Source organism: Populus trichocarpa, chromosome 6 (genome assembly GCF_000002775.5).
Source record: "Populus trichocarpa isolate Nisqually-1 chromosome 6, P.trichocarpa_v4.1, whole genome shotgun sequence".
NCBI classification, from domain to species: Eukaryota; Viridiplantae; Streptophyta; class Magnoliopsida; order Malpighiales; family Salicaceae; genus Populus; species Populus trichocarpa.
The window spans coordinates 4,731,919-4,804,007 of NC_037290.2; the positions used below are offsets into that span (position 1 = coordinate 4,731,919).

The window sequence follows — 72,089 nt, forward strand, 5'->3', positions numbered from 1 at the left end:
CAGCAGGGGAGATCGTGAACATATTTAAGCATTGCGCCTCCAATGCTTTTATGTGCAGATTACGTGATCAATTCTATTGATTTAGCTTAAAACTTTTATAGAAAAATATATTAAAAACTTAATGTTTACTAAAAAAATAAAACTATCTTAATTGAAAATATAATGATAAATTAAAATATAAAGGCTACATGATCAATTCTAAGGATTTAGCTATGCTTCGGCCAGATCATTTTTTTAAATATAAGAACAAAAATATAAAGACATCCTGGATGTGTTTAATTTCTATAAGTTAAAAAAAAAACCATGAACGCAAGATCTGTTGTATATTGAACGAAACCTTTTAGCTATTGAATTGGTGATTTATTTTTTAAATATCAAAAGGATGACATATTAAATCGACCCGAGTTAATACTTGCTAACTTGTAATTAAAACTCATAATCCTGATTATAAGATCGTAATAATCTTTAGAAATTAAATCAAACCAAATTATATAGCCCAATTCTCAATCAATACAATGTCAAAGGGAAAAAATAAAAAAAAATTAATTATTTTTAAAAAATCCAAAAAAGGGTGGCTTAAGTAAACTCAGGTAAACAAATAAGACTTGCGACCCGGGTCATAAGAACGAATAACCACATAGCAAGCAAAATGAAAATTATTTTGAAGTCCAACCTTAACCAATCCAATGATGGACGAAATAAAAAAAAATTCAACCTAAAAAATGATAAAAACAAATGATTTGAGCCAACCAGGGTTAACTTACAAAACCTTATTTTGTTTGGTGAAACTATTTTTTATTTAATTATATGATAACAAAAATAGATACTTGTATAATTAAAGACCAACCAAATATTAAAATATTTGTTTGAGACCGTGATAACCATATTCAAAGAAAACCAAAACAAATTAAGAATCACGGTTCAAAATTAACAAAATATCAAACGATGAAATTAAATTTTTTTAAAAAAATCAATGTTAAAAGATGAAATCAAGGGGAAAATAAGAGAAAAAATCAAAGAGAGAAAAAAAATAAACCACCAAAGTCAACTTAAGTTAATATTCCAAACTCACAATATAGTCATGAGATCGGGATAACTATATAAAAAGAAAAACGAAGTCTAATTCTCAATTAACTCAATTACCAATCAACACAATTTCAAATGAAGAAAATGAGAAAAAATATTTAATTTTATAAAGAAGGACCAAAAAATGGTGGCTTGAGTTAACATAAATAAACTTGTCAGACTCGCAACTCAAGTCATAAAAATAGGATGATCACATAGAAAATAAATTTAAAAACATTTCTAAGCCCAATTTCCAACCAACTGATGTTGACAAATAAAATTAAAAAAAAAGAACCAACCTTAAAGACCTAAGTTGACTCGTGCTAACCTGCAAAACTAGCGATTCAGGTTATGAGATCGGGATAACCACACATAAAGCAAATAAAAAAATAAAAAAAAACCAATTCCCAACCAACCAATTGTTGAAAGTGAAACAAAAAAAAATTAATTTTAAAAAAAAGTGCACTAAAAAAATTATCTAAGTCAATTCGGACAAACCTTCTAAACCTATGATCTAGGTTGTGAGACCAAGATAACCCATAAAATAAAAATAGCAATTATGAAGGATTAAATTGAACAAACAATCAAAATTTTAAAATCACACAAAAAAAGAAAATAATAATTAAAGAAATGAGGACCAAAACTGATATAGAAGAAAATTAACAAAGCAATACATGAAAACCAAGTGAAAGAGAGAGGAGGAGAAAAAATGTTGTTGAGAACACACCAAACCCCATCAACGCCATGCGCCACCCCAAATGGTAAACCTTGTCGAGATGATTCAAGAAAGATCGCACAAAAGCAAATTGGTGGCCAGAGGAGGTCAGACGCGCCTTGAAAGCGCTACGACTCTCCTCACTTGCTGATATACACAATTCACACCCTATCTATTCTTTCTTTACTCATTCTATTTCATCCCTGCTCTTGTTTTATTTTTAATTTTTATACCTCAAGCCTGATCAATACAATTGAATTTTATTTTATGAAATCAAGTATTAACTGCATGCTAGAATTTTTCCTTGACATCTTGATATCCCATATATAGGCAATTGAAACAAACCGCTAAGTCTAATTCCAAATAAATTCAATATAAACGGATTAAATTGAAAATAAAAAAATTGTCTAATAAAAAAACAATTGGGATGAACATTTTTTTTTGCCCGTTCAATTTTGTCCCTGGTGCTAGCAAAAAAAAGGATCTTAACATTTGTCCAATCTTCAGATTGTTTTAAATTTAGTCCCTTCAAACTTTAGTTGTTTTAATTCAATAAAAAATTATTTAATCTTAACAAACCGAGCATCAACCAACCAACAAAATCTTTCCTCAACACCATAGAATTCCCTTTCCTAACTAACCAAAACTAATCCTATATAAACACAACATCAAAGAAATAAATTGAAAAAAAAAAAGAGTGACCAAAATAAAAAAAATCAATTTTTTTTAAAGAAAGAGAAAATATTATAAAATACTATTACAATCCTCATTGTCATAGTGTTTTTTGCCATAAGCTTTAGGGTATTTTTTTATATATATAATTATAATAATTGTAATGCAATATCAAGTCACCTCGAATAACGAACCATAGGCAGAGGGTCAGTAACTATTTAAACTCAATTTTTTAAGTGATAAAGAGGAACAAAACACCCTAAGACAGTTAATCAATCTTGGTGAATTAATAGACACGTGCATCTTCCATTGACTTGTGCTCATGAGTTATCAAGCAGCAAATGTTATAATAATTTTATAAAACTGATTAATTAAGAAGAAAATTAAAGGAGCTGGCTGGCTGGCTGGCTGGCTGGCTGGCATGAGAGGAAGCAGCTAGAAATTGGGAAGGGGAAAGACAAACTTGTGGATTAAATCAAATAGACAAACCTCCTTTCCAATCGTGTCGGGCATGTGTTGTGAGTAGAGAGAAAAGAACCAGTGATATACTGACAAAAGAGAACATGCATTTCCATGCAACTGTCGCCATATATAAACATATGCTACACGTTACATCCCTTTAGCTTACTCGTAACCATTCATATTTTTATCACAATTTTTTAAAATATATTTAGTTGAATGTATGTGATGATGTGTTTTTAAAATTATTTGAAAAGAAAATTTATTCCGGAAGATACAATCAGTTTAGTGGAAGAATATATTTTATTTTGGATCAAAAACTAATTTTTACATCACTTTATTTTATGTAATTTGCAATAATAAACAAAAGAAAATAAATTTTAAAAATATAAATTATTTATTTGGGTTGCTATATGGTATTAAATATTTTTGAATAATTCAGTAATTATTCAAAAATATATTTTTAAAAAATAATCTATTAAACAAAAGTAGAAAATAATTAATATTTTAAATTAAATTAAAATATTTAAAAATATTTCTTGAATATCTGAAATTACAACACTAAAAATTATTAGTTTCTTATTATGTTTTATAAAAATTGAGAGCAATATAATTTACATGTAAAGGCTAAATCAAACTTTTTAACATTTAAAATACATTTTATACATGAATGATTATAATATGAGATTTTCAACATACCTTAAGATTGTTTAAAAATCTCCAAATGTCTCTTTACTATTAGAATTTCGTCAAATTGATCAAGCCTCTTAAAACAATTTGGTCACATTGAATTGTTTACTTTCAATTTTTGGTTACTTTAAACCTCCCATCCATTTTTATAAGTGAAAGTCAAGTGAATTATGCATAATTTAATTTAGAATATTTGATTTATTGATTTTTTTTAATTTAACTTTTTAGTAGAAAACGATTTAAAAAATCTATTTAAAAAGTTATTAATAAATACCTGTAATTCCAAAAAAAAATATCCATGAAAAAATAAAAAAAATCCATCAAAATTGAAAAGTAATTTTCAACTTTCATGTTTGGATTTTATAGTTTATTGTTAAAAAAAATTATTTTTATTTTTGAAGTCATACACAAGGCACTTACCAAGCCCTTGATTTTGTCAACTAATGTCTCAGAATTAATCTAACAGAAAAAATAGATGGGAGGTCTAAAGTAACAAAAAAAAAAGTGAAGGGTTCGATGTGACTTATTATTTAACCAAATTTTAATAAAAGAGGGATAATTGGTGTTTTTTAAAATGTTAATTAATTAACGGACGAAACCTACACAATCTAACAGAAAGACCCATTTTCAAATAGGCCGAAGTTCTTAAATGATTTGAAGTTCAAAAATAGTTCGGCCCATTTAGCCTCAAAAATATTATGAGAGTAATTAATGGCATGATGGGCATTCATCTAATTGATCTACTATTAATGAAATCCTCGTGTAATTGACTAGTAATTATTGATTCCGTTAGATTAATGGAATGATGGTTATTCATCTAATAGGATTACTTAATTATTATGGTTATCCCTGCCGACATGAATTTTAATTAAAAACACGTGTCAAAAAGTGGTGACTACATCTAAAAAAAAATCAAAATTTAATTATAGATTTACAATAATAATCTCATGAAAAATCAAAATCTATAATTTTAAAATAGTAAATTAAATCATAAGTATCAAAAACAAAAATCAAAGTTAACATACCTTCTACCATTTATAATAATATGAGAGAATCCTCAAATCTTAATTAATTTACTAAGATGATAGCTTACTAGATAGAAGATGTTGTCCAATAAATCTACAAGCTTAGGTAATTACTTAAGGTGTTAAGATATTATTTATATCAATTATATGATATGTTCTTCGCCCCGCAAGTTAGATAAAAAAAAATTAAGTAAATAAAAAAATGTTTAGACAACACAATAACATTTTTTAAAAAAAAAAAAATTAATCTCAAATGAAAAAAACCAATATCAAATTATGAAAACAAAAAAGAAAACAAGTTAAAAAAATAATGCTACCCCGTGTTAAATCATTAAACTCGTGAGTTGAGTCATTTTATCAAAAGTAATAAATTTTAAAAAAACTTAAAACGTAATATCATAATAATTAAATATTAAAAGATGAATTTAAAAAAAAATATAAAAAAACTAGCACTTGTAAGCCCAAAAAATTACATTAACCATCTAGTAGGTGATGCAGTGGTAAGAGCTTGGGACTAAGGGGTTTGCTTCTCCTGTAATCTCGTATTCGAGCTCTGTGGTTGCTGATATGATGACTACTGTAGGCTTACATGGTCGTTAACTTCAGGGCCCGTGAAATTAGTCAAGGTATACGCAAGCTGGCCCGGAGACACCCATATTAATAAAAATAAAAAATAAAAAATAAAAATTACATTAACCCGCCTCGGTCAAATGGATTATAATTTTCTGTGCATTTCGCTCCCAAACACACATCTCATGTTCTGCCATTGGATGTAGCATGGCAGCAGTAGATATTTAAAAAATTAAATAAAAGGAGGACTATCCATCTATTCATCCAACCATGGTGGGCAGGTGATTTAATTATTACTCTACCATCTAAATTAGCACATGTAAAACTTTTTTTTCTTACCTGCATTCGTACAATTTCTTGATTTTAATCGCAGTGAAATAATTAAAACTATAGCATCTATTTGTAGCTTGCCCTTCATCATGTAAACATGAAGGAGGCCAATGCCACCATTTCTCTACCAGGCAGCACAAAGAAACCATGCACCCTATAAATGTTGATCGAAAATAAAGATGGAAAACATTATTATTATAGTGTTAAATCAAATCAAATCAAATAATAGAAGGTTTTGCTGATGAAAAGATGGGGGTTAGGTTAGCAAAGTGATTGCCAGCTATATATTACATCCTTATTAGTATTTTTAATTAGAGTTGATAATGAATAGCATCTGATAAAGTTTTTACAATATTTATACTCAAATAAAAAATTATTTAATGAGCAAGAAATTTAGATATTCATACCATATTAATCAAGTTTTTAATATTTATATAAGTATTAATTATGATATTATTATCTATTATTCAATATAAAATAAAATAATAATATATTTATTTGAGGTGTATATATATTAAAACGATATGCATATGTGTGTGTATATCAGATATTTATACATATTATATCATATTCAGAAATATAAATATTATATATTTATATGATATAAATGTATATATCTTAGGTTAGATTTGGATAAATTTTTATAATATTTATACCTTACTTATTATTAACAGAATAAAATAACTCTAAAAAACCCACTCATCTGCATCAATTCAAATCAATACAAATGAAGTTCGGACGCCGACATTAATCTCACGCTAATTTAGCCAGGTATTAAAATACAGGCAGAAATGTCCAACAATACAGGCAAGGCCAGCCAACAAAGCGACCTCCGTCCCGGGAAAAATGGTGTCTTATCAGCACCCACACATGTTCCCATGGTGGGGTCACCCCCTCACATGCTTCCATGTAAACACGAACTTCATTTAAGGTTTAATTTAGGCTTAATTCAACTTTAATTTAGGGTTTCCATCAAGTCGAACTAATCCCACCTGCAATTCTGGAGTATTGAGTCTCACGCAGTTGAAATATTGAAGCCAGTTGAAAACGAATATTTTGGACCGATGCATTTATATGTTATGTTATGTCTCTTGTTTAATTGGAAAACGTTTTTAGCAACGTAAGCTTGTTTTCGACAAATTTCTCTTTAGTCCCTATAGTTTAAAGTAGTTATTTTAGGTCCCTAGTTTTATTTATTTAGATATTGATTCTTGTTTGAAATCTTGCATGGTCCTTGTATTTTCCAAAAACTAAAATTCACTCATAATAATAATAATAATAATAATAATAGTGCAATCAGATTCCTATGTGATTAATTATATATATAGTTTTTCTTTTATGTAATGTCTATTACTATTTGCGATGCGTTTTAATTTTTAATTGCAATCAATCGCTTGTAAGGTATAATTGACTCATTACCGTTACAATCATTCCGTTTTATTATAATCCTTAAAATTACACAATCATTACAATATAGGACTTAATATATTATTTATAAGACGTTGTTATTGTATAAAAAATCAACATTATCATGTATATTAATTAATGAATTCAGTCAATATCAAGCACTAATGCTACAAGAATAGTCCTAACTCCTAAGCAGATTTCATTCCATCGCTATCATGAATATATTTAGATTATAAGTCGCACATTCACATGGATGTCAATGTTAATGGTAGTTTTTTTTTTTTTTTGTTTTGAATGATATCAATACATTAATAATAATAAAAAAGATAGGGACTTACAGGTGCCTTCACATTCAGAAAATCTCAAAATTAACATTGATGAAATATTTTGTTGGTATAAATAAAATAATATTATTGGTATAAAAATTATTGAATGATTTATCAATGGAAACGTGTCATTAGAAAGTCTCTCGTCGATGATGTCATATTTGTCAATAATTTCACGGCGATTTTTACTGATGGAATTCCGATGAATACTTTTATCGGTAATATTTTCATCTCACTAATGGTTTCGCCAATAGAACAAAAATAACATATTATGTCAGTGATAATGTTGGGGTGGATCAAAACAATTAATAACTCTCTGTAATTCTTTTATGAAATGGTTGATCATTTACCGATGAAATTTTCATCGGTCTTTAATTTTTTTTTAAATGCTATAAAATAATTTTACAATGGCATCAAACTACATCAAACAACTAATTTAAATTGAAGAAAAAATTTTATATAATGTAAAAATAAATTACAAATGTTTATAAAAATCAATTAAATTGAAGAAAAAGTTTTTTTTATAATAAAATCAATAAAAAATGTATATATAAATGAATTAAAAGCTCTAGCTGTAGGTTCGTAGGGGGGAGGATAATGACTGGAAAAAGTATGCTTCATACTTCTCCGTGATGTCCTCTAGCTTTTTTTTTTTTATGTGTTTCATATTTTGTCTCCATTTCGGCCCTCAGAGCACCAAATTGTTGTTCAACTAACTTCTCAATGGTTGGTGATGGTTAACTCGAGCTGGATTATAGGGTGCCTACAGTAAAGACACTACAACCCGATCTTATATCTTAGGTCGTAGTCATAAAGATATTGTAATCTTGATTCTTATCGGGTTCACCGGTTGCTTCAACCTCTAACCACAAATCTGAATTATGTTCTGAATGAGTTGAAGGGTCCTCTCCATGCTTTGTACACATGGCGATGTTATATTGTTCCTACACCATATAAAAATAAGTAAGAGATATGGATGAAAAAACATTAGTCCAAATAATATACAAAAATGTTTCAAAATCTACTTACAATAAATACCTCAGCTCGACTATCAATAAACTATTGCACCCTTTTCCATCGATCCTCCCTCTGTATATACGTGTTTCCATATACAACTTTATTAGAATAGGCTCGCGCTCAAGATATGTAGCCTGCAAAATAAATACGTCGTCGGTTATTAGTTAAACATAAATTATAGGTACCATTTTCAGAAAAATACATGAAATTAAAACAACCTCTCTTACCAGGCGCTTTGCATGGTTTGTAAAAGAAAGCGACCCGTTGGTATGCTTGCTAATGGAGCCGTGAGTCTCTTTATTTCTTTTCTAGAACTCACTCCGTGAACGCCTTTGAAAACCTTCCGACGTATGAAACTCTAAATATCTTTCCTAATTTCTCTTAATGTTGTAGGGAGGTCTATAATTTTTCTAAACCTTAAAGTCATCTTACTCGGCTTTTCTCTTAGCATAAGTGTGTGCTTCATACCATAAATCATGCAACCTGGTTAAGAAATTCATTAAACTCAACGCTATAATGAAGCCCTTCTCCAACCAAGAACATACAGACCCTCCAAATAAGCTAAAAACTTGCATTATGACCCAAACAACTTGAAATGAGCTAAATAAAATCAAAACTACCCAGCAAAACAAGCATCTAAGAATTTAAAAAGATATATGAAACATATTGCATCTTAATAGCTTGATGTCTCAAATGGAACACTCCATGACCTCGAAGGTTAAGTTGTTAAGATTTGGAATTTCCAGACACAAAAAAATATAGAATAATTAGGATGTATTTAGGAATTATCCTTGACTTATTAATAATTGATACTCCTTGTTATAATTATGTAACAAGAATTTCTTGGCAGAATACTAATTAAATGAGGATTAAGGGACTTAACATTTTCTTATGGTAACGATGTTTGGCTTTTAATTTAATGTTTGATTTTTCTTACGTTGTTCTTTTTTTTATATCCTTTATTTATCCTCGTTAATAAAATCTACATATTCCAATTCATTAAAAAATAGTGAATTATGATGTATAAATATTTTAACGTTAATTATTAAGAGTTCAATTTCAAAACACTTGTAATTAATAGTAAGCCTTACTAAATATATGGTGTAGAAAATTCCTTAATGTAAATTATGTAGAGTTGAAAACACTTCTAATTATAATCTTTTTTAGTCTGAGTTATATATATATATATATATATATCATCATCATCATCATCATCAAGCCACAACTTTCTTGCACCGAAACAAATTTCACCATACTATATATAGGTGTTTTAGGTACTTCAAGTTTTACTGATTTTTTTTATGTAGACAAATTCTTAACCTAAATTATCAAGAGTTTAATCTTGAAAACACTTGTAATTAATAGCAAGCTTTTACTAAATTTGTGGTGCTTACACATTCTTAACTTAAATTATCAAAAGTTTAATTCTGAAAAAGACTTTTAATTAACAGTAATCGTTACTGAAATATTTACGATGCACGAAGATGCTAAAAAAGGCTTGAGATTTTAATCACAGGGCATCATTCCTCCACTACTCTCAAATCCTAAAACTGTGAAGTAGTTTTTCTTATTTCCTTTGCTGGCCATTAAAATAAGGAAAGAAACTCAGAAAATGGTAAGCTCAAGTAACCATTTAAGGCGCGTAGGGGTTAGACTTTTCTTCCAACGCATTGTGGGACCCATGTATGTGCCCTCACAAGGGTAGCCGTCACCGTCAGATCCGGCTGTTTGCATCAGAACCGCACATATATTAATGGGATTTCTTGATATTTTAATCAAAACATTTTGTTGGTAGTGAGGAGATTAGTGGGATCAAGAAAAATAGTCAGCTTTCTGTAAAAATAGTTGTGTTAGAGAATTGTTAAGAAATTAAAAAAAAAAAAACAATTAAAGGTGGAGTTTGGTGGGGTTCAGTTTTCTTAGGCCCAATATTCTTCTTGGGATTGGTGGTAAAAAGGACCTCAAATCCGCTATAAGTACCAGCCTTTCTCACCCTAAACCCACACACACAACACCTCTCTTTCATGGTCTCTCTCTCCATCTCTCTCTTTTATCCCTATATATTTTGAATCTTTTCTCTCTTAGCCCTGCTGCCCTTCCCTTCTCTTTACAAACCTTGCTAGGGTTTGTTTATGGAGGGCTTTGAAGCTCCTAAAATACTTTAATCTAAGTTTTGTGGTGGTCTATATGTGACCCTCTTGGTATTCTTCCACAGCTTTCTTGAACTGCACCTATTTGAATATTGTTGTTGATGTTGCCGTGCATGTACATATGACATTGTATTTTTGTTGCGGTTCAATAAAGCTGTGGGAAGATACAAACAGGATCAAAGAAAGTTAATGTTTCTTCATCGGGCCCTGCATCAATGATCAGTGTATAAGGTCTCTGATCTTTTTCTTTTTGCTTGATATACGATCTCTTGGATCTAGTTGATTTTAGGGTTTTTGTGAAAACAAATTGTGTGATGTTAATTGATGCTTGCAAATATTCATGATGACTTCGACAATCTCTTGTTTCTTGCAAGTTTCATGCTTTGAAGGAGAACAAGAAGGGGTGGATGAATTATCTTTCAGTCTTGCTACTCAAAGGGTTTTCCATTCTTGAATGAAAATGGCATTTCTGATCCACCTATATGGAAGGAACAAGATTTCTTTAATATTTATTCGTGTTTAAAGGGTATTTTTTGTTGATTATTCTGATTTTCTTATGTTAAAACAGATCTTACAGTGTTAATGATTATGTTTTGCACTACAGATATTCACAGAGTATCTTGGACGCATAGCTTCCTTCCAACAGTGTCCTTCCATTTGTACTTGCATCAAAAGGAGACCACACAAAGATAGATTTATTTGGCATACATATACTCTTCACGAATCATTCTTTTTTACTTCAGATTCCTGTCCCTGTTTAATAACTTTTGATGACAAGTAAGATTTTGGATTTTTTTAGTTGATTTTACAGCACAGTAGTAGTGTTTTAGATTCACTAGGTAAAAATCTTGTACTGATAATACTATTAGTTTACAAGGCCATATACTTTGATCGCCCACTATAATGTGTTTGTACCGTGTCGGTTGATGCAGTAATAGTCAATTGCAGTCTTTTTTTTTTTTTTTGTATACATCCGATCTGAAGATTCCTTTTCATGACGAGGGTGATATGTAGTCTGTTGTTGATTTGCCTCGCTGTTTTTTGTTCAAATATAAATTAAGCTTTACTGTGTATAAATCATGTTGCGCATGGCATCTTCGATCAAATTAAATTAGGCTTGCTTTTTTAGCTGTAGGATATATGGACCACACAAGGTTGCTATATTGCCTTCTCAGTATATATGGAATCAACCATCACCTACAAGCCCCCAATTTCAACACCAACTCCATTGCTAATGTTAGGTGGAGATTTAATGGAAAGCCCATAAACATAGAGAAATGAAACTTGTGTAACACTTGCTTTATTTGGATCTCTAGCTGTAAATGAAACGAACAGAATTGGAGTTGAAATAATGCCTAACGAAAGCTTGTAGAAGTTAGAAGTTAGAAATTAGTTTTTTTTTCACAAGTAAATGGCAAGGAAAAATATGATCTACGTACAGGGAACAAAACTTGCACTTTTTTAATCAGATCATAGGGTTCCTGCCTTCTCCTTTGGATGGTAGAAACAATATATCTTTCTTCTATGTACAAATGACTCTCGCATGAACAACTTTCATGAGCCATATAAATGATGACATACCTACTTCTCAGATGCAAAATTATCCGTGAATAGTACACAACAATGTAAAGAACGTGATGGTGATAAAAAAAATAAAATTGGGTCTAGTTTCTCATGAACTTAGCTGGAAAAACACATCAAATTAAGGGGAACTGAATGATCCATCCAATTGTTACAGGCCATCTTTTTTGGTTATATATATATAATTATAATTATAATTACATTTTGGGATGCATCTCTTAATGTGGCCAACTAATCCAACACATATTTTAATTAATTAATCATCAATCTTTTTTTGTTAGCTGTAAGCAATTCAATAATATAATCATATATTATAATCAATCAAGGATGACCCTTTGCTTTATCCTTTTCATTTCAATAGTGCCGTGAATTCTTAATTATATTATTACCTTCTCTTTAGAGGGGGACATGCTTATTATTTCCACTAATCATGCGCTCTTAAAGGAAAACAATTAGGATCACATACAGGATCTGGCTTGTCTTATTTAATATACATTTAGCTTTTCTTTAGAGGAGAAAGAGTTGGAAAAGCTAGATTTTCTTGTGCTTTGTGAACGTGAAGGGAGATGTGGGAATTAAAGAATATTTAACCACAAGAAAATATATAATTGTTGAAAATCGATGCACATTCTGCTTCTATGGTGCTGTAACTTTTGTCTCGGTGCTTAGATTATTTGATGAATTCGGTAGTCATTTCATTAATTATTTTAAAGGTCTAATTAATTGATAAGCTTTATTATCTCTTTTGTTTTGAGACAAGAAAGAGAATAAAAGCTGACATGCACCCTTAATTTTATTTTTTTAAGATAATCGAAAGCTGTACTTGTAGGACGATGATACCAACCAAGAAGCGGGTTTGTATTTAATTTATTTTTATATACAAGGGCACAGTCCCAAACGTGGGCAAGTGCTTGGTTTCAAGTTTTTCAGCTGTAAAATTACTTGCATGCATGCATATAGATGCCAACATTAATTTTGTTTAAAAGCAGGCAAATGGGATTTACACAAATTGGCCTGGAGGAGGTCATTAACTCAAATAAAAATAAATTAAAAAGCTTAAAGTTAATGCCTGCGATGGAATTAAGTAATTTCTCTTGATGCTCCCCATTTCTTTTATTTGCAAGGATCGAAATAGCCCCATTTGGAGAGTCAGCACAGATTATAATTTACGAGGAAATCCATCATATCCTTTCCCTGATTTAGTCAGCACACAACAAAATCTCAAAGTTAGAATCATAGTTGGCCATATAGGATAAACTGAAGTAAACTATCAGCACCGAGTGTTGCAACCATGCATAAACAGTAACATATATTCTTCTCTTTTACACGGTAGTAACTAGTAAGTACTGATCATTCATGGCTGTTGATATTTTGTTTGTACACGTTTTTTAACCAAACTTTCCCCTCTTTTACTTTCTTTTTAGGGTCAACAAAGTTTCCATTTATCGTTGTTGTTGTGCACTCTCACATCAAATAAAAAGGCGAAGCTAGCTTTTGCATTTCATATGATGCTTCATGACCAATTGTTCTAATCGTAGAGCAGCATTAGTTTTGTATCAATAGCGACGTGACTGTTCCGTTTCCCCACCACATGGAAGCAGCGATATTATTGCTTGGCTCTGCCATTTCCCTTTCATGTTGCCCGTAGTTAATTTCCAGAGTGTACTCTTTTAGTTTATGTGACAAGTTGATTTTTCTTTTCATATCAACTGAAACTGCATAGCATCTATCCTTGGTTATATACATATAATTATGCGTACACATATACATGTATTAAGTTGTAGTTCAATATCCAGATAATATTGTTGGCACATATATGGGGCAACCACGTCTGTTGTGATTGTTTCAATTGGACCATCCGTGATTCATACACAATGCTCAACCGATCTAATGGTGTCATGAGCTTGATTATGACGTTTTTGGCTGCTGCTAATGGTCCTTCATTATGTGACCTGGAGTTAAGTAACAGTTAAAAGCGAGTGAAATGGGGAATTATGGACTCCTGTATATCCAGTTAATTGATAGATTTAAATTAAAGCTAACTATTCAACAAGGGAATCTTTCGTGGCTAAATTCTTCCCAATTAGATGATATGATCTCTTACTTTTAGGGAAATATATAGGGGCCAGTTATCCCATGTTAATTAGCCATAACCCTTTTTTCTTTTTCTCAAAAGAAGTGTCGCATCTTTTTATTCGGTGCTTAAAATGTCGCATCTTCTACCAAAACAATGTTGTATATGTGATAGCTTTAGTTTTGCTTAAATACATGTCAGAAGAACAGAGAATGCATCAATTGAAATCTAATTAAGATGGATTGTGGAGATATAAATGGAAGATCGATCGCCATAGAACATCATCTAATATATATTGTGAACAATGCTCCTCAACTGTGAAACAATAAGTACAGTATATATATTTTGTTGTAAATTCTAAATTACCACCGATCGAGAACCTGATCTTGAAGCACAACTAATTACATATATGATTGTCAAAAGAGTAGTTTCATGAAGAATTATTTCACATCATTAATTATTATAGAGTACTGTTGTGCTGGGAGATCGTACCTTGGTATGATGCCCTGGCTAGCTTTCCACATCTATTCAGCTTTCAGCCTTCATATATAAAGGAGGTGATCATTGCAAACCATTAGTTCTTTTCTTTTTGTAACGTGGTTGTTTGGTTTCCTAGCTAGACATCTCCTTGGTGGCTTTCTTATGCAGAACCTTTGGAATTTTCTTGATAAGATCATTTCACACATCCAACAAAAAAAGGAGGTGATGGCAAGAAGAATAGGTCATATTCGCTAAAGAGAAAACACTTCCAAGGACATGTGAGAAGCCATTTACTTGAGAAACCAGGCTATGTACGAAAAATGGTAAAAACAGTCTTGTTCTATACCTAATGGCCAAATCAATCAGCCTGAACGCCATCCCGCTATACAAATTTGGACGATTGTCCATAGTTGGGTCAGCACTTCAGAGATTCCTTCTTGTTTTTGGAAACGAAAGCTTGCTTCAGCTTTTATCTCGAATGCTCCATGAACAACAATATTCATGCATTGCGAAAAATATATATACCAGTTCATAAATATTTGAATTATTGCTGCTCTTTTACCTTTAGCAGCCATGTTGTCTATTCGCACAAAGCTGACTTCAATAAATACTAATGGACGAGGCATATCTTGAATGCTAAATGAATGTTAATGGTCTAATATTAGAAACTATATTCAGTGCATTAACAAAATTTATCTTGAGGTGTTGATCAGGTCTGCCATGCTCCCCTGTCTGCCCTATTATAAACAAGTTTTGGTGGACCTGCCCCTTCATCAGTATTCTTTCATACTCAACATTAAAAGCAATAGGCTTTTTCATATTTCATTATTTGCATTAGGTAAAGATTCCCTTAACAAAGCTTCATTATTTTTGTCTATGGCCTTTTCCCTATTTCACTTATGATCATCCACAGTAAACATACAACCAGCCTTTGTAGTTTTAGTTCTTCCTTCAAACCAAGAACTATCCCTTGCAATGTATGAGATTTAGGAAAATTATAAAGAAAATTTGTTTCAAATCCTTCTATATCTACTATATTTGGAATAAATCAAGGGCTCGATCTAGTATTTTCAACTGTATCAAGAAATTAAATAAATAAATAAAGGTTTCATTGTTGTAATCAAATTTGATGGGATCTAATTGATTTGGGGCAGATAATTTATAAATGCTTAAGACCTAGAATGCCTAAGATAGTGAGCAGCAGTGTCTGATATTTGATCTGCAATGATGAGATTAGCTACTTGCCAGAGCAAATTATATTATCGTATAATTCTAGAAAACCAAAAATAAAAGGAAAGGAAAGGAAAGGAAAAAAAGTGGCTGAAAGAGCAAACAAATTAAGAAGTGCTAGTGAGAGGCAATTCACTTTTTATTTATTTGGCTGTAACAAGCCAATGAGATTTTTCTGCAAGTTGCAGATTGTCCTTAATTGGTTAAACCCCATCTGGTCATCATAACATGCCAAGCATCATAGTAGAAACAAAATTGGTACCATATATGCCTTGAATCATTTCTTGTAGCCTGTAATAAAATTATATGCCTTGAATCCTCGAAACAGTTTGGACGTACAAAATTGATCTAAGAGACCAAATTAAAAAGAAAAACATCCTAGAAATGAAGAGGAATTTACGTTGTATTTCGATCAAGATTGCTTGAAATTAGAAAACAAAAATACATTTTTCGTTGAAATTAAAGAAGAAAAACTAAAAGAGAGAGATAATTAGGAATCCCAACAGCCACACTCCAAGTTGCAATGATTCTCTGCAACTTAACACTGAATCAAGAATTATATAAAGAATTATGGGAATTTTCATGGACTGCAATGCAGAACCTAGTACAAAGGCTTTGAGTTGGATATCAAGATTCAAAAGAACAATAATAATTGTGTAGGTTTGTACAAGTTGAGATCATCAGCTAAATTAACAACTGAGAAATGTAATCAAAACCCAATAAATGCACAAATCTTCAACTACCAGAAAGGGGGGTGGGGGGAGAGAGAGAGTGGAGAAGAGGTAAAAAAAACACTGATGTCAGAATGTGGGAGAGTGGTTAAAAATGATGTCAACAAAGTGACAAAGTTAAACCTTTTTCACGGAAACGTAGGAGATCATGTTAGAAATAAACCAAAAAACAAACAGGAAGAACTATCATCACTAACAACAAAAAGGAAAGGTAGGGAATCTTCCCTGCGAGGAACACAAAACACAACTCTTTTTCTTTCCCCCTCACAATTTTGATTCAATGACCATTATTTATGTCAATCTTAAGGAAAGTTGAATTTCCAATTACTAAATAAGACTTCAAAATGTTCTGTTACTCTCTTCATGCATGGTTTAAATGGTTTGAAGCCTAATTTCTCCTCTCTAACAGCAAAAAGGGGGAAGTTTTGGTGGAAATATCATAGAGGATGAAACCCCGTATCATAATTCATCACAAAAACCAAATCTTTGTCAAGAATTCTCATGGATTAGAAGAGAATTTTCCTTACAAAACAAGAAAAGGAAATTAAAACCATTAAAGAAGTTATGCAAAAAAAGGGTCTAAATTACAAGAGAGTTACCATGATCCATGCAAGGAGGAAGATGATCAAAGCTTCTTGGATGCAGTCCATGGGAGAGATCTTGACCATAAAAGCAAGAAACAGATCGCCCCAAAAAATCCTGAGTTGCCATGTTCTCCCACGGCTTTCTTGAGCTTCCATGGTGCTAGCTAGCTAAATGTGTATAACTATACAGATATATAGTGATCTATACACACACACAAGTTAAGCATGGCAAGGAAGTTCAAGAAAGCTGTGGAAAAGCATGACCAGGACTTACAAAATTAAATAAAAAACCTTCAAATCTTCTCAGATCTCACATCCCTTTAATTTTGGTTTTCTTGAATTGAAAATGTAGTGAGAGAAAGAACTGAAGAGAGTGAGGGAGATGGAGCATGCCCATACAAAATATAATGGACCACTCTAGCATACATATGATCTTGCAAGCAGCTTTATAGAGAAGAAGAGTGGGGTTCCCTTCACTCACAAGAGAACATTTTACTCGCAAAAAGCCCACTTTTACTAGTGAGTGCGCAGTGGGGTACATATAAAGACTTTCTGATTGGTATATAAAAACAAAACAAAACAAGATTTTTACAATTATATAGGTGTGTGTGTGAAAATGATTGTGATGAGATTTTTTTTTTTTGGAAAAAATAATTATTAAGGTAAAAGATAAAAACTCATTCAAGTTTGAGATTTGAAGTGTGGGTTCCGAACTTTTTAATGAAGTGGCATATTTTTGTCCAATTAGTTCTATGTAAATATATGCCAAGTCTTGGTTTTGATATAAATTCGACAAAATAATCTATTTAAATCTATATGTTTGTGCAAAAGGTAATGTCTTACATAAATATTTTTATTTTTATTTCTAGACCGATAATATTTTCGATTTTGGGTGTCTAAATCACTATTTTATTCAAAAACTTAATGATAAAAAGATAAATTAAAGAATTGTTTGATATTAATTTGAGTGTTCATCTGGTCAAATTTACAATTGTGGAAATAAGAATAGATAAGTAAAAGAGGAGAATTATGGGTTGGATTTTGGAAAAAATATAATAATAATAATAATAATAATCATTAAAGGGAAATTAACAAAATTAACAAGAACATCCCATCCCCGTCACATGCAACCATGTGAGCAAGATCTCTTTTTTATTTTATTGGTAACTAAAGGTATGGGTTGTTTATGGTCCCCCAACCATTAACTTATCCTACACATTAACTTATATATAACAATTTACGTGATCATCATAAATCATTATAGTGAGAATATCCATGTTCGAGAACCTCTTTTTTAATGCAAATTTATATTGTTCTAGACATGCAACAAGATGTTAATTAATGGTTTATTTTATTGTGCTTAATTATTAGTATGATGTTTTAGGGCAATTTAAAAATGTGATATAAATTGTTTTTTACTTGAAAATACATTAAAATAATATTTTTAAAAAAATTAATTACTATAACTTCCCAGCTAGAATACTTACAAACAAAATAGGTGAAGGGTGTGGGCCAAAATAAAAATAAAAAAAGACTTCGTGTAGTTTTTACTAAAAGGTTGAAAGAAAGATTAAGTGTTTTCACGAAGGTTGAACAACAAAAATGTTGTTATTTAAAGCAATTACATCTTTGTTTAAAATAAGGTGTCCCTTCAAGCGTGATAAACAACAAAACTATCTGAACATTTGAAGATGGGTTGCTGGCGTGGGTATATTATGGAGTCTAGTTGTGTCAAGATTCCAGCAAGTATGGTAGAGATCGGCGGTGGCTAGGGTTTTATGTTTGGAAAAGAGAGGGAGAGTGTGGAGAGAGTGGCAATACCATTTTTTTAACATAGCATATGTTTTTTAATTATTAAGTGAAATAAAATGGAATTTTGTAAATGATTCCAAACTTTTTGTTGACTTTTTTTAGTAAATATAAAGTGTTTTACAACTTATAAAATATGAGATGTAAAATGAAAATTTTCAAAATACAGAAACAAAACAAAAAAAACAAAAAAACAATCAAATTATAAATTATAAGTGCTTCAATGTAATTATCTCATTAATTATATATCATTAATTATGGTGATAACTCGTGACTTGACTAATCATGCTTTTCTTTTTTTTCTTGCATGGATTTGGATCATATTTTATGGGAGATGGCTCATATGGAACAATATTGGTCTTAAATGCACATATGATATCAGAGTTAGTCAATGCACATAATTTCTATGTGTTTTAGATTAAGTTGAAAATAGTTTTTTAAATAAAAAACAAATCTTGTTTTTTCTAGTCATCCCAGTGACTGAAATCCTGTGAATTACAAACGACGTATGATTTGCTAAGGCAAACAAAACATCGTATGTGTTTCGTCAAAGCGTGTACTTTTACTCTTCAATCCAAGCTAATAATATATTGATTTTATAAAACGAGTTTAATTAGTTGGTTAAGATTATAAATTGAGTTATTGAATTATTTTTTAAAAAATATACTTGTAATGCTTGAATATTTTAATAGAAAAATACAACGGCTGAAATGAAACGCAGATGCGAGGTTGTGTGTTTGGTATTGTTGTTATGATTTGAAAAAAAATATTTTATAAAAAAATATTTTTGGTTGAGGTTGGTTTGATATTTATATATGTTTGGTTAAAATTGTGATTGAAATTAAGATTGAGCAAAAAGTAATTTAATGTGTTTGGTTAAGAATACTTTTCAAATTGAGGTTATAAAATAACTAAAAAGGATATATATTAATATTGATGGTTTTTAATTTAAATATTGTAGATTTAACTAATGTTATTACATCATGAAATAAATAATACTTTATATAAAATATTTTTTATTGTTTCATTAAACTATTTATAATTTCATTACGTACGAAATTCATTCGACAAGAACTACAGTTTTCATGATTTCTTAAGCGGTGCAACAACATCAGGTAAAATATCATCAGGAACAAAATTGGGATTGCGATCAAATTCTGCAAATGCTACGTTATCATGCGATCTCCTTCTAATTTATGTAGTGTCATTGAATAATGTTAAACACTAATTTTTCAAATAAAACACAATTAAAAATAAAAAAATTAATTTTATTTTTATTTTATTGGGTTCGACTGGAATAGTAAGGATGACAAAAAAAATAGAAAAAGAAACAGCTTCAAGCTGTTTTTGGTTGCCCTGCGTTTTAAACGCAAATTATACTAAGTTCCTTAAACAAAAATTATATTTTATCAATTACTTGTTTTTTATAATTTATTTCAAAAACAGAAATAATTACAGCAACAAGTACTCTCGACGACCATGATGCTCCACCACAGGTTTCCTTATGGCAAGGCCCATCAAGAAAGAAGCTGCTGCCTTTTTCGGACGCGTCTTAAAGCTAGCAGTTTCGTAATTTAGCATGAGCATGCAACCAAACGAACACTTTTGTCCACCCCAATGGAGCATGTGCCACATGGATGTAGGGCTTCCTAGGTCATCACGTTTCACCGATTCACGTGCACTTGCAACCAGGCAAGGGACCCACTCTAATTAAATTACTTCCACTAATACTTTCCTTCCCTGGTGTCAATAGTTATAATTATATTATTATCAAAGAAACTAATAAGCTTTACACCTTTTCCCATTCTCACTATTTACATTTATTTACATCAATAGTTATAATTTATCTGGGAATTTATTTATTCAATCAAATAATACTATTTTTTCATAATTTTTTTTTTGAAAAAGTAACATGTGATTTACTTGAATTTATTTAATTTTTAAAAATACATTATATTATTTGAATCATGGAATGATTTTTCACTATTTTAGAAAAATCTTCATAAACTAAAGAGATTTTTTAAGCCGGAAAATTTTATTTAATTGATTCTAAAATAGTTTCGGATATTAATAAGAATTTTAATATGATTAATTTCTTATTAAATCTTGAAAAATAGTATCTCAAGAAAATATGTATTGAATAACTTTTTTTAAGCAACAAAAAAAAAACTCAAGTCAAACCAAGTAAATCTGCTAACCTCATGATCATTGTTATAAGATTGAGATAAACTATATATATATAAAAGCACAAAGATCAATTTCAAATCAATAAAATGTTGAAGGATCTTGGTAGCAGAGAGAAAATTAAATGAGAATACGATAATCTCATAGAAAGTAAAATAGGAAAAATTTGAAACTTAATTCCCAAAAAATAAAATATTAAATGACTAAATCAAAGAAATAAATATAATACAAAAATGACTAAAAAAAAGCCCCAAGTCTACTCGGGTTAGCATGCAAAATCTATAATCTGGTTATGATACTAGGATAATCCAGTCGAAAGGAAATTGAATATAATATGAAGGTTAATTATCAAATAACTCAATGTTGAAGAGCTATATAACCCAGATCATTTAAAAAATTAGTGAAAAATTCAATAGAAAACAAATAAAAAAATAACATAGCCCATTCTCCAATTAAATAAGTGTTGAATGATGAAAATAAAAAAAAACCTTTAAAAAAGGAAAAAATAAAGCAAACCCGAGCAAATCTCCTAAACCTGGATCAAGCTCCCAAATTTACAACCCATGAGATCCTAGATTTAGGCTCAACCAAAAAGCTTAAATCTCAAACTAACAGGATTCAATAATAACTTGAAAACATTTCAAAACTCTACTAGAAACTAAGCATGGATAAATTAGCAATAAAATAAAATATTATTTGAAAACTTTACTTAAAAAAATGAATATGATAAAGTCAACAACAACCATAAAAATAATTTAGAACTTTACTTGAAAATAAAAAGGGATAATTTTGCAAGGAATTGAAAAATCATTTGAAACTCTTAGATAACAAATAGTATCATGTCAATAAGGACCACAAAAATAGTTTAGAACTCTACTGGAAAACAAGTAAAAACAACTGAGCAATGAATTGAAAGTGATTTGAAAACACTGCTAAAAAATGAAGCCTAAGTCCCTGTCAGCAATGATCATAAAAATAGTTAAGAACTCTGTTTAAAAATAAGTAGGAACAATCCAATAATAAATTAAAATATCATTTAAAAACTCTTCTAAGAAATGAACAAGACAAAGTCAATAATGACCATGAAAATAGTTCAGAACTCTACTTGAAAACAAGTAAAAACAATTGAGCAATGAATTGAAAGTAATTTGAAAACACTGCTAAAAAACAAAGCTCAAGTCCATGTCAGCATTGATCATAAAAATAGTTAAGAACTCTACTTAAAAATAAGTAGGAACAATCCAATAATAAATTAAAACTCTTCTAAAAAATAAACAGGACTAGGTCGACAATGATCATAAAATAATTAAGACCTTTGCTTGAGTAAAAGTAAGAACATTCCATCAATGAATTCATTTTTTTAAAAAAAAAAACCTCACCCTTAATGTGGGGAATCAAATCAACAATGATTTGAGAAATTTAAGGAATTATCCTGCAATGAGGAAAAAAAAACATTAATAATTTGAAAATTCATTTAAAAAAAACTTGACGCAATTAGGACAATAAAAAATATAATGATTTGAGAATTCATTTCAAGGAAATCAATAAAAAAATTATGTTAACAAATAAGCAACATATCAAGTATGATGACAACAACACAACAAACACAAATCCATGTCATGACCAAATTATTACGCCCTGGATAAACTAGTCGAACAAATTATAAAATTGTTCTCCTAAATCCTTCATGGAGTATTAAGGAGCAACCTTATCCCTACTTAAAATAGTTTTTGTAGCATAATACCTCTAAGGTGTCACACAACAGTGTGACTCGACACTTCATATATTTATAAAATATATAAAAAATCATAAAAATAGATAAAAAAAACATAGGGAAATAATGAAAATACCTGAATATAAGCAAAAATATTAAAAACAATCCAAAAACTCATAAGTGCATAAAGTCACAACTTGACATGGTGGTTGTTTTAGTGTTTACTTCTTTACTATTCTTCTAGTGTATGGTCGAGCATGTAGGATAGAACATGACCTACTTTCTATTATACTAAAAGTAGTGTGAATCACCGTCAACCAACGATGGTAAATTAGGTATAGATAATTTTGGTAAAGTACCCTTGACATCAAGATACATTAGCAAAGTACCCTTGACATAAGATTTTATCATTAATAATCTTTTAGGAGCCCTCCTATTTGTCTTATAAGTATCAGATGGGTACTCGTAACTCTTAATAAATGACTCCATATCATGATCTTATGGCTTTTAATTTGACCCTCGCTCTACTAAATAACATGAACACACAAGAGTAGTTCTCATCTCAATACAAGTTGGTTGGATTCTTTAATAATAATCAATCGTAGTTATCAATTCTAAAGTGGCTAAAGCATTAACAAACTAATTTTTTCCCGTCTTAACCGAGTAAATAAAATCTCTTTATATTGGACAGCTAGCTTAGTGGTGTATTATTCCTGACATGGTTTTTGTTTTTTTATATTTCTTCTACCATTCTCTTTTTACTTGATAGATTATCAATAATAATTCACCATAGGCTTCTAACTTCTTTACCTATATCTCGAATGTTTTTTTAAACCATGTATGCATGCTACATGTTTCGCTTTATTTTTAATGCAATTAAATTATAACTTGACCATCTTATTGTATTTTTTTATTATTCAGTTAAATCTAAATTAATTCAATATCATTTACAAACATATTCACAGCTCCATCAAATTCATAGGCCATATATTATCATATGGCTCTTACTCCTTTTCAAAATGGAGAAGATAATTTTCTTTTCTTCCTTCTTTGTTTTTAGTGTGTGTGTTCTTTTTTCTTCTTCCTCCCAGTGTTAGATATGTATAGATAGGATGTCTAGCTTGATTGGTTTATATATGTCGTAGAGCTTTTTAGTTAAATATTGTGGCTTACCCTTATCCTTTATAGGATATGTACGTGGATGATTTTTAGGGTAAGGTTATTTGTTATTTGAAAGGAAGTTTTTGTGTTTGGTTTAAGTGATTAGATTAAATTCTAAGTTGGATTAAGCTATTCAAAAAAGCTTATATATGAAAAATAAAATGAGAAACATGTATTTTTTTTCTCAATTTTTTCTTGTATTTTCTCAATGCACGTTTTATTAATTTTACTCATTTTTTTACTGAAAAAATGAAAATAATTTTAGAAAACCAAAGAAATCATGTAAAGGTGAAATTTTTTAGATTTGTGAATCTTAAAAATATATTAAAATAAAGACGGTAAAATATGAGTTACGACAACCAGCCTAGGACATAAACAGTGTATGGCATCAGAAACAGCTTAGGAAGGACACCAGTCGCTGACCCACCTTTCACTGTCTATCAGATCACTGTAACAGAGAAACAGTCCATGGTAGTTTCCATCACCACGTTCTTTTTTCTTTTTCTTTTTTCCTTTTTATCACGTGACTACTGGTTTATTGTCCCTGTATATATATATCGGCTAAATTGTTTCCATGTCTTTAGCTCTCACATACCTTTCGCTCGGGTACGTACTAGTGTTTTCGGTGCATGATCATACAGGAAAAGGAATCGACAAACATGGGGTCGTTTCCATTAATTTCCCGTTTCTGTTTTCAAAATTTTAAGTCTAGAACTTTAAAGTGCATAAAAAAACTTGTTCAATGAATTGTTGGAGTCCTTGCACAAACTGTACGTAGCTTGCTGTTTTATACGTATCTAAAATGGTACCCTACCCTGTAATGAAGAAACAATGTAACAATTTATGATCATGAAGGGATTGACATGTTGCGGCTTATCAAATCCAAATGGTGATCAAGAACCACTTTGGATCCTAATTTAGAATCCCTTTAGCCTTATCCTTGCTTAGCAATTAATATCCTAAGAACTCTCCCAAAATGAGGAAATTTAGGTTTCCTAATCCGATGTGTTCTTATACCGCCAATCCAACATTCGAAGAAGTAATCAAATCTCAAATGGGATCCTCCTTGCAAACAGCAAAAAGAAGATGTTGCATGTGGTAAGGATGTAAACTGAAGAAACTACAAGGTTTGGCTCGCTCCCTGATTCTCTGTCAAGACATTAATTAATCCAATGTTTATTAATGTTGAGATTTACGCATGAAAGTTTAAGTTGACAGTGGAGAAGGAATGAGTAGATGTTTCTGCTATGATTGTAGCATAGTGCGTAATAATTAATTGATAAGGACCCACATGAAAAGCTAGCTTCCAAACCATCAGTGAGTTTTTGCAGAATGCCATGCCATTCATGATTTTTGACAAGTCAAGTTGCACGAGCGACCACAGCTTCTGATGATCTGCAGCGGTACGGTTTCGAGTGATATCCTTATTTTTATAAATTGAAAGAATCTTTATTTTTCCTCTACCTCCAAAAGAATTCTCATGTTTTTTTTTCTTTTTTTAGTTATCTAACTTGCAACCAAACCAAATTACACCTTAGACAATATATTCACAGTAAAAATTAAAAATAAAGAAACGATAGGAGAAGATAAACAGATGAGGTTCACTATTTTTTTGGCTATTTTGCGAATCTAACCTTTAACTTGTTTTTTATTAGGCCGGATTTATCAGTCAAAACAAATTAATTTTGACTTGTTTTTTTTTACGGTGCCCAGCTCGAAAGAAGATTCAATAAATCTCGAATCAAGCCAAGCAAATTTAATAACAATACGTATAAGTTCAACTCTTTTCATCAAATTTCCAACCTTCTTCCATGTCTTCAACAGCATTTTCACAGCTATAAGCAATAAGCTGGGCATACCACATCAAAACCATGGAAGAATTTTCCAAAACATACAAGAACCATCACTCACAATTCGTTATTTTTCAATAAATTATATAACTGAATCACAGATCCGAGTAGTTTTATCGTAAAATATATGTATGATCTTCTCTCTAGGAAAACGACAATTAATACCAACACTCCCTCATCCTTTTCTTCTTTTTTTTCAGAGATGCCATAGGCGAGAGGGATTCCATCTCTACCCCGTAATATAAATGTAAAAAGGACAGTTCTTGACGGGACCATACTAATAATGCATTACTAACAGGACCATGTGAATACCTTCTAATGAGAATTATAAAGAAAGGTTAAGTTGTAACCAAAATAGGCCAGCCAGCCCTCATCAATTATGATCCATCACATGCTCTCAAATTTTTAATCAAAAAGTAACAATAGGAGAAGATAAACAGATGAGGTTCACTATTTTTTGGCTATTTTGCGAATCTCCAACCCCCCCCCCCCCCCTCTCGTACAGGGTTTGAAATGCTTGTGGGTTGTGGGTCTAACCTAAAAACTGCAGTCAGCTAACTCCAAGAACACATAAATGAAGCACATCACTTTTGAATGGTACTCTTGATCTATACAATTATATTCTAGGCTCAGTTCTGATCATTTATTCTAAAATTTACTTTTCCAATTCAGCTAAAAGCAAGGCCTTTTTAATTATGGGATTTATGAGAATTTTAATTTATATATACTTTCATTTGAGGTTGGAATTTGAATAGACACAAAGAAAGTGTATTTTTTTTTAACCATTCAGTCAGTCTCCTTAAATTATAAATAGATTTAGATATTATAGATAGTAAAACTATTGAATATCGTAGGACGAAAAAAGGTTTTTTTGAATAATTCTTTGTAGTCTAACCATTTATTATTCAATCCTAAGCATCTTTTTATTTTGGGCCTCAAAATCATTGAGAACTTTATTTTATTTTTTATTTTTAGTTTCATTCTTCAACATCGAGTTTATTGAGTATTGAATTTATAATTTATTTCAATTTGTTTTCTATAAAGTTTTCTCAGTCTAACTAGAATTGATCTGAGTCGATTTAATATATTGTCGTTTTAATATTTTTAAAAATATTGTTTGTATATATCAAGTTAACCATGTCATATTATATCAAACTTCATATCGTTAAAAAAATCCTCTAAAAAACACATTAATAGTACCTAAATATTTTTTTATGTCCAGAAAAATTTGATCCGACCTATAACATAACACATGAATGATCTGGTAGTTGCTAAATTGTTGCCATAATTTTAAAAATTGAACCAATTAATTTCTCAACTTAAAGTTCAATTGAGAAGATTGCAGATTTGTCCACTGGTTGAAACTATGAAGCATCTTCTTGAATTTCTATAGGCCTCTTTCGGCGTATCAAATTTTATGATGGTGGACCTCTTCCTGTTACTTGGAAGACGTTGGGGGCCCTTGCTAGAACATATGCTTTCTTGTATTGTTTTCATTTTGGTATCAAAATCACAAGTTTAATTTCTGAAGAAAAAAATCCAAAATAAAGGAGAAAAAACCTCGAGCTCGAGTCTAAATTATTTAACTCCCATTTGATATCATCTAGGGCTGGGCCTGGTATGCACGAACGAAGCATGTAACAATATATAATGATTCATTAACTAAAGAAAAATGGTCTAGAAAGCCCAAGTTACTCCCCTGCATTCAAATTTCATGCATGTTTGTTTTTGTGGTAAAATGGTGTTTTTAAAATTTTAGTTTTTTTAAAGTTAATTTTATTTTTATTTTTTAGATTGTTTTGATATTAAAAATAAATTTTTAAAAATTATTTTAATATATTTCTAAATAAAAAATACTTTAAAAAATAATCATTCTAGACTTTTACTCCTTCCATTTTTTATTTATAAGGAACTCATGACACATTCTTAATTATGTTTTTTCTTTGTCCCCTCGAGCTTAGCTTATCAATTCTTTAATTAAAAAAGGAAGGAATCTCGAGGGAATTTCTTCAACTTTGGCTTAAATTGGCAACAAAAAGCTCGGTATCCGAGGCTGTAAATCGTGTAAATGTGCCCCATCATCCTCGGCACCAAGTACATTTACAATCCTCCTATACAATCGTGTATAAAAAATTATCTTTACGAGAAAAATTCAAAACTACTGTAATTTCGTGTTTAATAATAACAACAAAGAATTTCCTGAGATCTAAATATTTTTCATGTTTAAAAAATCTTGGTCTCTTGGTAGCATATTGAGCATACAAATTAATATTACTCTACATTACAATAAAGTTAAAGATATCACATTTATAATCTTAATCTTGAGGGGTGTAACTCAACTGGTCAGGTTCTAAATTTGCTCCTTAGAGGTCACCAGTTCGAGTCCCACAAATCTCAGGGCCACTGGAGATTTACATGATTGTTAACTTCAGGGCCCGTGAGATTAATCGAGGTACGCGCAAGCTGGCCCGACCATCATTAATAATAATAATAAAAATATCACATTCATAACCTTATCAACTATTATGTTATCTTCCCAAATAAATTTTAAATTATGTTATTTTACCAAAAACTCTATACAGTAAATCCTTAATATTGTTAATACAGTACTTTAGGGTACGTACAAGATACAAAAATTACAACAAGACAAATGAAAAAAGTGTAATCTAAATTTTGTTTGTGCTAGCTGTCCTTTTCTTTTGCAGTAGACTTTTTAGCAGTTTGTTTTTTCCAAATTAAGTGAAGCTGCGATGAGATGGATGCTGGCTAGCTGCTTCAATCTATTGTCAAACTGAAGATAAAAATAAATTAATTTATTATGTGTTCCATCATGAAATGAATCTCTATCTCTTGTATTGATTTCTCGGAGATTCCCATCTTAGCACTTAGCAGGAAAAGCATTCAGTTCTCTTTGCTTTCCATGGATATATAAATACAAGGAAAATTTGCAGTCCCCTAAAACATCTTTCTTCGGATAGAGATATTGGAGAGTCTAAAAAGTCAATCACGTGTTTACCCCCTTAGATATTGTGTATTTTTTTACTAGAAATTTTTTTTAAATCATGCAAGAGAGAGTTTGGCTCGATGTAGCTAGATTGATTTTGTAAATCCACAAGGAACTTATATAATTTATAAAATTATAATTTAACTAAAATAAATTCAAGATGATATTTTTTAATATTAAAATAACACATATTGGATTGACTTTGGTAAACTCAGATTAATATATCAAATATGCAACCCTGATTATGAGATTATGATAACTTAATAGAAAGCAAATCAAAATAAATTATGAAGTATAATTCCTATTCGATCCAATTTTAAAATATAAAACTGCAAAAAAAAACAATTAAAAAAATCATGAAGTTTAATTCTCAATCAACTCAACATTAAATAATAAAATTTTAAAAAAAAGTTAATTAAGAAACAAAAACTCGAGTCAATCGAGTTAAACCCGCCAAACCCACAATCCAGGTCATGAGAATATAATAACTCAATAAAAAAAAAAATTTAATATTAAAAGATAAAAAAAAATCAAAGAAAAAAAAACATTTTGAATAGTGATTCAAAAGGGATACAATAAAACCCCTCATCTTTTAGTTTATAGCTAATAATAGATAATGTAAGCTAAGCCTAAATGAAGTGTATGGTGTGCTAAAGTGGGAGCAAGTAGTAGTTGGCATGGTAACTTTGCATCAAATCTTATGCTCCTAAAGAACATGAAGTATCAATGCTTATGTTGTGAGTTAGCTTCCAATCATAATTACCAAGTGCACAGATGATTCATACAACCACAATTGTGCACGGAACACGCCCCAAATTGAGAATGGGGTGCTATAATTGCCTTTATGACCTCTTCTAGTGGAATAAGCATTTCATTTTTTTTTCCAACTTTTTATCCGATAGAAACTCAACAGGTGTCTCAACGAATTCCCAATAGCATAAAATTTCAATGCCACCAAGTTCTGATTAGCCAGTTTGTTTACTGTTATTGCAAATGACGCGGTTTGTGGGATCGAAAGCACACCAAATAACGCGTCTCTTCTTCAATACCCATGGCCTTTTTCAACTCCTGAGCTTGAACAAATCAAGACCAACCTGTTTACTCTTTGTCCATTTGCTGCTCCTCTTCTTTTTTTATTAGCCTTTTGTTCTTTGATTCCTGTTGTGTGTGAACAAGAAAACCAAACGAAAACAAGATATGATGATGATCATTACCATCTTGTTACTAGTAGTTTTGTTCCTGGCTGGCCTCATTAACATTTACTTCTATTTACCTTCCAAGAAATTGTACGCATGGCTCCAATCCTTTGCCTCTAAAAACCCTCCAACAGCCATCACTCCCCAAGTTTCTCACAAAGAAAGGAGTATTACTACTAGTAGTCTTAGTATCAGTAGTAGTAGTGGTAGTCCTGCTTATGACGAAGCTGAGCTAAAGAGCGTTTTTGCTACCTTTGACAAGAATGGAGATGGGTTTATAACAAAGCAAGAGTTGAGAGAGTCATTCAAGAACATAAGAATATTTATGACAGAGAAAGAAGTGGAAGAAATGGTGGTGAAAGTGGATACTAATGGAGATGGTTTGATAGATTTTGAAGAGTTCTGTATCCTGTGCAAGGCAATTGGGGTTCGAGATCAAGGAGGAGATGATGAGAAAGAAGGTCAACAAGATGGTGGAGAAGGGGATTTGAAGGAGGCTTTTGATGTTTTTGATAAAGATAAAGATGGGTTGATATCAGTTGAAGAGCTTGGTTTGATGTTGTGTTCTTTGGGGTTAAAGGAAGGTGGAAGAGTGGAGGATTGCAAGGAGATGATCAGGAAGGTCGATATGGATGGTGATGGGATGGTTAATTTTGATGAGTTTAAGAGGATGATGATGAGAGGTGGAAGCAAGCTTGTTTCTGTCTTCTAAACCACTCCTCCCTCAATACAAATTTTCTTCGTTTAAGCACTTGTAAGATTTCTATATACTTGATCTTTGTCACCCATACAACGACAGAGAAATTTCAATGAAACAGGAGCTTATTCCTTGCCTATCAAACTTCTGAGTGTTTTGAGTGTAGAGGCAAGAGAACAGGCCATCTCTCTGATTTAATCTAACCTCAAGAGAATAAATCAAATTTGGCTAGAATACTTGTTGGTTTGTATTAATATCTGTAAGAAGATTTGAACTTGTTACTAGCTAGCTAGTCTGTATTTTGCTGTAGTAGCATGTACATAGATAAAAGCAGATCCTTTTCTTCTGTATGCTAAAGCCAAATTAAAGAAGTTTGTGCATGCCATGTTCAGCTCTTTCAGAGTAAAGCAACTGAAATAATCTTCCCAACACTCTGTTAGCAAATTAAACTCTCTCTCTGATTGCTGAGTCATGTAAATATATTATCTAGTCTTGCTTTTAATTTCTCCAAACAAAACCGAAAGGAAATCCCGACTGAACTGGCTGGTATCAATGGCATGCTTATGCATGTATCAAGCAGGAGCAGTATCGTGTTTCACTTAATATACAAACCTGGTTTTTCAAGAGACGGGAAAGCAAAGGTATAATTACTCTATACTTGGAACATGTTCTCCTCCTTTCCTTGCAGCAGTTTAGAAGATGCCAATCTTAAGACTTGTAGACAGATCAATCAGATATTGTAAAAAGAGGGGAAAGAATTCAACCAAGTTAGCCAAAACTAGGTAGGAAGGAACTAAAGATAGACTAAGACAACCAGCCTAAGTTACCTGCAACCAAATACAAGGGAATTACTCCATCCATACGAAAAGTACAGATCCAACAGAGAAGGTGTTTTCCTGATAATAAATGAAGAAAGCAACATAAGAGCAGTGGGGAAAATGAAAACTTTGCGTCTGTGAAAACAGAAGTCCCAATTCCACAAAGGCGCCAAAGCTGAAGTTGCTGGGTGCTTATTGTGGTGGCATGAATAAGCATGGAACCCACTGGAAAAAGCACTCTTAACTTCTTTCCTAATTCAACCATTTAATACGAGACTTTCAGCCTCTTTTCTCTTTTCTTTTTTGGACAACTATTAAAGCATTCCTACGCAGGATGGCTGCTAATAAAGAGGTTCTAGCCGTTGCCCTTTAACACGAGACTCTAAAAGTAAATGCCAAAAGTGATGAAAACCGATTCGTAACTTTTGGGAACAAGTAGAAATTTCCAAAAATTATTGCTGGCATTCTGTATAGTTACAAAACCATATGTTCCTAGATGTTAAGTTGCATCTAAGAAATCTCTCCATATATCAGGAATTTGGGATAAGAAATCTTAGCTAACATAAACGGTTCCTTGGTTCTGATAAGGAAGAAGCTGTTTGCTTTCTAGGTTGATTACCGAGCCGGTTCCAGATGCACCGGAGCTATCTATGAATTTATGATAGAACATAGCTCGCTTTACCTCTAGGCTGGGAACAGAAAGCGTCATATCAACTTCATAGAAGGGCTGAGTAGCTCCCAAGGATAAACTTTCATCTACTGGGAATCCAAGACTCACCTAACCAAATTACCCAATCACATCAGAAGAAGATTCTACATGGACAATGAATTATAAGTTTCTTCGCATTGTAATGGTCGATTTGCATGGCAGCCGCCCTTCCGCCCTGCAAAGGCCAATCACAATTTTTTCTCTCTCAAATAAACATTGTTGTGGCGTCGATTGATGCCGGTAGGGGTGCCATATAAGAGAAAATATAATGTCATTCAGCCGCCCTGCAAATGCCCTGTCTCATAGGTGCAAATCAATACCGATCATATATATAAAAATTATTATTGATAAATCTGGTCATGCAATATAAAACCACAAGCATTTCTGCCTGACATAATTCATTCCAAGGACGGATAACTCCATGACTTTCAAGCTACATTTGTCTTTTGATCATGGCGTACCCTTTGGACATGTAAAGAAAAAAAAACGTGCAGTCAAGCTCCATATGATAGCTCATACTAGGACTGCCTTGAGATCCAGGCCTACTTGCTTATATTTTATCCATAGAGCCATAGAAGTTTATTAGAAGACATCAGGGTGGAAACGTCCTGGGATGGAGCTGCTTTGTTGAGCCTGCTTCAGATGCAACGTCAATGCATAGTTGTTTACCTGGCAGAGCATTACATAAAAAAAAGGTCAGAAAATTGGAAAGCAGCAATGGAATTTTTTTAAAACGAGGGCAGTAGCACAGAATATCATCACAGATAGCTCTGTTGTTAACATGGAAAGGGAAGTGCGAAAATTCCACCAAAATGCTAAATCATGCAAATATTTCATCGGTTAATTAACATGGAAAGGGAAGAAGTGTGAAAATTCCACCAAAATGCTAAATCATGCAAATATTTCATCGGTTAATGAGCTCAACCTCCAAGGTTCTCAACTGGTCCTGGTATTGGGACACCAATTGCTTCAGCTGCTGCAACTCCTGGCTACTTTCTTCAAACTCTTTTTGACGCTCATGCTGAATAGATACAGCCCGCTTGAGAATTGTATTTTCCTGAATCAATGCTTGCATTTGTTCCTTCAACATCATGTTTTCCTAATGCAATGGAAGACGAGCAGAAAAAACTCTCAAAACAAACCCAACAAGAATATCTCATCTATAGAAGTCGCTGAACACAGGCAGGGAATACAGAAAGAAAACACTGATAGAAGCAATAAAACACCTGGTGAAAGCTTTTGGCTGCCTCTGCTCCTGCACGCGTACAAATGGACTTCTCAAGAGCTTCTAGTGCTCTTGAAGCACGTGCTCTGGCATCATCAATATTGGAGGCACTCATCATTTCTCTAACAAAGAGCTCTACCCACTCCATACCATCCATTGATAGGAGTGCTGATGCTGATGGATCTTCAGTAGGAGCCTCAGCATCTGTCGGTGCCAACCCTACAACAAAATATTGCTTTCCATCAAGACACCATCAACGCCAAAAAAAGACCAACATCCCAAGGTCCAGATTCTTGATCCATAAAGTAAAAATTATTATTTTACTTTTATCTTTCTGAATTGGAACAGTGGTTCACATGCTTATAATGTTTCATTCAATTGGTTATTCACAGGATTGATGTGACCCAGACAAGCATGAAGAGGAAAGTCATTGTATAATACATGTGTGCTCAGGATGAAAATGATAACCATGACTAGGTGACTGCTAATCTTTGTTTGATCAAAATAAAGGACATTTAAATCCACCACCTTAGCTTTCCTTCTAATTACAAATGGATGTCAACAACGATTCAAGAGAAGTCTATTTGAAGAAATTTCCAACGATTTAATATGCTACATGCAGTTTGTTCTGTTATGAAAACAGATGTTCATTCCCTTTGATCACATAGATTTTCTTGCATGGGCTTTATTCTTCTGATGATCAAAAGAAGGATATACAGATACCTAGGAGAATAAGAATGCAAAAGGAGAAAAATATACAGTATAACTAGGAGAATATACAAGATGAAAAAGGAAGCAAAAAATATCAATACAAGAAGCACTCTATTCATTCTGCATGTTAGCTAATGAAACTCCTTCAGAATCCTCTGGAGAATTTCACCATAAAGATGCTTAAACACTGAGCAACAATGAAAAAACTGCCTCAAATTGCAAGGATCCTTGAAGATTCTTAAATTTCTCTCCGCTGAATGGTCCAAAACAATGACAAACACAGAATATCTCCATAAGATCTTGCAGTCTTCCATCCCATCAAAGTGAAAAGAAATCAACTACAAGTTCTCCATGGTATTCCAAAGCACCCAAGATTCACCACAAATAGCAAAAAGTCAGACACATACTATAAATCCACTGGAAAATGAGACGATCTTTCCCTGCTATTAAAACATGACATGTATATAAGGAGATAAGGCTTCATGGCCAGCTAATATGCAGCCAGTTATTAGTAGTGTTAATTTTCCAAAATTCTAACTAACAAAACAATTTGTTGTAGCTTAATTCTCTAAAGAATCAAGAGACCACCTCTTGTTTGTCACAAGTCATGCTACAGCTCCATCAACTCATTCCTTTCAACTCATAATGAGTTAAGGGACCAACTCTTGCAGCCTTCATATAGTCAACTTCTTGTTTTTATTTTCACTCCCTCCCCCTCTGTCGACACCCCTCCTCTCTGACTGTTATGATTAGACTAAAGATCTGTGATACCACAGACCATTTCCTCTATAAACATCGACACATCATTCTCCTTAGCTTTTTTCTATGTCAAATTTAATGATCACTCTCTCAGTTAATTAGTTTGGCAAGTATTCCATATTCAACAACTGAACATGGGTTAATGTGCAACCAGTTGATTAATCAAACATGTTGATTAAAGCCATAGTCAATAAACTATCTGCACCTTGTTCCATAATCTCTGAATAGCAGTTCAACATTATCAATGCATCCAACTAGTCCTAAGCATACAGGTCCGCCACATGACTTTGAACTGGTAGCATTTTATAAATCTCCATCAATACTGGTTTCTGTAGAAAAAGAAACTAAAAGAGTCTGCAGGGGATGCACCTAGATGCAAAATCATAGAGTAAAGCTATCGTCTTAGGATTGCCATCATTATGTTCCAAACATGTAGCAAAATCCTCTCAGCCAATCCAAGGCAAGCTCAAAACTTTCACGAAATATTTTATACCAAAAAGTTTCCCACGTGTACCTTGTGGTGGAACATTAGCCTTGTCCATTACATCAGACTTAACTGCAGCTGCGCTGAAATTTTCAACAGATGCTAAACGAAGCTCATTCAAACTTCTGATAGCTAAATCCAAATCGTCGCCACATTCTTCAAGCGCTTTCTCAAGAAGCTAGAATGATAAAGAGTAAGAAAAAAGTCAACAAAATACCCATAACAGATGTATCACTGAAATCCAATAAGCAATCATTACAGCCGAACCATCTGATTTCTAAAAAAAAAATGACCCTCTCACACGGAAAATAGTAGAACAAATTACATACAGTATATCATCGACAATTAAGCATTACTGTTATTAATATAAACAAATAACATCCAAAGAAAATTGCTTTCATTTTGATTAAAACACCAGTAAATCAGCCACAAAACAAGCTCATTTTAATCGGAAACTGATACGGGTACACATCCACCTTCATTCACAACTCACTCCAAACAAGACCAACCATTTTAACAGACCATAACAAAAACAACAATCAAAATCAATTGTTTATAAATTCCCAGAACTTTCTATCATCAATTACAGTATAAAAACGGTTTAATCAGATGGATCCACAAAACCATAAAAACAAACACTTTCTCATGTCCCGCTATTAGAAGAATTGATTGATTATCATTTCCAATCTCCCAAACACTTTAATTAGATGGATTCACAATCCAAATTAAACAAAAACCCAACCAATCAACTATTAAATTACAAAGATTCAATCAGCAATAAAAAATTAATCAATCATTTTGTGTTTTGTAATAAAACAAAAGGAGCAAACCTGCTTGTCCATATCAGGGAAAATGGCGGCGAGCTGTTCGACAAAAGCCGAAGAAGAGGAAGAAGAAGAAGAGAAATTAAAGGAGGCCGGGTTGGAAGCAATGGTATTCGATCTGGGAGGAGAGAAACGAACAGGAGAAGAAGAAGAACAACGGATTCTTTTTGACACAGGCGGGCTAGTAACTGTCAATTCTTCAAAGAAAGATCTCTTCCCGCACACTATTGCAGACATAGTGTTCTTTCCTCCTAATCAAAACTAAAAAAAAAAATCTCTCCTTCTCTCTCTCTATATATCTATCTATCTACTCCAACCACTGATTTCTTGTTTATACAGCACCAAATTTCAATCAAATCCTCAAAATTGAGACCGGTTTCGATGAATTCGATTGATTCCGATCTCTAATTTTTTTATTGAGGGTTTGATTGATCGATTTTGGGGATTCGATGGTAATTAGGGTTTCTCTTCTTTAATCTACCTAATCTGCATCTGTTTGTCTTTTCATTACTGCTGCTTCATATTTCATGGCGAAAGCCAAAGGTGGAAGGTGACGTGTTTTTTGGGTTAGTTTATAAAAAAAAAAAAAAAAAAAAAAAAAAGAGGAAAGGGTAAACTTCATTGTTACCCCTGTAGGTTCATAACTGTTCTATTTCTACCCTTATATTTTGAATTTCATAATTTTACCGTTCTACCTTCCTAAAGGCATTGTTCTTGTCATTAAATAACTTTGAAGTTAACTTTTGAGTTTTTTTTCTTAAGGTATTTAATTTTATTATGAGATATTATTTTTTACCATGGATATATAAGGAAAAAAAAATTATAATCTAAAAGAATTCTTTAAAGTCAAACTCGAAATTAATCTTGATGATATGATTAAGGATGAGGAATAGAAAACAAAATATTGATGTGATATTAAGAGGAAATTATGAGAGTAAAATAATGAGAAATGAAATTAATAACATAGTCATTTTTCCTGTAATTATTCCAAAGTGATAAGAAAAGGGGGAGATTTACAATTTTTCGAATATTAGGGAGTTAACATTGAGTAATTGTAAACTAAGAGGGTAGAAGTGCAGACCTGGATGAATTTACATAGGCAAATAAGTTTGGGCAAAGGAAAGACATACGCAAGGGATATGTGGAGACGAGGGAGTGGGTAACGTGGCCTAAACGCCGGTTTGATGATGTGGTTAGATCTGTGTTTTAAATAATTTTTAATTAAATAATATTAAAATAATTTTTTTAATTTTTTTATAGTTTTAAATTACTGATATATATATATATATAAACATTTTTTAAAAAATATATTACATCTTATTACTAAACCCATAGTATTAAGATATTTAAGCGAAAATAAATTAGTATTTGGTAATGTGTTTGAAATTTGTTTTTAGTGTTTCAAAAATTTATTTGTTTAAAAAATATTAATTATTATTTTTAAATAATTTAATATATTAATATTAAAAAAATATTTTAATATATTTTAAATAAAAAATATTATACATTGTAATACAACAGATGATAGCTATCACATAGTTTTATCGTGGGCCCGTGGAGCAAAGATTAATCTGTTCCCTTAATGGTATTCTAAAGTGGGCCGAGCAATTATCTGGGAAGAGCCTGCAACGTATCTTGAATCTGCACTGCCGAGCCTCGAGACTAGAGTCCGTATCCATTTCTAATTGGGTAAGGACTTCAAGATTCAGACAGACTTCGGCCATAAGAGGCCACCTTTAGGCACAAAGCATTCTGTATATTTTTGGGCATTTCACGGTCTAGTTTGGTCTGGGCGGCAGTGTGTGTGTATATATATATATATATATATATATATATATATATATAGAGAGAGAGAGAGAGAGAGAGTTGATTGAATTTATATTTATATTTATATTTTAGATTTAGTTGGCATGAAAATATCTAATAAAATCATAAATTAAAATATGACTTGAAATGTAAAGACAAATTAAAGCAACCAGGCTTTTAGAACACATTACATACTAAGTTCACTTATTGAATTGCGCTAGCTTTTTTTACAAAAAAAAAAAAAAATCGAATTTTTCTTGCCCATTATTGTACTAGGCATGAGGTGGAGAGCCTCATTCACGTGATTGGTTCTTTTAAAGTTTATATGTGACCATTTCTTTTGGATTAAAAAAATAATTATAAAAACTCTTCTATCTAAATTTTACTTTCTTTGCATATTTTTATAAATAACACTTTACATTGATATTAAACAATAAATAAATAAATAAAATGCATCGTTAAGAATGTAAACTGTTATTAAACATATAAATTGTAGAATAAAAAATGTAATTTATAAAAATATAGATGAGAAGTGAATTCATATCAAACTATAAGAGAGTTTTTGTAATTATTCCTTAAAAAAAAAAGTTATGTTGATAGAAAACTTGCATCTATGCTTTTTCTTTTTTTTTAACGAATGTATTTGGGAATATAGTTGAACAATGCTTATGAAAGATTTTGAATTTTTTTTATGTTTTTAAATCTTTTTGATATGCTGATATCAAAAATAAATTTTTTTAAAAATAAAAATATATATATTATTTTTAATATATTTCTGAACAAAAAACACTTTGAAACGGGACCTCTACTATATTCCCTGTGTGATGAAGGTTCTTTTGTGTCTGTTTCAATTAAAAGGACATTGCAACTTAAAATTGAAGTTTTTAAGTTAATTGATTTGAACTCTGGATTTAATCTTAGATCTACTCATGTAATTTCAAAATTGTATTGCAGAGTTACATAAGTATTAATATAATTAAATCCACTCCAACACAAACAATAGTTCAACTAAAAAAATAACCAAATAATTAAAACAACTTGAATATAAAATAAACTTAATAACTTAGAAAATTAATACTTACATCCATAGAGTGAATTATAATTTAATTACAATATCTTTTTGGTTTTTTTGGTTTATGGAATTAAAACTTTTGGTTTTTTTGGTTTATGAAATTAAAACTGCAAGTTTACTGATTACAAAAAAAATCAAAAACTTACTTGACTATCGCCTACAAAGTTATCATCTACGAAATTATTGTCTACAAGTTATCATCTACTAGTTATCAACTTACAATTAGATGCCTACTTGATAAACAGGTTTTGAAAATCCTGTAAACTTGATTGAATTGCAATGTAGTTATTGTTGTTTTGTTAAATTGTGTCCTCTTTAGTTGTCTTGCCTCCTTCTTTAAATAGGAAAATTCAAGAAAATCACCATAACTACCCACTCATCTTATTCAAGATAAATTATGGTAATTATCCACTCACCTTATTCAATATAACCACCCGTACATTTCTTGTTTTAAAGATCTTCTTCCATGTAAACTCTTTATATCTTCAATTCACTATTCACGTTCAAGTTTGCCATATTTTTTCTCATTAGACTTTATAATTTATTGATTAATCTTAATGTATAACACTCTCATATAGGCTGTATGAGTGATTTGAATTTCAATTTACTCTCTTGTTTCCTAAAGAAATCCTAATTTACTATTCGGTTTTATACGAGTTTCTTTTTCTTTTTCTTTTGTGTTCTTTTCCTTGACTTGTTTAACGAGTTTCTCTTTTTTTCATATCTTAAATATAATTTTCATCTTCCGGTCTTGGTTTCCTGTCTGAGTTTGTTAATTTGAGTCGTTGTTTTCTTAGTTTGAAATGAAAGATACCACCTATTTTAGTAGTCTACGCATGCATTTCAATTTTAATCCCTTTCTTAATCCAACAACTCAAAAGCCTCACTCAAATCTAGAGATCAACTAAATCATTAATTTTTCTATAATCATGACTTATAAGATTATTAACGAAACACTAAAAAGTAAGGTTAGAATTAGCTACATTCACAAAATTGTATTTATTAAAATAATTATTTTTTTAATTTAATCCTTCAAATAATATAATTTTTTTAGATTTATTTTTTTCATCATTTAATATTGAATTATTTTAAAAATTATACCTTTTATTTTCATTATTTTTTTATGTTAGATTATATATCGGTCTCATGGATTTGGCTTTTTTTTTCTCAAGCTTCAACATTTGATATGTTAGAACTCTGACTTCATAATTTTTTTTGTTTGATCTTTATAAATTTATTGTAATCTCATGATCCAGAAACAGGTTCAACATGTTCAATACTCTTTCTATATATTCAATTTCACCCTCCAACAACTCATTCTTCTTTTTAATTTTAAATTATTTTCATCTTTTTATAAATTTGACTTCATGATTTTTTTTTAATTTGCTTTTTGTAAAGTAATCTCATTCTCATAGATTTTTTCTCGATTTCAACCTTTAACATTGGATTTATTGAAAATAAAACTTTGTAATTTTTTTTTTTATTTTTCTTATGATCCAAGTTGCAACTTTAACATGTTAGTTTGAGTTGATTTGGATTGTGTTTTTTTTCTTGTTTTTAATTGATTTTTTTATGTCATCCTTCAATATCAAATTAGTTTTTCAAAATACTTTTCAAAACTCGCTTGAAAAAAATATCAAATTATATTTAATATTTTTTAAAAAAGTTTTTAGATATTAATCAAATTGTATTTGATTAGGAGGCATCATGAAGTCATTTGCAAGTTACGTTCGTAGCAAGAGGTGGGAGATATTTCAATACGTTAATGTTGCTAGCACATCTGACTATAGAGGTTTTTCTACTAATATAAATAATGGATGTAGCATAACATATATGTATTAAACAGTATATTAAACACAAAAAAAATAAGTGAGTGGTTTTAACTCACCCGCTTCACTCCCCTCACCCCTCTCTTTTTTTCCTTCTTTTTTCGCTTTCATTTTCGTCTCTTTTTTTTCTTTAATTTTTTTATTTCAATTTTATTTCTTAATATTCATTTTATATTAATTTTTTTATTGTGTTTCTAAATATATTTTTTAATATTTAGTTACTTTTAAATTGATCTTTATAATTTATTTTAGTTTGTTTTGTACGAGGTTATCATAATATTAAACAAACATTTTAACATTTAGTTTATGCTTGATTTTATAGAAGTTTATTTTTGTTATCGTATAATTAAGTAAGAAATAGTTTTAAATAATAAAGTTATCAAAAATAGTTTTGGTTTATTAAGCAATGAAACTTAGGTCAATTTAATATGTCGTCTTCTCAATATTAAAAAAATATCATCTTGAAATATTTTTTAAAGTCAAACCATACATTTTACCTATCATCCAGGTTGCTTTTGAACCTGTCAACTGATTGAGTCATATCAAGAAAATTCTTATGCGGTCTATTTTTAAACTCGAGGTAGGTTAAGAGTCAAGTTAGGAGGTTTCAAGGTTGACCTATTAATGACCGGGTTTAAAGTTCATTACCAAGGCTCCAGGTTTGACAGGTTAAACCTGAATGAATCTAATATGTCACATTCTAAATATTCAAAAAAAAATCATTTTGAAATTTTTTCCCAAGTCAAACCACGTTTTTTACCAATCGTTCAGCTTGCATTTGAATATGTCAGTTAAATGTTCACGTCAAGACAACTTTTATGTGGTCTAATTTTAAACTCCAGTTAGGCTAAGATTCAGGTCATGAGGTTTCAAGGTTTAAAGTTTATGACTAGGGTTATGGGTTTGGAGTTCATGACCAGGATCATGAATTTGGTGAATTAAGCAGTAAAGCCTCGGTTTATCCAATATATTATCGTCTTAATATTTGTTATTTAAAAAAAAAAAATGAAAGCCAAATTAGGATCAACCCGTGACCCATGAGTGGAACACAATCAGTGATTCATACCTTGAGCCGAATAATGAACTGGGCTGGGTTCTGTAGTATTTATTTTTAGCTCAATCGGAACTATGATATATAATATTCAATGATATGATCCAATCTTTGACCAACCAAAAAGTTAAGGAATTTTGTTTGCCTTGGTAGTATCCATTTTATGATGATCACATGTTATAACTCACACCTAGGCCACCAACTGTGTTGCTACTTGCTACTACTAGAAAGAGATAAGGATCACCGAAAGTAGCAGATATTTGAATTACATTTTAAAAAAATGAATTAAGGATAGGAGGACATGTATAACTTCAACGAAAACACCCATTTCCCCTGCATTAAACCGATAATACACTCTTCTTAGCCAGTTCAAAACTGATTTTCTTGGCTTCCAAAGTTGAGTGCAAGAACCAGTCAACAAGCATCTTCATATATAACAATCACTCGGTTTGGTTCCCTTTCTAGCCATATATCCATATTCCACCAATGAATCCTCATAAGATAAAATGGTTTCAAGCACCATGCATGATGATGATACCTAGCAAAGAAACATGTTGCGCAAGTGGTTTTCAGACTTGTGTATATCAAGAAGAAATAAAAACTCCCATGCCAAACCATCAATGCTAGTTCAAAATACAGTGCACTCCTCTTTACATGGAGCTCGTTTGAGATGGGGTATCGACGCCTCGATCGGTGGCTTAATGGGTGGGGGTTTTGATCTTGTTCGGGCCCTAGCTAGATGACGCTCAAAACATGAAATGGTCCATCTCAAAAAAGGATGCATGGTGAATTGTTTTGCAGCGCAACATCTCCCTCTGAAAATATATGTGCATCTGGACCTTTCTCCTGCGCCAATCATATGGTTTGTAACTTTATACCTTGAAGAATAGGGTATCTTGTTTGCCCATATGATCATCTTGAGTGGGCTACACAAGGAAGTGTGTTCTTAGAGCCTCTCTCTATCTCTTATATGTGCCTCAAATTAATGCATGTGGCGGGGTCCTGAGCGGGTCCGCACACGTAGTGGGGGCAATGGGTATCTCTTCTTTCCAAAGTTGCAAGCACAGTGTCGAAAAAAGAATAGGATCTCATCACAGAGATTGCTTTTCTTCATCCTAAGCATCATAGAATACCATTTTGTTAATGGTTGTTGCTGAAATGACCTCTCAACAAGCCACCTCCTCCCTTCCTCCCCGTTCCCCCCTCTCCTTTTAGAACACTACCCTCAACAGAAACCCATCTATGACAAGCCTCCCGTCGTCCTCAGTTCCCATCAACACAGGAATAAATATCTACAGTTCCATGGCCTAGAGAGAGAGTGTCTGTTTGTGATGGGATTGCACTCAAATATGCTCTTTGACTGTCTCTCCTCGGCTTTGACCAGACAATAATTCAAGGAAGAATTTTTTAATTAATGAAACTCTCTGGGAAAACATCTTTAAGCTCATGTTTTATTAAACACACTCAGTTTGTTATACAAAAGAAGTATATTGTACTCGAGAGCTAAGGAATTAATGTTGTGGTGACCCCAGGCCGTATGCTTAGGTTTTACATTAATGCCGCCCACGCATTAATTATATTGGACAAAACAATTTATACCGTTTTATGTTAAGATTTTATTACAAAAGACTTAATTTTAATTCCGAGGTATGAAAACTAATTCAAGAGTATATTATGTTTTTGTGTGGTAACCTTCTTTTTAAAATGTTTTTAAAATTATTTTTATATTATAACTTTTCATCTTAAAAAATACCAATTATATTTTTTTTTCTGGTTTTGATGTGTTAATTTAAATTATTCTTTTTAAAAAATATTATTTAAATATATTTTTAATTGAAAAATAGTCTAACATAAAATAAAATAAAAACACAATTCCTTTTTTGTCACTCTTCTTCCCAGTCAGGTCCTCATTTCAGCATGGACTTTATTCGATGCTTATTCCCTAGTTATTTATAATTTCTTTTGTGATTCAAAGTGTAAAACATCAGCTCTTCAGACAGAAGTGTAGTTTTTTAGCTGCCAGTTTTGAGTCCACTGGGAACATGATCATTGGTTTACTCTCTCCCCCTCTCTCTCACTCCGGTCATTAGCTTACTGGTCAAATTACAATTCCAGTCACATCCATACGATACATCAGATACCAGATTGTAGGCCGAGATTAGATTTTTTTTTAATATAAAAAAATATTTAAACTTTGTTAATATTTTTATAATAGTTAAAAAATTTAAACCATGCAATAAATAATTCAGTTCATTTGAGATATTTAAAGATAACTTAAATAATTAAAAAAAACATAATTTGATTAAAAAAATAAAATAATATAATTTCTTAAAAATATCAAGATAATAAAATATTGTATTAACTTGAGTCAACTCGGGTTAATCTGTCGAATTCATGACATGGCTTATTGGACCATAATAACCCCATATAATACAAATCAAAACAAATTAGAAGCCTAATTATTAATCAACTCAATATTTGAAAAAAAAATTAAAAAATGACATGAGTCAACCCGAGTTAACTTGTTAAATTCATAACCTGAGTCATGAGACCATAATAATCTCATTAAAAGTAAATCAAAATAAATTATGAAACTCAACTCCCAATCAATTCAATGTTAAATGATGAAATTGAAAAACAAATCAATGAAAAAAAACACAAAAAAATAACCTAAGTTGATCCTGGTTAACCCGCCAAACCAATGATATGGGTCATGAGACCGATATATCTTCATAAAAAACAAGTAAAAAAAATAAAATGGGTAAACTCGGGTTACAAACCCACGACTCGGGGTCATGAGATTGAGATAACTTCATATAAAATAAATTAAAACAGATTGTAAAATACAATTCTCAATCAATCTACTCCTGGATAATGAAAATGAAAAAAAATTCAATTTAAAAAAAGAACAATATAAAATAAGTTGAATCAACTTAGGTTAACTCGCAAAACTTGTGATCCAGATCGTGAGATCATGATAACCTGATAAAAAGTAAATAAAAAGAAATCACAATGCTTAATTTCTAATCAACCTAATGCTAAGTGGTGAAATTTAGAAAAATAAAAATTAAGAAGGAAAAAAGAAATCTGAATCAACTAGGGTAACTTGCAACATGGATCATAAGAACATGATGAACATATAGAAAATAAACCATAACAAATTATAAAACTCAATTTCTAATATACAAAATGTTGAAGGATAAAATAAAATAATATATATGTGTGTATAAATAATGTTTTGTAGGGTGGTGAAAAACAACACCACTTTTAGGTTTTTTTTGTTAGTAATAATAATAATAGTATATAAAAAATACTTTCACATAATATTAACCACTAACACGAGACAAAAGATAAAATTAGATTTTTTCGGGTTAATTAGATGCTGCAAATACATGTTAAAATCACATTATTATATAATTATACAATACAACTAATAGAAAATTCCTAATGAATAATACCTTTTTTTTATTCTAGTCAATAAACTTTCTTTTTTAAATTTAATCTTTACGTGATATTGCATGTGTTGATATTTTCTTCTCTCTACATATTTTCAAGAATTAAAGGTGTTTGATTAAATTGTAGAATTAAATCAAACCCAATTAATAAAATATAATTTAATTTTGTAATATAAAAAAATTACAAGAAAAATGATCAAGTAAAAAACAACCGGTCTTTTATCAGACATGTAAGAAAATAAATTACTTTCACCTAGCAATTTACTGTTTTTTCATTTTTAATTCTTTTAGTTTTAAGATTTTATGTTTTGATTCTAAACTTAATTTTATTTACATTTCAATTCTTGAGTTTAATAGATAAGAAAGAAAGTTATTAAAAATTAAAAAAGAAAGAAAGTGATTAGTTGACCATATTTTTTAAATAAAAAAAATTAATTTTTGTGTATATATGTTTCCCTTGACAAGAGGAGTCTCATTAAGATATTTTTAAACTTTCATCCTACTTGAAAAGATCGATCAGGCTATGAATTTTTTTTATGGTTTAATTTTGGGATTTTTCACCAATTAAATATGTTTTGAGGTTAGAAATTGGTTTGTTAAGGTATTTAGGGTTCTTCTTAAATGTTTTTAGATGAGAAAAAGATTGAAAAATAGATTTTAAAATCTAAAAACTTCAACCCTGATTTTCTAACCACTTTCAATGCCCAAAATCTTTACCAGGAGACAACACGTTGGTTGCTTTGTTTTATTTTCATGTCCGCCCTATTAAACAAGAGGAAGAAGACCAGGTGCACGACCTCGTCTTATATGCCCCCTCACCCTTGAGATTTTTTGTATTGGTATAGGTGCGCTGCCAGGTAGGCCCATCCACTTATCTCTTTTTATATAGTTCTATTTTTTTTTGAATTATTTTTTGAATTTTTAATTAAAATTCATTATAAATAAATCAATTATATTATATTTAAAATATTATTCCATTAAATAACATTTAATTTTGCCTTTATTCTAAAAAAAGATTATGATTGTTTTTACAATATTAATAATCATTTCATTAATTATTATATATAAAAAATATTTTTTTTCATGAATATTTAATGAGAAATAAAATTTATTTTTTTATTATAAATATTTTACATAATTTTCTCAGATTACTATGCATGGAAATGGTATATGCTCTAAAAGGAAAATTCATTGATTAACAAATACAAACCAGTTATTATAGTCTTATAAAGACAATGAATGATAATTTCCCCTCCCTGCTTTCTAGTAATTCTACTGATATATAAGATAAAAAAACTATATGAGTGGACAAAATTTATTTTTTATTGAATGTTGGTGCACCCGCTAGATTGAAATGATTATTGGCAAACCTCATCCTTGAACCAATGAGATAGTATCAATTTTACATACAAACTATTTTTTCTATTAAATCTATTCTAATTAAATACTTTTGGTACAATTATTTAATGAAAAACGTTAAGTTTCTTATAAAATGATAAATTTTTCTATAAAAATAGCACAATTTAAAAAAAATAGATTAAAAGCTTTAAAAATCGATGAAAGTTTTTAGCCGAGAAGCTTTAAAAATATGATTGTAGAATTGATACAAATTATTAATTTTTAATTTGGAGAATTATTTTTATCAAATTCCATCTACTCTGATATCTGTACTTTCATTATGATGTATTATATTTATCCTTTTGCTTATAAAATAAGAGTTAAAAATCAAGGGTCTGTTTAGGTAAGACACATTTGCAGAGTGGTGAATTCCGAAACTCATTTGTGACTGTTTCGGTATTATTATTTTTTAAAATGTTTTTTTTTAATGTATTAAAATATGTTTTTTAATTTTTAAAATATTGATGTGACTGTTTCGATATTATTGTTTTTTAAAATGTTTTTTTAATGTATTAAAATATGTTTTTTAATTTTTAAAATATATTATTGATATCAACGTATTAAAATAATTCAAAAACTTAAAAAAATTAATTTGAAACTAAAAAGATTTTAAAATTTTTTAGAAACACGATAAGACTTTACTTTTAAACACACCCTTCAATGTAAATGATTAACTAAAAATCTAAACTGTATGGATGTTTCATTGTAACCCAATCCATACTAAAATATGACTTGGGTTACAATAAAATTATCATTTTACCCTTCACTGTTTTATTTATAAGGCTTTGCTTGGGAGGTAAAATGATATTTGCATACAATTAATTTGTCACTTTTTATTTGTTTGGAATCAACAATGTATTTTTATTTTTTATAAGTACAATAAAAGTTAATAAAAGAACCTTTAATGCAAGGGCCATATAGTAATTTTGATTTTTTAATGAACAATTAAATTAACTCATTACCCTTACCATTAAAATTTATTAGAATTGGTTTTAGGGGCTTAATTATAATTTTATAATAGTTTTTATTGTTGTTATTGTTGTTGTTGTTTAGCCCTAAGATCATTTTTATTTTTTACAAATTAATGAACAGCGTGATTACTCCATTACCCTTGTCGTTCAAATTTTTTAGCCCTAGTTTCAAGGGCTTAGTTGTAATTTCATAATGATTTTTTTGTTATTATTGTTTGGCACTAGGGACATTTTTGTTTCTATACAAATAAAAAAAAGAGAAAAAACTATTGTCGCTTACCTCACATGCATTAGTGGCTCCGCCACCATTAGGCGGCTGACCCTAGTGGTTTGAATCGTGATTTAGCTGCATCATTGGATTTGTCTCGACGTTCTATTTCTCTCTGGATGGCGCATGTATGGTGGTTGAATCTGGTTTGACGCCTATTTGCTTTTCCTTTATTCATTTCTTTTCCTTCTTTTTTGTTCTCATATTACATGTTTACCATGCAAAATATTATACCAACCCTTCAATTCCTTTTTTTTTATTCAGTCTTTCTTCTCTTAATTGCAATTGTTTTATTTACATTGATTATTTCTAATTAGATTTTATTTTCTATTTGGTGCTTCGATTTTGTTATTTTTTTATTAAATTCGATTCTTATTCTTTTAATTGCTATTTCTTTTTGTTTTGAATCGTTTTCTTGATCGATTTGTTTTTTTTTTCAATTCCATCTCTAAATATTTATTTTCATTTAGCTTTTATGTCAAATTTGATCATAATTCTTTTAATTGCTATTTTTTAATCATTTTTCTTAATTAGTTTTTTTTTTTCAATTCCATCTCTAAACATTTAATTTCATTTAATTTTGATGTCAAATTTAGTCCTAATTCTTTTAATTGCCATTTGTGTAAGCATTGTTTTTATGATTGATTTTTTTTTTTGCTTTCAATTTCATCATTCAATATTTGTTTGATTAAGAATCTTGCTTCTTGGTTGTTTGGGTTCACCTTTAATGAGATCATCCCGGTCTCATGACTTGGGTCATATATCTAAAAAATTAGCCCAAGTCAACTTTGGTTTTTCTTAAAAGCATTTTTTTTCAAAAAATTTTTGGTTTCCTATATACGGGGTCATCCCAATTTCATGTCCCATATCATATATTTGATTTGTTGACTTGGTTTGACTGTCGGATTCGCTTGAGACTTTTTTTTTTCCTTCATCTTTCCATTATACTGGCAGGTGTCCATTTCTTACATTTTGCTAATGTGTTCGGTCTCGCGTAATTTTTTTATGGTGTGAGTTTATTTAATCAGTTTCATTTGTATTTATCATTTAAGTCATGAGTTTTTTAAGGTGAATTTATCTTTTATTTATTTAAATAAATAAGTTTAGTAAATACAATCGGGTGAATGTCTTATTTTTATAATTTGTTTCTTGGTTATTGTTAGCGATTTTTTTTATTTATATAAATGGTTATCGATTTATTTAGTTAGATAATTGCATAGACTTTTTAATTTATATTTTGAATTTTTCATATAAAAAAAACTTTATAATAACTTGGTCGAAATATATATAAACTACCAGATTATCCACGATTTAAAAAAATTAGAAGCCAAATGTTTGCGAAAATCTTTGATGGGCATAGCCGAAGTTAGCAATACTTTGTTACGCAGGGTGATTTTTGGTAATTTTGCTAAGTTAAATCGAGGGGGAGAGAGAGAGAGAGGGAATTCCCATCCCCCACGCCAAAAGGTGGTGGAAAAAAGTTCTTTTTGTACACACTGCGATGATGGTGATGATGATGCCTGCGATCTTTAACAGCAGCAGCAACACCAACAAGACCAACAAGACCAACACTAACGCAAACAACAACATTAACATTTTTCAATTCCTCTCTCTCTCACACACTCACTTTCTTTTTCTTCTTCATCAGTTCACTCATAACAAAACATAACATAACCCAACCATGACCAATCTCTACTCACCTGTCTATCACATCCCATGCAATCATAGTGACAACCCATGATATAAAATTAGAAAACAAGAACCCAAAAAGAAAACTAAACAAAGTTATGGATAGCAAGTGTGGTTGCTGGGCTGTCTTAAAACGTGGAGTTAGAGGTTCTTGCAAGTCCTCTGCCTCTAGAGATTCTGCTAACGCGATCCCTCGTACTAGTCTTGTTTACGATGCAGGTGCGTCTAATTATATTGTAGTTTTTTTCATCTCTTTTGTGATTTGGAGCTCAAATTGTTAATTCTAGTTGTGTATCAAGGTGTTCCATGCTTATTTGCTTAAGGGCCTCCTCTGTTTTTATTGTATGATATTGATTTACTATGCTATTTAAGTGTTGAAAGTTGGCTTCTTTTTGTTAAAGTTTTGAAATTTGAGCTTAAGACAATCTCATCTGTCTCTCTTGTATCCTGTCGAAGGTGGTAAACTTGACATTAAGAGAACAGATCTCAAGATGGGGTTGTGTTGATTCTTTTACAAAGATCAACTTCTTGATTTGCAGGAACTGGGAAATGCAAGTTCTATTTCAGTTTACAAGGTTATCATGGTAATAGAAAACTTGACCGAAAAATATCATCTTTTTCAAGTCAGAAAACAGAATTGATTGCTGATCCAACTTGCCTACTAGTGCTAAATTTGAGTTTCTCTTTCTTTGCTCAAGATGAACTTTGTGTTTCAATTGGCAATAAAGTATGTAACTTGTGGATGAAAGAGGGGTCTCACTTGATTCTGTCGATGCAGCTACTGAAACAAGATACCTAAATGCAAGCAATCGAGAGTTATGTGCTCATAATGAAGCACAACTATCTTCTGATAATCCTGATCCACAAGATAAGAAATCTCCATGCCAGTTGCTGCAGTTTACCTTTCAAGAACTAAAATCATCAACGGGGAATTTTAGGCCTGATAGCATTCTTGGAGAGGGCGGATTTGGATATGTGTTTAAAGGATGGATAGAGGAAAATGGAACAGCACCAGCAAAACCTGGGTCGGGAATCACAGTCGCGGTGAAGAGCTTAAAGCCAGATGGTCTTCAAGGCCATAGAGAATGGGTGGTTAGTAGAATATCTGCTTTTCTTGGGTTAGTAGATTGATGTCAAAAGTGATGGCTGGATGGAGGATTAGAAGTAAGAGTGTGACATTATGATAATTTACCTTATTGCAGGCTGAAGTTGATTTTCTTGGACAGCTTCACCATCCTAATCTCGTTAAGCTTATTGGTTACTGCATCGAGGATGATCAACGGCTTCTTGTTTATGAATTTATGACGCGAGGGAGTCTTGAAAATCATCTTTTTAGAAGTAAGTTTTAACAATTTTATTGCCTTTTCTTTGTTCTCTTGTTGCTATTGAAGATCCATATTTCTATTTGAGAAGCATCCTACTAAATGACTACTAGATTTACATATTTTTCCATCACTTGATACAAGGAGAACTGTTCTCTTCTTTGAAATTCAATTCTCCTTGTTCTTTCTGCCATTTTTCTCTCCTAATTATTATGGCTAAACTAGCTAATAATGTCGAGATGTGAATAGACTTGTTTCTTAGCCTCGAAAATTTTCCATTTTCTTTTTTTCCCCTTAGGACTGTGTACCTTCTAGGTCTCTTCTACTATTCTTAATGATGAAAGGTTGCTTCTGCATCTTTTTATTTGATTGAGTTTATTGTCGCAGTTTTCATCAGTGTTTTTTTTTTTTTTTTTTTGTCATGGAAATTGGGAAAGATACACAAGAGACAAAGCTGGTCTAAATTTCTCCCCTAGTGAGCTTCATGATTTACTAAATCAACAGGCAAAGAGTGAGCTGAGAATGTGGATTAGCTACTAGCCAGCTATATCAAATTGTTTGAAATTTCTTTGAAATTGAAGTTATCGATGCTCTGAAGATTTTCAATGTGTTTTTTATTTTTTAATCATGCTTGTACATTTTCTAGTTGTATGAAGCAAATTCTGATGCTGATATAACTTTTGAAGGGACAATACCTCTTCCATGGTCCAACAGGATTAAGATTGCACTTGGGGCAGCAAAAGGATTGGCCTTTCTCCATGGTGGCCCTGAACCAGTTATTTACAGAGATTTTAAGACGTCAAACATTTTGCTTGACTCGGTATGTGGTGACTCATATCAATGAATGATAGCGTCAAATCTTTTGCTTGATTGAAGTCTTAACAAGGAAATTCGTTTACAGGAATATAATGCTAAGCTTTCAGATTTTGGTCTAGCAAAAGCTGGGCCTCAAGGGGACAAAACTCATGTTTCTACAAGGGTTGTTGGGACATACGGCTATGCTGCTCCAGAGTATGTGATGACAGGTATGGAAGTTGTAATAGATAGGTAGGAGTAAACTGCTTTGAAATTATCACCTGCTGGTCCTGCATTTCATGAGGAAATATAATCAACTAGAAAAACAAGTTTTACTTTCTATAGAAAAGAGGAATAGCGTCAACTAAAGAGTAAACCTTTTGTCCAAGCATCTACATTTCTATTTTAAACCTGAAGTGAATCATCCAATTGGGGGTTTAAATACAGTACCTGATAGTACATGTTGATCTGACTATAACAAACACTTGCATTGACTTCTACTAGAAACCAACCAAGACTCTCATTTCATCCAGTTTAGCTGCTATGAAATACGTTTCAAGACTGGGATCCAGAGCCTGTCCTTGATGGGGATCTAACAAAATTGCACATTTGGCTCCTCCTTTTACAGGACACCTGACATCTAAGAGTGATGTTTACAGCTTCGGAGTTGTGCTGCTTGAGATTTTGACAGGCAGAAGATCAATGGACAAGAAGCGACCTAGTGGTGAACAGAATCTAGTTGCATGGGCACGACCTTATTTAGCTGACAAGAGAAAGATGTACCAGCTAGTGGATCCCAGGTTGGAGCTGAATTACTCCCTTAAAGCGGTCCAGAAAGTTTCTCAATTGGCTTACAGCTGCCTCAGTAGGGATTCAAAGTCCCGTCCTACAATGGATGAAGTTGTGAAAGTTCTCACTCCATTGCAAGATCTAAACGACCTTGCCATTTTATCTTATCACTCTCGCTTGTCTCAACAAGGGAAGCGCAAGAAGAAAAGTGAAGGAGCGCAGCAGCACGCAAATGTATCTTCCAAAAGCATCAGAGATTCTCCCTTGAATACTGGCAAGCAGCGTTATAGATGAGGGCAATCGATTCAATCTCCTTGATTGATTCAAGTATCAAGAAAAACAAAGGTTGGTATTCTGCCTTCGTATTCGTTGGCTATTCTGAAGGGAATATTTCAAGCTTGTTTTATGACGTTTGGGTGTTCTAAGATTTTCTGGATCCAGAAAAACATCTGAAGAAGAAAGGTAAATCAGCTTCTATGAAAACTTACACTAGAGAGCTAACCATCAATTCAGACCTTGCCTGTGATTTGCTGTTATTGTAATTGAGATATAGCTTGTAATTAGATGAAACCTTCCATTTCTAAGATTGCTACATGTCGCTATCTGAATGTCAATTGCTTTGAGGTTTTGGAGTTGCATTTTGACTTCGTCATGAGCATGTCACTACTGTATCTTTCATTGATACAGAATTCATCTCGCAAAACTAAAATTTCAATCCCAGCCAGGTTTAGACCTTGCATCAGTTGAGAACCGCAAAAGACCTTTGTATTGAATAACATTCTGCACTTACACAATGAAAGTTAAACTGACGTAAACCAAAATTTTTCGTTCAGCTCCTGCTTAGAGTTTACACCAAGCATGGTCCAGATTCAAAAGTTGAGGACTTCGTATCAGTTCTTTATAATGGGTGCACTGTGCAGGCTCTGGCCGCGTTTGACCATAGAAGCTTAGCATCGTAGTCATGTCCAAGACAAGCCACTGATATGTTTCCAGCAAAATCAGCACTTATGCTATCAACAAAGATACGAGGGGTGTGTATATATATATATATATATATATATATATATATATATGAGTTGAGCATAAGAATCTTTGAAATAAGCACTTTAAATATCAGTTGCATGCATCTCATATTCAAACTAGAATCTCATTTTGCTTCAACCTACTCTCCAAGTTATTCACAGTAAAGGTTTCTAATGACAGATGCATCTCATCATGTATGCATTCACATTAGAATCATATTTTGCTTTAATTTATAATGCCAATCATTTCTGAAAAGGGTACAGTAAAAATTATTCTCTTGTTGCGTATGAGAATTGTTAAATGAAGAGTACAGCAGCATCTCCTTTTTAGAATATGCTTGCCATCCGCAACGAACACTATGGCTCTGCCTCCCAAGTTGTCCATCTCTTTTCCTGTATGAGAGCACTAAGGCCCTTTTTAAGGCTCTAACTTTCTTACTAATAGTAATAACCCGCACTGTAAAAGTAATTACTCAAATAGAATGTATTCGACATGTCATTTTGAAGCCAGCTAGGATAAACATCGAGGGACATAAAGGATGCGTTTGATACATTAGACAGTGACATATCCTAAAGCTTGAGCCACTGTAGAAGACATCTTGGAGGTGGTTATGGCTTTGAGATTATGAAAGGAAACCAGTCTATGATTAGAGAGGACATAACAGCAAGCCCTGGTGTTTAGTTTCGACCAAAAAATCTGAAAGTACTTATTCTCTTCGAATAAATTTTTAAGTCTATGGTTGCATTGATCAATCAAATTCCATGCTCAAGCAAACTTCAAAATCAAACATGTTGCCTCATATCAAACTGTAAAATAGGAAGTCTATGAATTCGAGACAAAATAAAGTTTACCACAGCAAGCAGACAGCCGAATGTACAGCAAATTTTAATTTTACTAATCGAACTCATGCAATCTTTTCATTTGCAGATGCATGTTACAAGCTATTTATTTATTTGTCATTTATGCATGACTGTCTATATAGATGTGATTAGTTTGGAGATATATAAATGTATCCAATAATCAACTTGCTAACAATATCTTTCCACTATAGTCCTATATATACATGATTGAAAGGCAATTTTGCACCTGTGTTTTCACCGATTCTTCAAGTGAAAGGCAAAGAAAAGAAACAAGCAAAATACTCGCTGACATTAGATTGAGAGATTCTAAAATACAACACTTGGTTAATTTGATATTGATTTCAAAGAATCGATCTATCTTCATAATTGTCACTCGAATTCATGATAACACCATCAGAAAAGAAGGTGGCATCTTCATCAAATTCATTCGACACTGCTGGAGCCCTGCCATGCGACCCTTCACTTACTTTTTGGAAAATACGTTGTATGTAACATTGCTGAAGGTGGTAATAGTTTGTCGCATGTACTTAACCTGCAGATGGAAATTTAATCTATAATGCCAATTTCTAATGAGGTTACAGTAAAACTTTTCTTGTTGCATATGAGAATTGCGAAATGACTAGCACAGCACATGTTGTAACCTCCTTGTAAAATCATGGCTCAGCTCGATATTCTACTAGCCACCCATTCTCTATGGCCTTAAAGACCATCTGGCTTTAAACTCTTCACAGCAACTGTGATTCCAGACCCAGATTTAATTTGCTAGTGACGTCCCATTCTCCCCTATCCATCCTTTAAACACGTATCCGAGCCCGCCCTCTCTAAGAATATTGCTGTCAGGCCTAAAATTCGCAGTTGCTGATTTTAGTTCTTGAAGGGTAAACTGAAGCAATTGGCATCGAGATTTATTGTTGTTGGTGCATATGACACTACCAAAAAAATCGAAGAATGCCAACGGAATATTCCGTTAATATTTAGAAAAAAATCCACCAGTATTATAACTTATTGACTGCATTGCTGATGGAATACCACCATTGAAAAATTGCTCGTCGACTTTTTTATTCTGTTAACAATTTCTAATATTGAAGGAATCATTAACGAAATATTTTGTTAGTTTTAGAAATTGTGATGGAATTAAAAATTCTAAAAATAGGAATTGTAGACAAAATATTCATTTCGTCACAGATTCTGTGGGTGATTTTTTTCTCTTGAGAAATAGTGTTAAAAAGTCTCGATTAAAAGAGATAAAAATAAAATTACTATCCCACTCACTCATTCAATGTTTGGTCCAATTTTTTTGATAGGATGATTTATTAAATTAAAACACAAGCTACTAGTCATACAATTGGGTAATTTCATTGAAAATTTTCAAGGATGAAGATTTCAATTTCAATAACAACTCCTTAATTTAAGTATGCTTTTCCTTTTTCTTATAAGCATATAAATATATTTAAAAAAATATTAGAAAAAATAAATGATGTAGTAGTCATTAATTAATTAAATTATAAGAAATAAATATAATCTAAGTTACAAATAAATATGTCATGGATCATAGTAGCTCAACCTAAGGAGTTGTTCCAGTGATTAAAGAGGTTTGCTCTTTTTTTTAATTTTTTAGATTTGAATCTTGAAGCTAACATCTATTAAATTCTACTAAATACATAGGATTAATATGGAAAGTGTGACCTTAAACATCATTAAAAAAAAATAAAAACAATTTAATCTTAGTTAACGTTCAAGTTAACACACACACATTGATATTTCTAACTCGAACTAATTAAATGAATGACTAGCTATATGTCAAATTAGAAACTCCATTAGAAACTCCAAATTTACATTTCCACAAATAAAGAGTATTAAGCTATGTTTTTTTCTCGGAATTCACTTTCCGAGAAATTACTTTTCAAACTTTTCTGTGTTTGTTTGCCATTAAAAAAGTTAGTCAACGGAAAACACTTTCCAGTTAAAGGAAAATTTGGCTTGGTTTTCAGGAAAGTGTTTTCCTGAAAAATTTAGGCGGAAAACACTTTCCAAAATTTGTGAAAAAAATAGAAATGTCATATTATTTGCTGATTATATCAAATTTGATCCTCAAACTTTTGATTATTATATATATTTTGTTTTGAATAATTATTTTTCAATTTCATCTCTTAAAATTTAATTTTTATATTACCTCATTTTTATAATTGTTATTTGCTTTTCCCTTATCATTTTTTTATTGAAATTTTTTATGTATCAAATTTGGTTTTCATTCTTTTGATTGCTACTTATTTTATTTGAAATAATTTATGAAATGTTAATTATTATTATTTTAATTTCTTCATCTTTCATTTTTATTTTATTTTTTAGATATGATTTCTATTATTTTGATTATTATTTATTTTATTTGAGATAATTTATGAAATTATATTTTTTTTCAATTTCATTCTCATTCAACTTTTTAATTTGTAAGATTTGTTCATCATTATTTTAATAAACTTGAGAAAAATAAAATATTAATAAGTTATTTTCCAACTCATTTTCCATGACATAACCAAACACTGGAAAGTGTTTTCCAACTTATTTTACATTACACTACCAAACATCAGAAAATAATTCACTTTTCCGGAATTCACTTTCCAAAAAAAAAACTATTTTCCAGCAAACAAACTGAACTTAATTTAATACTCCAGAAATGAGGAACATTGATTTATATTTCCACATATCGTCTTTGAAAGTTCACAACCTTCACCATGTATTAAAAAATACCTTGCAGAATATGTTTTTTCATTTATAAAATATGTTCAGACAACACATAAATAACATGACAATCTTATAATATAAAACCGCCTGCTAGCCTACCAGTTGCTGGTATGGGTAATCGACTAATGTAAACAATAAAACTATATCTATATAATTTCATTATTTTTTTTATATAAATTCTGATTTCAATAAAAAGAAAACACTAAAAGATTGTAAGAAAGCGTTGAACGAGCATTAAATGGACAATTTAAAAAGTAGTAAGGAAGTGTTTGCAATGAGAACACAGCCAGAACAATGGTCAGACTTCCCCTACAGTTGCTTAAGCAAACCAAGGATATCTAGCCACATATATAGTTAATGATAATCAGTAAAATATACCCACAACTTGTATTTTCAATCACAATTATTAAATTCGGGTTGATAGATAAGTTTATTTATCTAGGACATGGCTAACCTACCTCTTAAATCAGGTTAAATATATAAAAAAAAAAATTTAAAATTTAGTCAGATGACATGATTGATATCGTTTTAATTAATTGGGTTAAAAATGGTATCCCATGTCTTGCTATACTTTCAAAACATTTAGAACAATTAGATCACTCTAAGTTGATGATTTCAAAAAGTTAACATTTTATGATCCAAACATTCACACAAGAGAATCATTACACCAGTCTTAGAAATTGATGCTTTCAAGAGCTGACACCATCAGAAGATGTAGAAGAAGGGTGGTCCTAATCTGTTGTCTAGCTCTGAATCTGTCACGTACGCATCTAGACGATGTTTCTTCCATATAAACCTTTTATCGAAGCCATTACAACTTCTTCTTTTTTTTACTTTTTTTCTTACATATTACTAAGATTAATATTTTCTACGTAGTTAATGGTTTTGCAAACCTGATTCCAGTTCCACTCCTCCCTCAAAGGGCACTTCTGTTCGTGTGAGCGTAAAGTGGGTGACTCCAGTTCCAGTTCCACTCTCTTTTTTCACGAGGACACTAGTTCACCATGAGTAATGTTGCTAGAGTTCTCAAGTAGCACTTAATTTCCTGATTACTCATGAGGTATCAAGTACCATTTCCATGGCTATAAGCATGGTGATTAACCGCATGAGTTCGAAAAGCTTTCTTCTTCACGATGATTAAAAATATCAACAGAAATTAAATCATATTCTTGGAGCACAAGATCGATCTCTTGCATATTAGCTTGCTTCAAGGTTTAAACTCAAGAAATTAAGAGAGGGCATACCTAGTCTACAACATGGGATTACATGGTAGAAATGTTGGCACCTTGTTAATTACCTAAGGATCCAAGAAATATAAGGTTGAATCAAAGGAATATATAGGTGATGATTCATGGCCTTAAATCTCTTAAAATGAAACAATAAAGAGCATGTACTGCTGGATCTAGAAAATTCCATAGTACATTCTAGAAATTAATCAATCTGCAATAATTTGTATTTAGCTGGACAAAAACTAACCCAAAAGATAATGGACATTGAAAAATAATGCTAGCTAGCTAGGAAGGACCCAAAACAGGGTGAAGTTTTGCACTAGTAGAGCTAGAAAGTTGGGAAAAAATGTAACAGTGATCACTATTGACAAATGACAATCTGCCGACAGAAACCAAATAATGCAACTCACTTTAGAAGCCTCGTTGGCGTCTAGCAAAAAAGCTTATTATTTCGAAATCAGCAATTATCTTTTTCCCACAATTTCAAGTTCAGCTATTTCTTTCTCTCTTTTTTTTTGGATAATAAAATATGCTATTTCTTTCTCTTTTCTTTAAGACTACAAAAAGATCTGCAAAAACTGCTTTAAAAAGGAGTTCACACAAAGAAGTCAAAGCAATTCCATCACCAACGTCTAGCTAGATACAGATAACTACAATATATATTTGGTACATGTGTACATATATCCATGCCCTAGAATCATGAAATCATATAAGGTTAATTAATATAAAAAAGGCCCCTTCTATAAATAACTTATACAACCCTTTTCCTTCTTTTGGCGCAATACATGTATCTATATAGCACAAGGCATGCTGAGAATTATGAAGTTAGAAACGAAATTGTTTCATGTTCTGAAAATGATTCTAAATATTTTCACAAGAATATTGATCCGGCTTAATTTGTAAGCACAGCAACCTCATTAGTTAAATTGTATCAAATTGAATGCATGCAGTCACAACAATACCAGTTCTATATTTTTGAAGCAATATAGAGAATCAAGAAATGTTAAGTAAATATTTATTTTTTGTTCTTGTTTTCATATTTACATGAAATTTTGCTCCCAACATTTCCAATTTCTACAATAAGATTAGTCTGTTAGTTAATTAATAGATTACTGAAAAGAAGGAAGGATGGATACTATAGCTAATCTAGAAATTTAATTTAATGGGGGCCAGGGGTTGGGGGGGGGCACTTATGAGTCTATATATTCTTCAATTAAGTAATTGAAGCCAGTAAGCGACATCAAGGACTACTAATAGATGCTAAACAAAGAAGAATCGTTGTTATATTCTAAGCTTAATAAAATATTAAACCACAAATCCCTTAAAACATGTCTTGATATCCCATCATGTCAATGTCAAACATCTCTCCTATGATTTGATAGTACATACAAGTATGAATGTAATATTATTCAAGCTCGTATATACCATCGAGGTTCTTGGCAAGTGACTTCAATGTTGAGAGAATTGTCTACATGTATCCTTTTTGGTAAGTTAACTATCTGTCTACGTTAAGAACTTGAACATACAAATAGAAGTAATTAACTTCGTATATTTTGTGGGGAGGAGTGGATCTACCCCAAGCCCTTATCATTGTATCTAATTGGAGGGGTGAAATGGGTGCTCAATTTGCTTTGTATCTTGGATAAAGTATTGAGATAGTGAATAAAATCTCATTCCTCTCTTATATATTCACATTTTTCAATCTTCTAGTTTGTAATAACTTGGATATTGGACCTAATCCCTTGTGCCTATCTTCCATCTTACTAAATATACTGTAAAACAAATTAAACAAGTTAAATTCGGGAAGAACCCTAACTTGTTAATCTATTGAGATTAAGGAGAGCAATGGAGTTACATACCTTTGTCTAGCTCCTGGTACAGCTTCTTCTTGGAAACGCTGAATGCTGAAGAGCAAGGGAAAGACGGACAATATCTGCCACGGTATATGAGCAAAGAGTTTGTACGTATTTATAGGAAAATGTAATAATGCAGGTATGAACGTGAACCAAATAAGGTAGCAAAAGAGAGTAGCATCAATGTGTGAGGAGGATAAGATCACTAGACATGCCAAAGAAAGAAATTGAGAAAAACATGACAGAAGAGACCTTGAGGTGAAAGCTGGGAAAGCAAATAACCCTGAGAAAGTGATATTGGCGCGGCTCAATCTGAGATCGTATTTTACAATTACTTTCACGTGTAAATCCGTCTTCGGATTGAACCTCACCAACATCGCTTTCTTTTGCCTCCTTAGCATCCAGCACAGATTACCGTGTCTCTTCTTATCAGAAAAAGGCAAAATGATCATGCAAGTAGAAACATACCACGATAAGTTTATAATGTGAACAGGTTTTAGCTTTTAAAACTTGCTAGCTGCTGCAGGCTTGGTGCCACTTACCAACCAAAAGGGAAAAAAGTGTGTACTTGAATAAAGAAACACTAGATATGGTCACATACGACTTGTCAAAGGACAATAATATGATCATTTACGGTATCTATATATCTCTTGGTAGGGAAAAGGATGGTGGCTCGGTGGAGTAAGAGGTGGAGGTGGTGGTCTTGTTGGTGGTTATAGTCATGAAGTGGGATCTTGAAATCATGATCATTTATATATATTCCTTGAACTCAGTCAATTGAAATCAAGATTTATTCTCAAAGCAAAAAAGAAAAAAAAATCTAGACTTTTAAAAGGCAAAAATAATTAATATATTCCATAATACTTATCAAACACGCGCGAGTATAAAAAATATATCGATTAAAGAAAACCCCCTATTATTCAATTATAATTTAGCTGGGATTTAGAAACGATATTCTTACACCACATGAAAACATAAAACAATAAATAAAAATAAAAATAGAAATAAAAATAGAAATCATTGTTGCACCAAGAAAAGAAAATTAAAGAGCTGGACAAATGTTAATAGAGGAGTGGCAGTGCTAATTTGATTAACATCAAGAAACAAAAGCTGGCCATTAGGAATGGATCAATCAAGATATTTATGGAATGTTGAAGCAATCAGCTCAACTAGGGTTCAAAGATAAATTGAAGAAGATGGGAATGAACTCATGATCTTTCTTGATGATATATAGATAGTAATAACTTGTCTAAGGTTGATCATGGTCATATATAAGGGACTTGGAGTCAGGGAGAGACAGAGAAAGAGAGAGAAAGGGAGGAATGGAATGAGGAGGCAAGGGGTTGGAGAGGTAGAGAATGTATACTGGCAGGGTTTGCCTCGGGATGAGAAGGTGAAGAAGGTGAGTGGAATGATGTCAAGGGTAGCAGCTTACTTTTAGGGTTTGTCATGCTTAATTTGTACTCAATAAAATCAAACGCATGCCACCTGAAATATTCCTCCCCACCACAAAACCCAAACAACTCCTTTTGATTGTACCTTTTGTTTTAAGAATATATTAATTATTTTAATCCCCTTCTTTTTTGTACCATTCCTCGCATTCCATTTAATTAAATCTAATAACTTATTGTATTGTATCCTAAAAAGGAGAATAAGATAGTTGGCTCATATGTCCCTAGTATAAACAAATCCTTCTCATGGGAGCCAATTACAGGAAAAACTAGAGGTTAGAAAATTTGGTTAAAAACAGGGTTAATATATATATTTGAGATAAAATTAAAAATATATCCATTCACTTTTAGGGTTAAGATTTTGTAGAAATTTAATCCACAACATAAATTCTTTAACATAGTATATTAATATGCGTTTTAAACAAATTATGGATGAATAAGAAATTAATTTAAAAACAATTCTTGATTGACATGTTTTAGTGAAACCCAAAACCCTCTAAAAAAACTTTATCTTGTATGAAAAAGAAACAAAACTTTATTAGTATTTATAAAATAGGTAAGAAGTTAAAATTGGATACAAAGAATACCCAAACTTTTAGAAGGGGGATGTCCTAAGTAAAGTAGATTTTAAGCTTAAACTCTCGCACACGTATTGAGCTCGGGTTGGGTTTGAATTCATTGTAAAATAATATTTTGAGTTACAAAAGATTATTTTTTGTCAATAGAAATTTAAACTTGGATCTAGTTTATGAAGAATTAATTCTTCCATCCCACTGTTTTGTCTAACCCTTGAATGGAAGGAATTGATCAATTTTTCCATAATAGTTTTTGTAGAATCTGAACAAATTCTCCAGCTTAAAAGACCCCTAATTTAAATTCAAAATCATTCAGGTTTAATTTTTGTTTATTGTAGGTAACCAAAATTGTTATGAAGAACTTCATCAAAATGAGTTGAAGTAAAGTGTTTAAGGTTGATTAATTCTACACTATTTTGATAAAATTTGACACTCTTCTTCATCTTATTTTCCAACATTGTTTTCTTATTTTAAATTCCTCTTAAAATTTATTATAATCTAAAGCTTAGATTAGTTGTTGTAGAGGGATAATAGAGTACTATGTACTTTTCTTGATTTATGAGATCTTGTTAAGAAGTGTACCTAAACAAGATGGTGTTGTTAAAATCTTGAGAGGTTTATTGAAGAAATTTTTATTACACCAAGCCCTTGTTTTGGGGTGTGACCCAAACGGAGGTTTGCCAAAAGTTTTTTTTTTGTTTAAAATTATTTTTTTATGTTTTTAGATTATTTTGATATACTGATGTTAAAAAATGAATTTTAAAATAATATTATCCTTTTTTTTTGTTATTATTGCAAGTAGTTATATATTTATTATATTGCATATTTATAAATTAAAAATATTTTCTTCACTTATGACTTTTGAAAAGAACTAAATACCATCGGAGTTTTAGTATACAATTAATGTATTATAATAACGTGGTTGTAGTTTTGCCTTTGGGTGTGTTGAAAGGCTTATTAGCACTATATTAATATAATGGATTCCTCATTGATATATCTTAATGTGAATTGTATCCAATTGTTTAAAAAGAAAAAGAAAAGAAAAGAATTGAATCAAAACACACACACACACACACACACACACACACATATATATATATATATATATATATATAATTTATAATTTAACTTTGATTTAAGGGATGCCTAACTAAAGACAAGACTTTTACATGGAATGGCGGACTATATATATAGATTCTTTCCACAAAATGAACACTTAGTAGTGCTCAAAATAAGCAGGTAGCCATAAAGAATTTCGTACGTAGAAACTAAAGGTGGTCAAAGCCAAAGCCATATTTGTGCAAGAAAGAGAGATAAGAATCTTGGAAACATGAGTGCAGAATGTCAGCGAAGAGATTGTCTACTAGAAAGAAGTTTCCTTTGGAAGGGTACGTAAAAGGTTGATTTTAATCTTCTTTTTCTTAATTTCAAATCAAAACACATTTATTATGGTAGCAAATAGCCACCACCACACGCCGGAGACATCGGCGCTAAAGGAGCCCTGCCTTGGGCCTGCACGAGGGGACACTCTTCTTGGGTTTTGCTTTTCTTTCTTTCTTTTAAGTCTCTTGTCTTTAATTTAAGGGGTCACTCTTGGCCCTTCTCCTGGGATTTTGGGAAGTGTAAAAGACTCTTTTAATAAAAGAGGCTTAAAGCCTCATGATTTGGGGCGATAAGTTCGCGTGCCACTACCCAAACACAGATTCCCCCACGCCTTGAACCATTCCCACACCTTCTCTTCTCATATTCTTGCTTCCTCACCAGATCCCAGGTCATTTCTCTTCTATTCTTGTTTCTCTTTACCTAGACTAATGACTCGTGAGGTCAAAAGCTAGTTACCACAACTTTGGCTTTTCTGTTAATTAATATTCTCTTTTCTCATACTTGCGTTGCCATAACCAACGCTCACTTTTTACGTGTGTGATGAAAATCATGTCAACTTGAAAGCTAAAGCTAGGTCATGTCAAAATACATACAGGTAACACACGAAGAGGTGGATAATTAAAGGCTTGTTTGGTTTGGTGCCTACTGAAAACGTTCCGAAACCTGTCGGCCGGAATCATAACCGGACATTGATTTTTCAACGGTTGACGTCCAATAGCGGTCGGTGTTTTTGGAGTGCCTTTCAAGACACTCAACAAGGACTGACTTTTTTGCAATGGAATAGCTCTCTTGATGCACAATTCGAGCAACAAATGAGATAAATAGTGGATTCCAAGGTCAAATTGATGGTTCTTGAAACTCTTGATTAAAGGGATTGGACAAAGAGACACCCATGTTCTGTAAGTACTTGAGATTTTTCTACAAGCTTTAATGGGCCATGTTGCCCTTTTTGTTAAGCATGCTTCTTAATTGAACTTAATAATCTTTATTCTGAGAGAATATTTGGAGGACTTTAATAAGCTTCCTCCTTTCTAAACTTTTCCGCTTTATTTCAACTTTTATATATATATATATATATAATGATTGATTTTGTGCTAATTTTTTTTTTCTAGAGTACATGTCTTTTTCCTTTATGGTATATGGCTAGAGTATATATTTTGTAAGTTCCTTAACTCTTAATTATGAGTATGTGTACGGATATACTAGTTGAACATCAAAAGAGCTTTCTTTCAATAGCTATACACTTGGATTTAAATTTGAAATTGAGATGATGAAGAGTTACAAGAGCACCTGCATATGGGATTTCATTGGGTTGGTTAGTGATTCTTAGCATTAAATACGGATCATGATCCATGAAAGTGCAAAGAATATTGAAGTAAAGTTTAAGCTTTTGCAAAATTGATGATGGGTATGTTTCAATCATGTATGGCAATGAGGCCAAACTCACTTGTCAGCTTGTGGAGACAAGAAACACACATCCCTCCATGAACTCGAGTTGCTACATTTCTCTCTTTCTACTACAACTCTCCGTGTATCAAACTTCTATGTCCACACATGCAAGTAGAAGCAGTCTCCCTTCCTAGAACCTCCCAAAATATTCGACAAGTGGACAGAAGAAGCTAGCATTTTACTTTTCAAAAGATTGAATAACAAATAATGAATCATAAGCATTGCTCAGTGCTCGCCCTTCCTTTTCTTGAGGGAAGGAAACATTCATGCAACTGAACAATCCCACCATAGAAGCACAGTCTTGGCTACTTATTACTTAACTGAAACACTGGAATTATTTTTAATCAACTGAGTGAGATTTACTAGGATGCAATAAAACATGTTGCATATGTCCGTCAGAGTTTGTAGCACATTGAGTGTGATAGTGACCAGGATTTGGACCCCAATAAGTTCTTATAGCCCACACATTTGGAGCAAAATCACTGATGGTTTTTCTCTCACACAGTTGATGTTGCTCATTCGTGTAGTGAAATAATTGTAGTGCCAGCCCAAAAACAACAAAGTTACATGGGTGATGTTGCTCGTTGGTGTTGATGTGCATGTGAAAGGGAGGGGGTGGTATCCAGGGATCAATTCTCTTTTATGCTGTTTGTACTAGAAAACCATCAAGGCATTTGTCTGCCGAAATTGGGGGCAAAGGACAGAAAGGCCCAGCAATTGAAGAAAATAGCTCAAGTAAAATGAAAATATTGAATGGCGGAGCAGCCATTGTTCCTTTACAAGTTTGGACAGTGTCTTATCTACATAAAAATTTAACAAAACAAACAAAGGAAAGTGTTGTATCAACAAAATCATGTCAGTATTGACTGTGGTTTCATGGACACCGAGTCTTAGAATACTGCAAGGTTAACAAGAGGTGATTATTTTACATACCTTCAAATTACCACAGATAGTCTGTGTCAATGCTGAATTTAGTGCTGTATTCGTAAGCACAAAATAATTAATTAGGAAAGCCATGATACAGGAAAGAAGCATCACCACCAGAAAAACATTTCAGTGCAGCAGTTTTAGATATGACTGTTAAATATGAATAACTGATGGATCATGTCCATTGCTTTGAATTTGGTAGATGCCAACATTTTAGCAACTGATTGTTAAGACGTGTATGATGCAGCGGAAGAAATTATTTCTTTAATAATCACATTTTCCTTTTTGCTGATTTTGGTGAATGACAAGCGGACATTGAAGTTTAGTTACGATGATACCACATGATTTTGGGCAGAGAACTCTGAAGGAGCTATAATGTGAGTTTAACAACTTCTATAGATATGGTAGAAGTAAGGAGTTCAGGCAAGTGCAGTAACTTCAGAACATCTGCAGTCTTGATTGGCCCATAAGGTTGAGGAATGCCATGTCATTTTTGGCATGGTTAATGATACTTGGGGTTTTTCTTGAGTTCTCGAGGTAAGGATGCTGCAAATCTCAGCCAAGTTGGCCACTAGAATGGGCACAGCTACGGTGCTCTCTGTCTTGCTCCTGCTAACACCAATAGACAATAAGAACAAACATAATGACACAGAGAAGGCATGCAAGAAATTAAGTGAAGACTAGCTAAGAGAGGAGAATTAGCTAGCTGCATAACATGATCAAAAGATGAAATTAACATACACGATCATGCATGTTGATTCACGCACAGAAAGAAAAAAATAAACACGCATAATTACCCACAGGACATGCATGCGCAACTAAATATTTTACCAACATATTTATCAAGCCTGCACTTTAAAACCTTTAAATTTACACTTCTTTCTGATGAAGAGAAAGTGGAAGTTCCTTATCCTTTCTAGGTCTCCTCTAATTGATGTCCAAAAAAGTAAGCTTGGTCCACATATTATTCCTGCGAAGTAAGCAGAATTATGCACTAATTTCAGGTTTGTTACCAATTCGAGCAATAGAAGCTAGATATATTGCTGTAAAAATGTTTGCGACAAAGACAACAGCATAGCCATAAATCAAATCACTCCTTCTAATCAGTTTCAAATTATCTTCAACATGGCATCTTTAACTGTCCAGAAGTGCATATAAATAGTCTGTCAAATGTTTCTTGTTAGCAGCACTCATCCTTCTAGACTCCTTATTTCATTTCGATACTCTTACTGTTGATCTATCACCTTTATATCAGGATCTACAATGATATAAAATTCTGGACGCTGTCACAGGATAGCAGCTTATCATCTATTAAATCAGCATCAAAGAGTTGAATACCTGCCAAAAACACGCAAGGAATGTTTCTGTCCCGTCAAAAGATAATCATTGTGAAAGCCACAGCAGTGCTCCTAAGAGTGGTGTACATGGGGACATTTATAGCACGAACAGTTTCCATTGTGACCAGCTTTTAACAGAAGAGATAAAAGGCCGGAATAGTTAGAATTAACTCAAAATTTTGAACTAAGAATTGAGTAAACAATAAAATGCTACTAAATACGGAGCATGTAAAGCAAATGTGACAATGCCAGAGGAAGGGTGTGAAGTAATGTCTTAAATGGTATGAGTTTTGCTGGGTTTTTAGACATGTTCTTTTGTTCACTGGTTATGAAAGAAATGATCTTCCAGCGTTTCATTGAATAGAGGAATAAGCATGAACATAGCATCTAGAAAACACAAGAAGCAAAACACGCCCCAGTTAACTAACCTTAGTTGACATGAGCAAATATGTTCTTTTCAATCCAACCATTTTCACAGCTCTTGTCAGTATATATCAGGCATCACATTCCACAGGATCAGTTAGTCTGTAGGCTTGTTCTATCGTGTCAGCATACTCATGCTTTCACTCCTCTAAGCATGATTTCTTGAGCTACAAAATCCTCAACTCCCTCCTCTTGCAAACAATGAAGGTCAAGTCAACCTCCTTGCTGACATCTTAAATTGCATCATCCTCTCCTTCTAACATTCTAGTTAAATTCCATAAACTTTTTATATGATAACGAAGGTATTCAGACCATTTGGCCCGACTAGTAACATGCAACTCATGTAACGGCCGGGCAAAGCTCGAACTAAACAGTGCTGGGAATTGAAGCTTGCGCCTAATCCACTTCCACGCTAATTAAATACGCTTTCTCACTCAAGTGAAATTTTCTCATGACTATTTGATAATAAGACTCTAATATATATAAAAAATTATCTTAATCTAAAACTTAAACTAAGTAAGACCTCAATAATAATTTTAAATTAATCTCTAATGAATTCCAAGAATTTCACCTCCTTCCTACTTACACCATCAAATTCTCAAGCATTTTTTCACAATCTCATACAACTTCACTTGAGTATAACCTATATAAAAAAGATTATCCTATTATATAAGTCCTACTTTTTTAGACATAAAACCTAGTGTAATTGACAATTTAATTAGTTTGCCTCCAAAACTTTGTCACCACTTGAATTTTGAGTTCATGACCGGCAACATATAAGTGGTGTCATAAAAACACCCCACCTACACAAAACTTAAAAAATACTTCTCACAAAATAAATTATATAAAATTTCACAGAATTTCATAAACTTTCAAAATATTCTTTAAAATCAATAAAAAAACAAGTAATAATTCATAATATTTATTACAATATAAATCCAAACTTTAAATATGAGAGTGTAATAGTGAAGCATTTTAAGGCATCAAATCATAACAAAAAGGAAAGTCTTGCGAAAACAAACAAGGCATACCAGTGAAAAAAATGATGAAGAAGCAGGAACTCTCAAAAATGTCAACCTACTAACAAAAGCTAAGAACTTGAAAATAATATTAAAAAGGAGGGGTGAGTTCAATAAACTCAGTGAGGGAATAATATTTAATATACATTATAGATATTATAAATTGTAAGTCATACATATTGATATAATAGAAGAATAAAACTAACACACACACACACACACGTAATAAGTATATTAGTATATGGTAGTGGAATGTATATCAGATAATAGACGAAACCCTAAGTTTCTGATAACAGACAAGTTTTATGGTCCTGAAGAAAGTATAGGTGTTCCCCTAATAAATAGTTATAGACTTCACTGATTAAAGCTTTATTGGCGATGAATTCGAGTAAATTATTCACGCTTAGCATTTCCTTGGAGATATGTCTTTGTACTTTCGTCATTTCATTATGTAATACCAAAGAGCTCAGTTGTGCTTTTTTTAGCTAGAATATTGGTGTTAAAAAAGAGATGAGCTTCATGTAGAGATTATAAAGACCTAGGATGGAGTCCAGATCAATGTTGTGATACCATACCTTAACAGATCCATGAAAAGTTGTAGGAAAAATCTTGTCATAGCATCACTCTTTATTCTCACTAGTTTGAGGACACTTTTGACATTTTATATATGCTCCATATGACCTATAAAACCATCATAATTGTCCAAGTTGACATTTATAATGACATAGTCCTTGAAGAGGTGAGTGTGTAACACTATGTGACAAAATAAAGATTCTTCCATATAGTTTGAATGTTATTCAAGAGCCAGTGTAGTTTTATGTCTAATTTTTTTTTTTTTGTTATGAGGAGTATGTGATTGAGACTGAGACTTAAAAAGAAGATTGATGAAGATAGTTACATTTGTGGCTAAGTTATGTTGAGGAGTGTTGGCTCCTTGTAAAGTTAGAGTATTGTGCTTACTTTGCAAGTTGTTTTATCTTATTTTTTTCATGGAACTAGAGTTGTTTTTGTGCACCTGTTTCTTATAATGGAATTGTATGTTGACTTTCCCGTTAATGGAATAAAAAAGTGTGAATTTGTTCTTATATGACTATAACATAATTGTTAAGCACTCGCATTTGTTGGGAAAGTTGTTGAATACTTAGGGGAACTAGAGTTCCTGTGGTAGAAAGATAAATTACTCTTCATAGTCCTAAAATTTCATCATTCATAAACAATGTTTTTTTATGAAGAGTTAAATAAAATGAACTACCTTTTAATTATATTATTTATAGGCAGCATCATTACTGAAATCATAAAAAAACTTCACATAACAATTACAATTTTCATGAGAAAATTTGATAAGATAATAAAAAAAAATTAAGTTATTTTTTAAAAAAATGTATATTGAGTCATATGTTTAATTTGAGTTGAATGATTAAAATTTGAGAAATAAAGCCTTATGTAAGAGATAATAATATAAGAGGTTTTAAATCTTTACTTGTGTATATATAATTTAGAACATATTTTATTGAACATGAATCTATTAAATTATGAATCAAAATGAGGCAACACCTTTTAACAGTAAAAGGAAAAGTTATTCCTAAAAATATAATTAAAAAATGAAATTCAGCATGGGATTCTATAATCGATGAATTCTTTATTTGGCTAATTACCTGCCAACATTAACAAATTTAAAATATAGAATGTACAGAAAGTTAAAAGAATAAAATAGAAGTGATATAATTATGAGGGGTGTAGCTTAATTGATCAGACTCTAGGTTTGTTCTTAGAGGTCACTAATTCGAGTATCACAAATCTCAGGGTTACTAGAAACTTATATGGTCGTTAACTTTAGGGTCTCAGGAGATTAGTAGAGGTGTACGTAAGCTGACCCGGACATCTACAATTAATAAAAAATAAAAATAAAATAAGAGTGACATCTATTTACAAGTCAGCTCAATAAATTTTACAGTGCTTAGATAACTAAAAAAGAAGAAAAAGAAGAAGATAGATACAAGAAAAAGACACAAATAAAAAATATATTTTTTAGCTTAAATAAAAATATTCTTATTATTATTTTTATTAAGTTTCAAATTTAATTTTCTCTTTCGTTATTTATCTATCTTTTTTTCAAAGTTAATTCAAAAAATAACTGCACGTACCTGCTCTCTTTGCATTATATATATAAGATATTCCCATACTTGGTTATTTCTTACTCCATTTATTAGAAGTTTAATCTCTATTATTATCCCTAAACAGCACATAAAAATTATATTATTTGAGCTTTATGGCACCTTTAAAAAATTCGAATGAAATTCAATGCTTCCTATAATAATAGAAGATTAATGCCTAACCAGGATTGTTAAGTTTAGTTGCATATTTAACTTGTTTTATGCATAAAAAAATTCACTTGTCAAAGCGATTTTGTTAGTTTTGAGAAACATATATGCTTACAGTGTAGAACAAGGACATTTATATTGAGTATCTAGAATTTAGTTATTTTTTCATTTTTTTATCTTTTATTTTAGAAATTATAATTTATATTCCAAGTTAATGTAATTTTTAAATTTAAATAAATAAATAAATATATTCTCGTATATACCACAAAACAAACAGAACAAATAACATATTACTTGAGAAAAGTTTTTCTTGAGATGCAATTTATCTCTGCTCAAGACAAACACAAAGAGGAACCCAAATCAACACCTTATCTAGTGTTTTTAATCGATTTGTTTAATCATTTAAACCCAAACTTGATCTTCTCGATTCCATTTACGAGTGAAAAAAACAACTAATCATGTTTTTTTAAAACAGTAAAAAAACACTCAATTAAAAGCCCAAATCCGCATAATCATATTTCTCAAGCAGATCATCTCAAATTGCAATAAGAGGCAATGCTGTGAACAAAATCCTAAAGCGGGTTGTGAGCTTCCGCTTTTACTGTTTTAGATGGGTCGATACTCAAATCTAGAATGGGCTAGAATTTCTTTTTTAATTGATTCAGAGAACGTTTGGCAGTGTGATAGTGGTTATTTTTCAAATAATTTTTTGCGCTGAAATACATGTAAATAATATTTTTTTTATTTTTTAAAAATTATTTTTAACATCAGCACATCAAAACGATCCAAAACATACAAATC

General features: G+C 31.4%; 3 protein-coding genes and 3 long non-coding RNA genes across 8 annotated transcripts; 4 read left to right on the plus strand and 2 right to left on the minus strand.

The window, feature by feature from the left end:
* The first annotated feature begins 10,263 nt into the window (after positions 1 to 10,263).
* LOC112328045 (uncharacterized) lies at positions 10,264 to 11,503 on the plus strand. Its single transcript, XR_008059494.1, has 2 exons — positions 10,264 to 10,952; positions 11,031 to 11,503. It is a non-coding gene; the product is annotated as an uncharacterized LOC112328045 (long non-coding RNA).
* A 4,395-nt stretch (positions 11,504 to 15,898) lies between these two features.
* Positions 15,899 to 17,628, minus strand: LOC112328044 (uncharacterized). The gene is made up of 2 exons (XR_008059495.1): positions 17,381 to 17,628; positions 15,899 to 17,308 (listed from the first exon to the last, which is right to left on the minus strand). It is a non-coding gene; the product is annotated as an uncharacterized LOC112328044 (long non-coding RNA).
* A 12,251-nt stretch (positions 17,629 to 29,879) lies between these two features.
* On the plus strand, positions 29,880 to 31,152 carry LOC7474678 (calmodulin-like protein 3). The gene has a single exon (XM_002308027.4). The coding sequence runs from the start codon at positions 30,026 to 30,028 to the stop codon at positions 30,734 to 30,736; it is 711 nt and encodes a 236-aa protein (XP_002308063.3). The 5' UTR covers positions 29,880 to 30,025; the 3' UTR covers positions 30,737 to 31,152.
* A 1,422-nt stretch (positions 31,153 to 32,574) lies between these two features.
* LOC7474679 (uncharacterized) lies at positions 32,575 to 36,791 on the minus strand. Its single transcript, XM_006381054.3, has 5 exons — positions 36,258 to 36,791; positions 35,458 to 35,605; positions 33,475 to 33,692; positions 33,174 to 33,347; positions 32,575 to 32,917 (listed from the first exon to the last, which is right to left on the minus strand). Exons 1-5 carry the CDS (start codon positions 36,486 to 36,488, stop codon positions 32,831 to 32,833), a joined length of 858 nt encoding a protein of 285 aa, XP_006381116.1. The 5' UTR covers positions 36,489 to 36,791; the 3' UTR covers positions 32,575 to 32,830.
* A 12,798-nt stretch (positions 36,792 to 49,589) lies between these two features.
* Positions 49,590 to 53,974, plus strand: LOC7485464 (serine/threonine-protein kinase PBL34). Of its 3 annotated transcripts, XR_002982295.2 has the most exons (8): positions 49,590 to 50,009; positions 50,330 to 50,374; positions 50,569 to 50,882; positions 50,993 to 51,128; positions 51,799 to 51,932; positions 52,014 to 52,137; positions 52,536 to 53,041; positions 53,530 to 53,974. XR_002982295.2 is itself a non-coding variant. In XM_024602915.2 (7 exons), exons 1-7 carry the CDS (start codon positions 49,889 to 49,891, stop codon positions 52,988 to 52,990), a joined length of 1,329 nt encoding a protein of 442 aa, XP_024458683.1. In that variant the 5' UTR covers positions 49,593 to 49,888; the 3' UTR covers positions 52,991 to 53,334. The 3 variants fall into 3 exon arrangements, 2 of the variants coding, with proteins under 2 accessions (XP_024458683.1, XP_006381117.1); XM_024602915.2 differs by lacking the exon at positions 53,530 to 53,974 and having other exon boundaries at positions 49,593 to 50,009; positions 52,536 to 53,334; XM_006381055.3 differs by lacking the exons at positions 50,330 to 50,374; positions 53,530 to 53,974 and having other exon boundaries at positions 49,607 to 50,009; positions 52,536 to 53,334.
* Positions 53,975 to 63,831: 9,857 nt separating this feature from the next.
* On the plus strand, positions 63,832 to 65,051 carry LOC112327822 (uncharacterized). Its single transcript, XR_002982198.2, has 2 exons — positions 63,832 to 64,200; positions 64,408 to 65,051. It is a non-coding gene; the product is annotated as an uncharacterized LOC112327822 (long non-coding RNA).
* Positions 65,052 to 72,089: the final 7,038 nt, after the last annotated feature.

Coding starts and splice junctions, on each gene's coding strand:
- LOC7474678 (XM_002308027.4), top strand. CDS start 30,026: ATGATGATGATCATTACCATCTTGTTACTAGTAGTTTTGTTCCTGGCT.
- LOC7474679 (XM_006381054.3), bottom strand. CDS start 36,488: ATGTCTGCAATAGTGTGCGGGAAGAGATCTTTCTTTGAAGAATTGACA. Junction 33,693..35,457: donor GGCTAATGTTCCACCACAAG/GTACACGTGGGA, acceptor ATTTTGTTGTAG/GGTTGGCACCGACAGATGCT. Junction 32,918..33,173: donor ACCAGTTGAGAACCTTGGAG/GTTGAGCTCATT, acceptor ATGCTCTGCCAG/GTAAACAACTATGCATTGAC.
- LOC7485464 (XM_024602915.2), top strand. CDS start 49,889: ATGGATAGCAAGTGTGGTTGCTGGGCTGTCTTAAAACGTGGAGTTAGA. Junction 50,010..50,329: donor TAGTCTTGTTTACGATGCAG/GTGCGTCTAATT, acceptor CTTGATTTGCAG/GAACTGGGAAATGCAAGTTC. Junction 51,933..52,013: donor CAAACATTTTGCTTGACTCG/GTATGTGGTGAC, acceptor ATTCGTTTACAG/GAATATAATGCTAAGCTTTC.